General features: G+C 40.3%; 1 protein-coding gene and 1 long non-coding RNA gene across 2 annotated transcripts; one reads left to right on the top strand and one right to left on the bottom strand.

Annotated features, from left to right (window-relative positions):
• Nucleotides 1-13767: 13767 nt before the first annotated feature.
• Ptgs2 (prostaglandin-endoperoxide synthase 2) lies at nt 13768-21971 on the bottom strand. Its single transcript, NM_011198.4, has 10 exons — nt 21727-21971; nt 20912-21028; nt 20646-20789; nt 19868-20011; nt 19225-19406; nt 18244-18327; nt 17887-18133; nt 17433-17719; nt 16913-17060; nt 13768-16629 (listed from the first exon to the last, which is right to left on the bottom strand). Exons 1-10 carry the CDS (start codon nt 21776-21778, stop codon nt 16220-16222), a joined length of 1815 nt encoding a protein of 604 aa, NP_035328.2. The 5' UTR covers nt 21779-21971; the 3' UTR covers nt 13768-16219.
• A 156-nt stretch (nt 21972-22127) lies between these two features.
• Nucleotides 22128-47129, top strand: Ptgs2os (prostaglandin-endoperoxide synthase 2, opposite strand). The gene is made up of 5 exons (NR_015466.3): nt 22128-22574; nt 30311-30398; nt 34657-34882; nt 37363-37422; nt 44957-47129. It is a non-coding gene; the product is annotated as a prostaglandin-endoperoxide synthase 2, opposite strand (long non-coding RNA).
• Nucleotides 47130-64962: the final 17833 nt, after the last annotated feature.

Here is a 64962-nt window from a genome sequence, read left to right as displayed (position 1 = left end):
TAGATTGCGACCCCTTTGGGGTTGCCTAAGACCATGGTAAAACACAGATATTTTACATTATGATTCATAATGGTAGCAAAATTACAATTATGAAGTAGCAACCAAAATAATTTCATGTTTGGGAGTCACCACAACATGAGGAGCTGTATTTAAAGGGTCACAGCATTAGGAAGGTTGAGAACTATTGGGATTGATAGAGGTTAGGGATGTTCAGTCTCATTTTTCAGCCTTTGGGAGGTGAAGAAGGGTTGGTTTGGGTTGATCAGCAATGGCCAGGATATAATTAATCAGTATAGTGAAACCTCCATAAATCTCTAATAGAATACAGCTTATAGACCTCCTAGATTGCTGGAAACCCCAACCTCACATAGTTAGAATCCATCATGACCCTTTCAAATTTCTCCTATGCCTGTCTTATCTGGTGCAAGACAGCAAAAATAGTGGCTGACCAGAGAGGTACCTGCCTCCCTCTCCTCAACAGAGGACCAAATCAAAGAAAAAACAGCAAGACACCAATAAAAAGCTAAACAATGAACATCATTAGAACTTCTTCAGTGGAGTGTTTGAGGCAGCCAGGTATACCGCAGAAGGGATGCAACAGAGATTTTGAACACAAAAATGGGTGAAAGAAAACCTAAGAGAATGGCCCAGTGTCCTCCAGCAGACATGTGGACCTTAGGGTTTGAAGCTGAGCTACGGTATTGTAGAGTGTTCTGTGCTCCTATTTCTGTTTCTAGGTCAAGAACAAGACAGCTTGTTTTGTATTTCTTGGTTGTGAAGGCACAACACTGGTGGATGAGCATACCTGAAATTTCAGCACTTGGAAGGTCAGACAGGAGTTATCAGGAATTCCGTGTCATCCTTCCTTATCTATACAGTGATTTTGAAGCAAACTTCAGTCCCTGTTGCTGCTGATTCTCATTCAATGCCAGAGAGTCCCTCTGCCTTTGGTTCATAACAACAAATGCATACACACAGACCCCCCCCCACACACACACACACTCACAGCAAAGAAAGAATATCATTACCATCATCGAAAAGTGCTGTAAAATACATTTTCACAGATAACATACACAACTGTTGTTGGCTTGGAATGTTTTACCTACCAAATTACCCAGATTCCTGGAAAGTTGCTGTTATTTCACGGTACTGTGTCGAAGTAGATACATTCCATTGGAATTTGTAAGGAAACTTTTGTATGTGACCATAGTTCACATTTTCTTCTTTGTTCTGCTGGACTAGGAGTCAATAGTGTATAGCTCTGGCCAGACACAATTTGTGACAGTCCTGCATCAGTGTCCTGAATGCTGGGTTTATAAGAATATACCACCATGATCCTGTCAGTGGTGGCACATGCCTTCAATCCCAGCACTTGGGAGACAGAAGTAGGTGGTTCTCTGTGAGTTCAAGGCCAGCCTGGTCTTCAGAGCAAGTTCCAGAACAGTCAGGGTTATACACAGAAACCCTGTCTCAAAAAAGTAAAAGAATATATTGCCAAGTCTATCACTTCTTATGATCTTCAAAATTTTTTATAGTTTTAACTAGAGAACACTTCATATAATTTATGTATTTATATTTATGGCTCTATTTACAGTTCATATTGTGAAAATTATATTGCTTTATGAAACTAAATATCATAAAATCATCAATGTCTTACCCTATAAGAAAATAATATCAGAAGGGTCACCAGGCATGGTGACATATGTCTTTAATCCTAGCACTAATGAGACATAAGCAGGCAATCTTTGTAAGTTTGACGGCATTTTGACCCACACAGTGAGTTCCAGGACAGTCGGGGTTATTAGATAGTGGAACTCTATCTCAAAGCAAATCAAACCAAACATAATGGCAATAATAGTCACATTTATAATCTCAACACTTGGGAGGCTGAAGCAGGAAGATTTCCAGTTCCAGGCCATCATGGGATACAGTGTAACACCCTGCACCGTGTGCGTGTGCGTGTGCGTGTGCGTGTGCGTGTGTGTGTGTGTGTGTGTGTGTGTGTGTGAGAGAGAGAGGGGGGGGGGTGGGGAAAGAGAGAGGGAAGGAGGGAGGGAGAGAGAGAGAGAGAGAAAGAGAGAGAGGTTTTAGCTGAAGTTATACAGTGACTGTAGAATATAGAGATTATACAGATACACTTCTGGCTTGCTGCTGGTCTTAGAAAGCTAAGGCAACTTAGGGAGGACCCTCTAGAATGAATGTACTGAAGACTTGGGAGGTGAGAGACTCTCAGGACTCAAAGGGAGGAACCTTGGATGAAGTGCTCTACAGTGGAGAAGGGGAACTTGTAGAGCCCACCTTCAGTGGAGGGACAAGACATCAAGTGGAGGGATGGAGTTGCCATCCCACAATCAAAAGCTCTGTCCCAGAATTATTCCTATCTGAAGGAACTGCAGGGGCAAAAATGGAGAAGAGCATGAGAGAAAGGAGGTCCAGTAACAGATCCAAATTGGGATCCAGCTCAAGGGGAGGCCCCTCAGCCTAACAATGTTACTGATGCTGTGGTATGCTTGCAGACAGGAGCCTAGCATGGCTGTCTTCTGAGAGGCCCAACAAGCAGGTGAAAGAGTCCAATGCAGATACTAGTACTCAACCAATGGACAGAAGCTGGGGACCCTGTGGTTGAATTGGGGAAAAGCTGGAAGAAACTGAGGAGGAGGGCAACCCTATAGGAAGACCAGCAATCTCATCTAACCTGGACCCTCTGAGATCTCACAGACACTGAGCCACCAACCAGGCAGCATAGACCAGCTAATATGAGGCCCCTGAAACATATATAGCAGAGGACTGCCTGGGCTGGCCTTAGTGAGAGAAACACCTAACCCTTGAGAGAGAGACTTAAGGTGTCTTGAAGACTGAGGGGGAGGACAGATATGGGGAGAGGTCAGGAGCCAAACTGGGAGGGGGATGAAGACTGGACTGTAAAAAAGGATTAAAGAATTTTTTTTAAAAAGGAAACTAAATCGTCACACACACAAAAATCTTGTTTGTTTGTGTATCATTTCACAATTCAAGCAGAGAAAGTGGATGTTTGTAGCCTTGGCTGGCTTGGGATTCACAGAGCCCTGCCTGCCTCTGCTTTCCACGTGCTAAGATTTTAGGCATGCATCACCATGTCCAGCTGAGAAAAAGGAATTTTAAAGATGCTTATCAATGTTTCTAGGGAAGAAATCATCCCCCCCTCCCTCAAAAAACATTTGTTTACTTTATTCATTTCATCTCATCCGTATGTTTTCTGTAAAGTAAACCTTTTTTTTTTTTCCAGGCTATCAAACAATTTAAGACACTGGGTATCTTATTCTAGCCCTGACATTAGAACACTCGTGTGGCACTTCAGCTTTTCTTCACAAATGCCAAGGAATCACAGTGACTCACATGACTGTATTTAGAACACTGTGTGATAGCAATACCTTGAAAGGCATCGAAAACGATGCTACCTCCTTCCCTACGCTATCTTCCCTAAGCTATTCCTGTTCCCTAAGGTACAAGGACACTAAGAAATAGTAAGGGACCCTGAAGTTGGAAAGCCCCGCTGTGCTGTGTGCTATGTACCAAGGAACTCTCCTGCAGGAGCAAATCTATGCTCTCTCTCTGTGTTCTCCTCTCCTCTCCTCTCTGGGGAAAGAAACTAAGTGAAGCAGTTCTCTCTAGAGTCCCCGTGAGAAGGTTTACAGATCAGAGAGTTCCGTACACGCCCCATCCCCAGATGCCAGATCGTCATGACACAGATTAGAATGTACAGAGGAATTTCAGGAGGACATAAGCATCCTCTCTATAGAACTATAACACTCCGAACTTTGTAAAATAAAAACAAAGTAAGACAGAAAGATATGCCCCATATATCACAGGCCTGTGCTATTTGTCCTTGGAAAGTGGAGGCTGCAGAGGTCAAGATTCCATAGAGTGTCTCAAAACAAACAAAAAACAAAAACAAAACAAAAAACAGAAGAAAACAAACAACCAAAAAATAATCAAAACCAAAACAGTAGCAATAAAAAATAGGAAAAAAACACCCCACCCCCACCCCTACCAGCAGCAACCACCATTAAAACAAAGCTAGGGATAGTTCTGAATTCTCATTCCTCTCTCAAATGTTTTTTAAAGATTTTATTATGTATATATATATTTATATGACGAGTACAATGTAGCTGTCTTCAGAGACACCAGAAAAAGGAATTCCAGATGGTTGTGAGCCACCATGTGGTTTCTGGGACTTGAACTCAGGACCTCTGAAAGAGCAGCAATGCTCTTAATCGCTGAGCCATCTCTCCAGCCCCACTCTCTCAGATTTTTACTAAAACCTTCCAGGTCACTTGAAAATGTGAGTTTACAGTAAAGATCATATTTTAGTGGTTTCTCGGTTGAAACGTTTTTCTATGTCTATGACCTTCTGCATCTCTGTACATACATACTTCTCCTTACTGCTGATGGCCTTTCCATGGTGTTGAACCCCCTGCCTTAGCTTCCTAAAACAGACCACGTTCAAAGGGCCCGGAATGAGGTTCCATGAGGACATTTGAGTTGTTTGTTCGGGTACGTACCTTTTAGCAGAGTCGCACAGCCTGTAACAGTAAAAGTTTAGTGGAATTCTGCGGCTCATTCCTATTAATACAAACTAATACCTGCACAGGAAAGTGGGGGGTGGGAGGTGGGGTGGGGGGAGTCCTCCACAAAGTCAAGGTCAGCCAAAGCCTGTGAGCTGGCTCGGTAGGTAATAAAGGTAAAGTCACCTGCTGGCAAGTCTGAGGACCTGAGTTTGATCCCCTGAAAAGCATAAGATGAACCTCAAGTTGTCCTCTGACCTCCACAACATGCCAGCTGTGTCCACACACAACATAGTAATTATTTTAATGTCAATTTGCCTTGAGTGATAGTTTGAAACAGAAAAAAAATAAATTGCGAACAACTGACTCTGACTGGACAAAACCCTTGGGATTACAGACCTGGTCACTGCTTACATGCCTCTACTTTCATTTTTATTTACGTTTTTAGTTTGATCAAATATTAGCAAGCATTTAATTTAGTTAAGAAATTGAATTGAAATAAGGATTTTTAACAGTTGCCTGTATTGGCGGAACAAGAATCACTTTCCTAATCGCAGAAAAATAACTTATCATTGTCATGTTTTTTTGATGTATCTCATATACCAGGCTAGCCTCGAATGAGTTATGTAGCTGAGGACTATCCTCCTGCCTCCACCTGGAGAATGTTTAGGCCTCTTGAATTACAAGTCTGTACCACCACAGCAAATTTCGAGCTCTAAGGTGAGGCTAGAACGAAGGTCTTCCTACATGCTAAGCAGACACCACCAACCTAGCTCCATCTGCGTTCTCTAGTTTGCCTTTTAAAGATGAGGAATGTGGGTGTTTTATTTACCACAAAGCTGGAAATGGGAAGAGCCAGAGCAAACCAGGCTGTCTAATTGCAAAGCCTGAGAACTCCGGGAACCTGGGGCACCGCCACATCTTGATCACCTGAGTGTTATCAATAGGGAATTTGCAAGGTTTACAGCGTCAGAATTTGTCTAGTGATCCACCATTGCATTGTAATCGCAATGTCTCTCTAGTGATTTCAAATGGAATCCTAAATTGCTAAACATAAACACAGTTTCTGCTCTAAATTAACCTACTAATGTAAATTTATTTTAAGAATATTTATGGGGCTGGCAAGATGGCTCAGCGGGTAAGAGCACTGACTGCTCTTCCAAAGATCCTGAGTTTAAATCCCAGCAAACACATGGTGGCTCACAACCACCTGTAATGAGATCTGACACCCTCTTCTGGTGTGTCTGAAGTCAGCTACAGTGTACTTGTGTATAATAATAAATAAATAAATAAACAAATAAATAAATAAATGAATATTTATGGCATGTATCATTTTGTAGGTGTGAAAAGAATTTAAAAAAAATAATAAAGAATATCCATTGCTAATGTATCCAGTTTGAAAGTCCCCCAAATTGGAGATTTTATACAAGTACAATTTATGTGTTTATTTATTTATTTATCTATTTATTTACTTATTTTTAAGTCAGAGTCCAGCTGGCCTCAAAACAAAACCAAGAAAGCAAAAAACCCAGCCTCCTGCCTCTGCTGGTACCACCCGCACCGGACTGGATTGATCAAGTTCTTTCTTTCAAGCAGGATTTCCTCCAAATTAAGGAGCATTATAAAACCTCAGCAGTGAGAGGTTAGATAATACTCTAGATAAATTAAGTCTAAATAAAATATAGCATGATAATGTTAGATTTTGCATTTTAAAGGGGAGGTTTCAGGGTGTGGGCGAAAGGAACATTCTTGTCATGTGAGTCATCGCCACCCTTTTTACTGCTTAAGGAGCAAGAGTGTTTACCCATTGGCCCCTTTTCTTAGCCTCTTTCAGAATGCTAAGTCAGTGCAAGACATTCTCTCAAGAGCATACCCCGCCCTGTGTTTGTGAATGTCGTCATTATGAACAGTTTTGGTTAAGAGCCAGGGGAAAGTCACGCAATAATGCTACCACATCACCTACTCGGAACAATAGGGGCAAGTGAAAGGCAAGGGAACTCCATCCCCACAGAGGCCACGTGATGGGAGTTCCTGAGATAGAGAGTTAGTGATGGAGTCCCCAGGGTGCAAGGTTAGCCTAACTCAAACTCCTGGCTGCTTTTGTTTGTAATTATCTAGGAAAGAAAACTACTGGGGTGTGAACTGTATGTGGCTTGTTCTGTGTTCTTAATTTTGTGGAATCATGACTCTTTTCTTGAGCACTTCCTGGAAATGTGGCTTCTATGTAATTGGAGTATTCATTTCTGAGAGCGAATGTACATGGACCTCTCCAATGACTTGTGCATTGCTTAAAATATCGCTTGAATATCATAACTCACATCTGCAACCTGAGCATTTGGAAGGGTGAGGCAGAAGGAACGCCTTGAATTGAAGGCCAGCCTAGGCTACATAGTGAGTTCCAAAAGTATGTTATAGAAGAGTGTCTCAGACAACAAACCACAAGAGCTGATGTGCTGGCTCAGAGGATGTAGTGGTGGTCTGAATGAAAATGGCCCCTGAGACCCATAAGGAGTGACACTATTAGGAAATGTCACCTTGGAGGATGTGTGTCACTGGGGGCCGAGGGTAGGCTTTGAGATTTCAAATGTTCAGTCCAGTATCTCTGTCTTCCTACTTGCTGCCTGTTCACCCTCCACCCAGATGTAGAACTCTCAGCCTCTGCAGCACCAAGTCTGCCTGTGCCCCAGCCATGCCTCCTGCCAGCCATGATGATATTGGGCTAAACCTCTGAATGTACGTCAGCCAAAATTAAATGTCTCCTGATAAAAGTTGCCGCTGTCATGTTGTCTCTTCACAGCAATAAAACCCTAACCATGACAGTGGTAAGAACACAAGTCTGACAACTTGAATCTAATTTCCAGAACCCAGGTGGTAGAATGGGAAAGAGAGTCAACTCTGGCAAGTTTTACACACACACACACACACACACACACACACACACACACACACACAGAATGTAAACTTAAAAATAATTAAAATGCAAATATAAAAAAGTTTAGTAGAAATTGCAAATAATTTTAATATAAAACTTTAAAACAAAAATTTAAATTCAATTTAATTAAACATTAAACACAGCAACACCCAATCTGATCTCTCTTGAATTCTGATTGAGTTTAATGAGGGGTGGATCTTGCTAAAATGATTCTTATTTCTTAGATTACATAACAGAGAACTTTTACTACTTATCTTAAGCTCTTTTCTTTACTATATCTTTAGCCTGTGGCTGTTAAGTTCTGAAAAAGTCAGTGTTTCTGGGAGAGGGAGGAAAGGATCTTTAAAGAGGGCCAGATAGGAGGAAGGGGCTCAATGAATCTATGGGGCCTGAAAGAAAAAAAGAAAAAAAGAGGAGGGAGAAGCAATCATTTTGAGTCCTTAATAATATATTTGAATTTACTTTGCAGGGTGACAATGAAAATTAAAAATGTTTTTTTTTGTTTTTGTTTTTGTTTTCTGTTTGTTTGCTCTTTAATTTAAAACTTCAGTGGCCTGAAGAAATGGCTCAGCAGTTAAGTAAGAGTACTTGCTGCTCAATTGTGAGGCCTGAAGTTCAGAAACCAATTCCAGTATCATGTTGCTGGCATTTGAGGGTACTTGCACTCGGACAAACAGACGGATATGCATAATTAAAAATACCAAGGATAAGTACTAGGGAAAAGAACACTTTATAATGGTGGCACATGCCTGTAATCCCAGTACTTTAAATCCAAGGCAGGAGGAAGAGAAAAAATTCGTGCCCAGCCTGATCTACCGGCAAGGGTTCATAACAAGACCCTATCTCCAAACAAAACAAAGCAAACCAAAAAAAGAGGGCCCGGAGAGATGGCTCAGTGTTTATGAGCACTTGCTCTTGTAGAGGATTTGGGTTCCACTCTCAGCATCCAGATGGCTCACAACTGTCAGTAACTGTCGTTGTAGGGGTATTCAATATACTCTTCTATTCTCTGTGGGCATCAGGCATGCGCAAGGTACAAAAACATACATGTGAGCAAAGCACACACACACACACACAATCAAATAAAACTAAATGGTGCTAGAAAGATGGCTAAGTGGTTAAGAGTACTTTTGCTTTTGCGGAGGACCTGAATTACTTCTTGTTGGGTAGCTTATAACTCCATCTCCAAGGAATCTGGTACCCTGTTCTGCCCTTCAGGGCCACATTCACTCACACACACAAAACCAATAAAAACAAATCTTAAAAATGAATAAATAAACACTCCCCAAATAAAAATGGACATAGTGATAATCCCTACACTCATCAAGGAGAGACTGAGGCAGGAGGATTGCTGTGAATCTAAAGCTCACCTGGGCTATATAATGAATGCCAGGCAAGCAAGGGTTAGACCCTGTCTCACACAAACAAACAATCCACTTACAATTTTGAAAACTAAACTATCCCTTAACAGGACATTGCAAAGAAGGGAGGCAAGAGGATCTGCACTTCACACCTCCCAAAATGCTGACATCTTCATAACTATGGTACAACAAACCCAAGAAACGGACATTGGCACAACCCACCGAGCTTACTCAGATTTTACCACTTTCTCCTATTAGTCAGAAATATAGTATGTTAATGCATTTTGATGTTGTTATTATAGAAGAAAATGGCAGACCTTCTCAGAGAAGATATCTCAGCTGGCAAAGATGTCATATTTTTTCACGAATCACTTCACATTGTTTTTTTAAATAAAGTCTCTCCTTATACATCCTTCATGTGTTTTTAATCACTTTTAAATATATTTAGTATTTTGAAAGCTATGAATGACTCAGACAAGGTTATTTCCTGCCACAGGCATGAATATCTAGAATGGGAACATAGGAAACACACTAAACATAATAGTATCAGATAAGATTGCAATGAGCGTTATGAAGAACATCCAATAGCCTGAGAAGTGCTGTCCGAGAAGTTCTTTTAGTTCAGCAGGTTAGAGGAAGACTGTCTGAGGGGGAGGAACACGGACTGAGATGGACTTCCGAGAAGACAGACCCATGTGAAAACCTTCAGAAAAAAATCGGAAGAGTGTCATCATCTTGAGAAGTATTGCTAATAATCAAATCCCAGAAAGGCACCATGACAGGTGTAGGAAACACAGGTGTGCCTGTGGTTTACATGTGACTTGTTAGCAAAACTCATGTTGAAATATAATTGGCTATAAACATTACTGCAAGGTGGCCAGGTGCTTCTGAGGCTTCTGGATCATAGGGGCTTTACCTTTAAGAAGGGATAAATGTACTTTCCCACTCCACCATGACTTAACAGGACAGTGATGTCCTTCCTCTTCCCATAGCCAGTTTGCCCATTTTCCCTGCATCCATTGATACATATGGGGCAGAAGCATTCTAGAGAAACCCCATAGCTTTGGCCCGCCTAGCTTCCACAGCCATGACCAAATTACCCAGTCTTAAGCATTTTGTCCCAACAGCAGAAATTGAAATATGACAAGTACAGGAAGAGCAGTATATTAGCTCAATGAGGTAGGTAGGAGATGGACAATTGAGTTCCCTACAGCATAGAATAAGAAGCTTCTATGTGTTGTAGGATAAGAAGTCACTAGAAGATTTCAGACACAGGAGAGCCATGACTAGATTGATATTTAAAACATGCAAACTCTCATAAGAAGAATGTTTTGGGCAAAAGGAGGGATAGCAGGGTTGTCCATTAAGAGACGATTACACTGACCGGGTTGATACGGGTGGAATTGGGGAGGAAACTGACAGAATTCTGATTTGTCTATAGAATGCTGTCAAGAGGAGAGCTGCTAGGGAAGGTATGGGAGAGAAGACAAAGCTTTTGCTTAAAACGAGAAGATGCTGGTTATCTAACTAACATGAGATAATTACTGTTTGGCCTAGATGGTGCATGCATTGTGTAGAGAGAGATGGAAAATGAATGATGGCATTTGTAAATTTGAGAGGATGGTTGCTAATTGCCAATTAGAAGTTAATCCTGAAAATATGAACTTGGGAGTGATTATTGTCTAAACTTAAGAGTCTGAGTGAACAATAACATGAAAGGTATTATGGTATGTTAATGTACAGATACAGCAGAGGAAAGGGACACTCTGCAGATGAGAAATACCAGGAGAATAGCAAACTATACCAGGAGAATAGCAAACTGTGAATGTTACTGAAGAGCCAAATAAGGAAAAGGTTAAGCCAGGTACTGGAACATTATCTGTAATACCAGGACTTGGGAAGCTGAGGTGGGATTGTCACAACTTGATAATCAGCCCGGGTTACAATATGAGACTCCCATCTTGAAAAATAACAAGTGCCCAGAGCTGATTCTGTGCCACGGTGCTCCATACCCAAATACCACCGGGAAAGAGCTGGTCTCCCAGGACTGCAGACATACCTGTAAGCACAGGTAAGACCACCACTTCTGCCACCTGGAGCCCTCAGGACACAGGAATGGAGGAACAGCCTGGGACAGGTTCCTTCTGGTATCTGTCTACCCAGGAGCTATCCCTGTGTCACAGCTCTCCATACCCAAATTCTGCCCAGAGAGAACTGGTCTCCCATGAGTACTGACACACAGGCTTGTAGGAGGGACAAGCCACAGTCAGAGACAGCAAGAACAGTTAACACCAGAGATAACTAGATGGTTAAAGGCAAGGGCAATAAGCAACAGACATCAAGGCTACTTGGCATCATGGAAACTCAGTTCTCCCACCACAGCGAGCCCTGGATACCCCAATACACCAGAAAAGCCAAACTCTGATTTAAAATCACACCCATAATAATGATAGAGGACTTTAGGAAGGTCATAAATAACCCCCTTAAAGAAATACAGAACACAGTTAAGCAGCTAGAAGCCCTTAAAGAGGAAACACAAAAATCCCTTTAAAAATTACAGGAAAATGCAATCACACAGGTGAAGGAAATGAACAAAACCACCCAGGATCTAAAAATGGAACTAGAACCAATAAAGAGATTACAAAAGGAGACAAACCTGGAGTTAGAAAACCCAGGAAAGAGATCATGAGTCATAAATGCAGGCATCACCAAGAGAATACAAAAAATAGAAGACAGAATCTCAGGTGCAGAAGATACCATAGAAATCATTGACATAACAGTCAAAAGACTGGAGGCCCCAGGGAATTTAGAGATCAGGTGGGGTGGGGGTGGTGACATCCACATGGAGACAGGGGAGTCAGGAGGAGGTATGGGATGTGGAACAGTTGGAGGGTGGATAGGGGGGTATAAAATATGGAGTGTAAAATAAATAGATAGATAGATAGATAGATAGATAGATAGATAGATAGATAGATAGATAGATAAATGTCAATACTGAGTTGTGTATTTTAAAATAAATTTTATTAGTTAAATAAAAAAAGAAAAATAACAAGGCAAACATCATAAAAGGAAACATGTAGCTGGACATGACAGAGTGCAAGCCTTTGATTCTAATACTCAGAGATCAAGCAGGTGATATCTGTGAGAGTGCAGCCTGATCAACTTAGTTGTATGCCAGTCAAGGCTATACAGTGAGACCCCATATTTCTACAAAAAGGCAGGAAGGAAGATAAAAATAGTTATTAAGAGGATGGATGAAAATATGGAGTCTCAGTTTGATGAAAAGAGAAGTAAGAGATGATAGGGTGGTAGATAAGGATATCCTGGCAATGGTGAATCAGCAGTGGGCTCTGCAGTTGCATACTTAAGACAGGCACTGAGGCTTGGTAGGTACACTGAAATGTTGGGAAGTCAAGGAGCATGCTGAAAATCAAGGACTTCGAAATAGTACAGCAAGTAATAGGGATGAGGTCAAGATGTAAGGTTAGAGGGATATTGTGGGAAAAGGTACTAGTGGGACCCAAGGGTCAGAACGGGCAGCAAAACTGTGCAACTTGTGAGCTGTGGAGCTATAGAAATTACCAAGATGCCCAAAGTAGGGATACAAAACGAGCCATGAACAGTGTTCTAACAATTTGTCTGGCTGTGTATGTTTCTGCTCAAGCTTCTGTCTGTTCTGTTTGTTTGTTCACTAGTTTTTTTGGTATTTTGTTTTATCTTGATAGAGTCTCACTGTGTAGCCCTGGCTGGCCTGACTATAAAGAAAAGGCTGGCCTGAAGCTCCCAGAGACCCACCAGCCTCTTTCTTTTGAGTACTGGAATTAAAGGCATGTACCAGCAGGCTGGACTGACTCCTCTCCTCTCCTCTCCTCTCCTCTCCTCTCCTCTCCTCTCCTCTCCTCTCCTCTCCTCTCCTCTCCTCTCCTCTCCTCTCCTCTCCTCTCCCCTCCCCTCCTCTCCTCCTCTGTTCTCTCCTCTCCTCTCCTCTCCTCTCCTCTCCTCTCCTCTCCTCTCCTCTCCTCTCCTCTCCTCTCCTCTCCTCTCCTCTCCTCTCCTCTCCTCTCCTCTCCTCTCCTCTGTTCTCTCCTTTCCTCTCCTTTCCTTTCCTCTCCTTTTTCTCTCTCCACTCCTCTTTATTTTGACCTTCCTTTTCATATTTTATACATCCCGTGTAACAAAAAAATCTTAGTCTTTGCCTTCTTTACAATAAAGTGTATTTATAGTGTGTGTGTTTGTGTGTGTGTGTGTGTGTGTGTGTAGCTCAGAGGACAATTCATGAGAGCCAGTTCGCTCCTTTTACCATGTGGACTTTGGGTATTGAGCTGAGGTCATTGGGTATGGAGGAGAGCCCCTTTCCACCCTGAGTCATCTCACTTGCCCAGTCTACCTTTATATTATATTGACTTTTTCTAGATTAGGCAGTGAAAATACGCTTTTGTTTTGTTTTGTTTTGTTTTGTTTTGTTTTGTTTTGTTGTTTTTGGGATTTTCAAGACAGGGTTTCTCTGTATAGCCCTGGCTGTCCTGGAACTCACTTTGTAGATCAGGCTGGCCTCGAACTCAGAAATCCACCTGCCTCTGCCTCCTGAGTGCTGGGATTAAAGGTGTGTGCCACCACACCCTGCTTAACATGTTTTTCTTTTTTCTTTTTAAACATGCTTTTGATGTCTCTGTAGTACATAGCACATATTTTAACAGTTCTTCAGCAACTGAGGTAATAAGTTCTGACTCTTGTTAGAACCCATGTAAGCAAGAGCAGAACCATTTCATTAAGGGACAACCTAGATTTTTCTTGTTCAGTGTTGAAGCTAGAACCCAGGGCCTCCTAAGCATTAGGCAACTGTTCTACCAGTAAGGTACATTTCACTCTTATTGTAGATGAAAGGACATAAGATAATGGTTTAAGGATCATGACTCAGAGATATCAATGCCATGATATAAAGAAACAATCAAACTTTATTTTCAGAAGTTTTCAATTCTTAAATAAGTATAAAAATAAACAAGCATTTGCTCTAAGATTTATTTTTTACATAAGTTAATTTAAATACAAATTTCTCTGAGGCACTGTAGCAGTCACATACTTAACCTGAATTCCCAGGTTCAATCAGCAGGTTGATATTCACAAAAATCATGTTGGCTAGTTTTTTTTTTTTTTAATCAATGACATTAACAATTTATATATTTTTATACATTTTTTCTAAGGTTGATTATTTTTTCATCTTAAACTTTTAAAGCATATAATCTTCAAAATGTTTTATAATTTCTTTGTAATAAAATATATTTCTTCATTAGACACCCTTTTTAGTTATTTATATAAATAACAGTATTATTTGTCATCATTTCTTGATGCACGAATTCTAATGCCTATAGTGCTTTGGATATATTTTTTAATCAATTAAGTTCTAACTAATTAATAAACACTTACAGGGCCTTCAAAATGTCTAAAATGTCAGTCTTTATAACATGCTTGGGTCAGTCAATATTGGATCTATGCAGTCTGCTTTATGCGTAAATTCCAACAGCCTAAGTTCTAACTTCAAACTTTTCAAAAAAATACACTAGTTTTCTTAGAATTTATCCATGAACGTTAATCTCATCATTTTGTTTGATTGTTCACACCATAGTTCAGAGAGGTAATCATAAAAAAGGTACATCAATTCCAACATAATGCAAAAAGAAACACTTGTAGTAGGCTTAAACATAGTTTATAACAACAATGTCTAAAAGACATAACTATCTTCAATAAATTCAGTAATATACAGTACCTCAGCTGATAATGAGATGTAGAAAATGATCATCATTATTGTTTTATATTTATCCCTATTGCCCAGAACTACTCACAAACTGTCTTTGTTTTTAAGTAAGAAAGCAATTCTTCAGAATAAGAATGGAAATTTCTTGTCAGGAACTCCCTATATTTCTAGCATCTTGGTAGGGCCCTTCCATATAATTATAAATAAAAATATTTTTAAAAAATTTTTGCCTTTTACCTAAAATAATTTTTCCCTCCAAAGGGGAGGTACATAGTAGTCCTGAGCTGAGGTTTTCCTGAATGTAAAACTTCAAGTAGAGAAAATATGAATAGAGGTTAAAGAAAGAATAGTTCTGATACTAAAAACCTGGAACACAGCTACGAAAACCCAATCAGCGTTTCTCGTAGTAAAGTGACCACGAGAAACGGAACTAAGAGGAGCAGCAATGCTGGCATCCAGGCTGAGCTCACACATGACATGGGGCCTTCTGCAGTCCAGGTTCAATGGGCTGGAAGACATATCAATATTGTGAAGAAGCTCACGAGGCCACTGATACCTATTGCATTGAGAGATGGACTGTTACATCATACTGTGCAACAGAAAAACTGTTTCGAAGTTCAGCCTGGCAAGTCTTTAACCTCACAGCAAAAACCTACTGAGTACCAGGCCAGCACAAAACCAGGATCAGGATGTCTCCTTTGGAAGTTTAACCCTGAATGTGATCTTTAATTGGGAACCCTTCTTTGTTCTTGGTTAGTTCCTTTGTAGAAGCTTTTGTTGCTCTAGGCTTTGCTGGCTACCACTCATCAACGAGCTTTAAAGCTCACACTCATAGTTAAGACAGAGCAGCACGGGCTCCACCACCTTCCACACCAGCATTTTGACATACAAGGAAGGTCTGATTGTCATAGTAAGTAGCTTTCACTACTTCTAAGAAAAGACAATCCCTGACATGGTATCTTAACCATCAATCATGACATAATTTCTACTAGTTTTGGAGATTTACGTTTATGATAGCTGTTTACTCCATGTCGGTACAAACCTGACAGCTTAAGAAAGTAAGAGCTTTCAAAAGTGATTCAAACTCCCAATTTAGAAATTTCAAATTATTTGTCTCAAGACAACATTTTAAAAAATGAGATTGTTGTCAGTATCTGCCTTAAATGCTTATTTAAAACTGAACTTGGACCCCTTTGTTTGATGAGATAAAGATATGCAAGATTTAAGAAGAATTCCACATTACATGCTCCTATCATAGTAAAGAAGACACAGTTGTAACCAACAGTGTTGATACCTGCAGCATTTTTCATCTTGTAACAACACTCACATATTCATACATTTTTCCTTGGTTCTTGTTAAGCTAATCATGATCTGAAATTCAAGTATAAAGATATCAAAATTCATTTCCCTTCTCACTGGCTTATGTAGAGGAATGAATGCTGATTTCCTTTCAGTTTCAGGTAACACATATTTAAAGGACAAACACCGGAGGGAATCTTCACAAATGTAACATTGTTCAAGAACATTGCCTTCTGTTATGGAAGATGTTACATGAAAAAAAATTCAGTATAAATATTAAATAATTAAATTAAATTCTTCACATAAATAAATAAATATGGTCAGTAGACTTTTACAGCTCAGTTGAACGCCTTTTGATTAGTACTGTAGGGTTAATGTCATCTAGTCTGGAGTGGGAGGCACTTGCATTGATGGTGGCTGTTTTGGTAGGCTGTGGATCTTGCACATTGAAAGAAGTGAAGGGACACCCCTTCACATTATTGCAGATGAGAGACTGAATTGAGGCAGTATTGATGATCTTAAAACCCACTTCGCCTCCAAAGGTGCTCGGCTTCCAGTATTGAGGAGAACAGATGGGATTTCCCATAAGTCCTTTCAAGGAGAATGGTGCTCCAAGCTCTACCATGGTCTCCCCAAAGATAGCATCTGGACGAGGTTTTTCCACCAGCAGGGCAGGGTACAGTTCCATGACATCGATGTCACTGTAGAGGGCTTTCAATTCTGCAGCCATTTCCTTCTCTCCTGGAAGGTACCAAAGATAGAGATACAGGAACATCAAACTGGGAACGGGTGACAATTGTCCTGGCTGTTGAGCATAGGCTTTCCCCCGCTCACTAGCTGACCCCATTCCCACTCCTCTTTCTCAGTAAACTCGGTCCTTTTCTATTTCTAGAAGAAGAAGAAGAAAAGGAGGAGGAGGAGGAGGAAGAGGAAGATAGTTTATCCCTTCACTAAATGCCCTCTCACGTTCTCTTTTCCCACTTAATCCCTGATCCTTTTAGAAAATTTAGAAACCATTCCTCACCTGTAAGTTCTTCAAATGATGTGTACGGCTTCAGGGAGAAGCGTTTGCGGTACTCATTGAGAGACTGGTATTTCATCTCTCTGCTCTGGTCAATGGAGGCCTTTGCCACTGCTTGTACAGCAATTGGCACATTTCTTCCCCCAGCAACCTAAGACAAGTGAATAACAAAATGAGATTCTTAGGCAAATTCCTGAAGTCCTATGTCTTGACCTCATCACTTCTATTCTATAAGGAACATGATTTTTGTGATTATAAAAAAATAAGCTGATAAACAAGTCTGAATATTAACTTCTCTAATATATAAGATGACTGAAATCTTTTAAAAATATTGGTTTTAAGATAGACAGGTGTCATTATTTGCTGGATAATTTTAGATGAACCTAAAACCCTTCCTAAACCTTGTAAGTGTCATGTTACAAGAACCAGTAGAAAAGTAAAAGAAAAAAAAAAACCTATCTCTATGACAAAAATCCTAAAGCTACTGACCAGCTGGTTCTTGCTTTTCAGGAACAATGCTTACCCGGCCAGCAATCTGTCTGGTGAATGACTCAACAAACTGAGTGAGTCCATGTTCCAGGAGGATGGAGTTGTTGTAGAGAAACTGTTTGAAGCTGTACTCCTGGTCTTCAATGTTGAAGGTGTCGGGCAGCAGGGGGTGCCAGTGATAGAGTGTGTTGAATTCAGAGGCAATGCGGTTCTGATACTGGAACTGCTGGTTGAAAAGGAGCTCTGGGTCAAACTTGAGTTTGAAGTGGTAACCGCTCAGGTGTTGCACGTAGTCTTCGATCACTATCTTGATAGTCTCTCCTGTTACACAACACAGAGACTTTAGTTTCCTTACAACAAATGGTAGGGATGTTACCAGATCACATTTACTCTCCCTATTCACAAGAAGGAATCAAAACATAGCAAATGGAAGAGTTTTTCTTTTCTGAGGGGAAGATGATCTTACTTGTTATTTCTCTCTTGCTCACCTATGAGTATGAGTCTGCTGGTTTGGAATAGTTGCTCATCACCCCACTCAGGATGCTCCTGCTTGAGTATGTCGCACACTCTGTTGTGCTCCCGAAGCCAGATGGTGGCATACATCATCAGACCAGGCACCAGACCAAAGACTTCCTGCCCCACAGCAAACTGCAGGTTCTCAGGGATGTGAGGAGGGTAGATCATCTCTACCTGAGTGTCTTTGACTGTGGGGGGATACACCTCTCCACCAATGACCTAAATCACAACAATAATAACAGAGTTAAAAGAAGGAAAAAAAAGCCACAATAGTTTTAATATGTAAGTCTAAATGACAGATGGTCATTTTTAAACCATAAGGAAAATACCTGATATTTCAATTTTCCATCCTTGAAAAGGCGCAGTTTATGTTGTCTGTCCAGAGTTTCACCATAAATGTGATTTAAGTCCACCTAGAAAATTAAGTATGGAGAAAGTTCAATTTACTGATTTTTTACTATAATTTCTTATTCAATATTGATGATTTAGTTGTCTTTAAAATTCACCACGTGATTTTCTTAAGATTTATTTTATTTTTATATGTATGAGAATTTGCCTCTATGTATGTATGTATGTATGTATGTCATGTGCTTGTCTGGTGCCCTAAAATGTTACAAAACATGGAATCTCCTAGAACTGACTGGAGTTATAGGTGGTTGTGAACTGTCATGTAGGTGTTAAGAACTTAAGCAAAAGCAACAACTGTTCTTAATCACCAATCTAGCTCAATAAGTGACTTTTTCATAGCCACAAAATTCTAAAATAATTTGTCTACCAGAGCTACAAGTCTGTATATTTCTTTATGTTGAATAGTATTAGTATCCTATATTAAATATGCCACTTGCTTCATTATAACCATAATAGTAATTTTACATTGTTTAAAGAAGCATAGAAGGGGATTTTGTATGTGTGTGTGTGTGTGTGTGTGTGTGTGTGTGTGTGTGTGTGTGTGTGTGTAAAGGCTGGACCTCTTCTGCCTCAATAGCAGAGACCAGTGCCTGGCAAGCACAAACTTCTAAGGTTCACTTCCCAATGCCACCGATGACTAATAATTTATTTATTTATTTACAGAAGATAGACCCTTTTCATGGACCAAACTTTTAAACTAAAAATGTAAGGAAAATTACATTAAAATATGTCTCTGTGTGTCAGTTCATTTTTACTAAATCAGAAAATGAAAATGGAACACCTATTATGGTTTTAGTAGTCATGACATTTGGATTAAAAAAAAATGGGTGTGATTTGTTTGGCATGGTAAGATGTCAGCATTCCCTAAGGATTTGCTATAAATCTGAGTTAAGCCCACTTACTCCATGGCCCAGTCCTCGGGTGAACCCAGGTCCTCGCTTATGATCTGTCTTGAAAAACTGATGGGTGAAGTGCTGGGCAAAGAATGCAAACATCATATTTGAGCCTTGGGGGTCAGGGATGAACTCTCTCCGTAGAAGAACCTTTTCCAGCACTTCTTTTGAATCAGGAAGCTCCTTATTTCCTGGAACATGTAAATTCTAAAGTAAGTATCTATCCATTCACCTATTTGTTCAAGCAAACAGATGACTGTATAATACATGACAGCATCCATCACTTAGAAGCACCGTCTCAAAGAAGATCACAACATCAATACGACTGTTGTGTTTTGAGGCACAGTGTCAGGCTTGTACCCCAGGCTGGGCTAAGGTTTTAAATTCAAGTGTTAAGATATAAAGCAGGGGGTGTTATTGAATTTTTTATGAATTGTAACTAACATCAGTTCTATTTAGCAAAACATACTAAGGCTAAGACATTACATCAATGCAGATTTACTTTCCCATACTACATCTGTACTTTTAATAAACCTCTGTGGATAACCATACTAAAGACAAAACTATTTACAGTTTTACATAATGGACACCTTTTCTAGGTACACACCCAAGCCTCACTGCAGTTGCTATGTCTGTATTTCTTTACACTCACCCTTCACACCCATGGGAGTTGGGCAGTCATCTGCTACGGGAGGAAGGGCCCTGGTGTAGTAGGAGAGGTTGGAGAAGGCTTCCCAGCTTTTGTAACCATAGTGCACATTGTAAGTAGGTGGACTGTCAATCAAATATGATCTGGCTGAAATTTTAAAGAAAAAAAAATCATTGGTCCTCATATGAAAAACAACAACAACAACAAGGGCATATCAATTATCATTGTACAATGTAGCAAGTACAGAGACTAGATTTCCTTCAGACAAAGATACCCTGCTGTACAATGGCTGAACTTTAAAGAGCACTGAAAATGCATCTTCAATAAAGCTTAAATTTTACACAGGACATTCTGCTCCAGTAGTCTTGACTTTTCAGTTTCTACCCACTCCCTGTTCCATAGCTGATGACAGAGACATTTGGGCATGGCCCTCACCAATAACTACAGACAGCTATTTTTCTCTTCTGACCCAAACCCTAGTCAACCATTTGTTTCAAAGGTTCAGAACAATTCTATGTGTTCCGAACAATTCTGTGAGCCATGGGTATTTATTCAATGAACAAGTGAACCACACTTCCTCCACACGAATGAAGGACAGGGGTCAAAACTAGAATAGAGACTACAGGTTTTCATGACTGTATTTTAGACATTTCAGGGGAAAAACAGATTAGAAAAGGTATACTTCAAGCCCTTTGAAAAGGTCAGGATAGTTCTTGGGGTTGGGTTTCTAGTGCCTAGTTGTGTTGGAGGATGCTGGAAAACAAGGGAGGGTTGTACTTACATGTCAGCACATATTTCATGATTAAACTTCGCAGGAAGGGGATGTTGTTCACAATGTTCCAGACTCCCTTGAAGTGGGTCAGGATGTAGTGCACTGTGTTTGGGGTGGGCTTCAGCAGTAATTTGATTCTTGTCAGAAATTCAGCTGGAGAGAGACAAAGCAGGAGGAAGAATGAGCAGGCCCCTCCCCCATAGGACACAAATCTACAGAATGATGGTTACACATGTGGCCACATTCCAAAGGAAGATACCCCAGGAAAAACTTACGTGTAGTACAGTTTTCACCATAGAATCCAGTCCGGGTACAGTCACACTTATACTGGTCAAATCCTGTGCTCATACATTCCCCACGGTTTTGACATGGATTGGAACAGCAAGGATTTGCTACATTAAAAAAATAAGATATCCTGTCAGTTACTCTTGGTTGTTCTCATCTTAACTTAAGGATTTAATTCTGTCACTATGGGTCAACTTTACAATGATAAGTTTGACAAATACATAGGTAGACCCAGATTTAAAAAGGTCATTATTTTAATTAAGTCTGTCTTATCAACTGTTTATGGAAATAGCAAGCAACTTTGTATTCTTAAGCAAGAAACACAGAGGACCTAACTTCATAGTTCACATTACCAACATTTTTAAAATAACTCGGACACACAGACTAGAATTATTAAGCATCCCTTTAAATATTAAAATGGATCGACCTAGTGCAATAGTCAAAATTTAGTGTAAAGAAAATAAAATTAAAACAGTCAAGTTTTAGCATTTTAAATATATTTTTAAAAATGTATTCTGGATTTTTCTGTGGATAGAAAAACTCTAACAGGTATTCAAAGCAGCCACTCTTGTTCAGTTGCCCACATCTATGCTTTTCACAAGTATTGATCAGATTGTCTTACCATAATGACAACCTGTAAGCCATTAAGACTATTGGTTTTTAGCAAATAAGAAACCTGAAAGTGGGTTGCAGTTCCTCAGGACTTAAGCAGTCCAGGCTCTTTGCCAATACACAGCCAGGCCCACACTGCTAGAAAGGGGGTCTGAGCCTGAGGAGTCCCAGGGCGCCTCGGGGCGCAACTCACCTGCCTGGCTGAGCCCCAGGGCAGCGCAGAGCAGCACAGCTCGGAAGAGCATCGCAGAGGTGGCAGCGGAGGTGGCAGTAGTGGTGGCGGTGGAGCTGGCAGGATGCAGTGCTGAGTTCCTTCGTGAGCAGAGTCCTGACTGACTCCTGAAGCTCTTAGCTCGCAGTTTGACAACTGGCTGCTAATGGGGAGAACCTTGCTTTTAAGTCTGTAAAGCGGACTCCACGTGACGTAGTGGTGACTCTGTCTTTCCGCTTAGGCTTTCCCCAACCCCCACCAACTTTTCCCCCTCTCTGCTTCAGTGAGTTGCGCAAGAACCGCAGCGGCAGGCTTTTACCCACGCAAATGAGAGACGAAGGAAGCCGGGAAGCTGCCCTTGGCTGCCCCAGGTGGTGCCAAGAGAGCTGCACCGCCCTCTCCATCCCTCCAGGCGCCCTGTGGTTCGCTGAGTCTGCGCCTAGTCTGGCGCTCTTTGGGGTCTCCGGTTTCCTCCCAGTCGCGCATCCAGTGGGGGCCTAAAAGCTCAAGAGTGTCACAGCTTCCCCTCCCGGGATCTAAGGTCCTAACTAAGGGAATCCCCTCACCTCTCCCCACTGGGGCGCAGTCTGACGTGCTCGCTGCTCAGAGCACGCACACAGCTACCGGTTAATTTAATTTCTTCTATTTTTAATGAAATGAGTGTCCTCTGTCAGGGTCCACATCTGTACTGGTGGAATTAGGTTGAAGTCTTTCATGGAACTACCCTCCGGGTTCTGCAGTCACAGGAGCCCCTGGCACTCGCCTTTCCCAGGGACAGATGCTGAGCTCCACTTCATCGGAATGCTAAGTGTCCACAGCATTGCTTTAAGGTATTTTCCCCCTGCTGTTACATAGCTTTTATCATTTTGATCAGCAACTCTTTTCACGGGATGTATCACTAGAAAGAATTTGTTTTCAAATGTACCTTTTAAAAACTTTTTCTGTCCATGTTTACAAGAAAGTATGTTATGGCAACGGATCAAAAGGTAATAGTTATTTTTCCATAACTAGCCTTATTCTCCCTAACCTTAAAAAAAAATTCACTTCATTCAGAAACAGTGTTTGATAAAAAATTATTTGCCTAGAGAGGTGATGTTTTTGATAGTGTTGGATATCTTCCTACTGTGTTTGTGTTGGCCATGGAGGGGGTGTGAGGATGGAGTAGCGAAAAGGAGCAAAATAAGAAAAGGAGGAAACTAAAAAATTCAACTAAACTGTACGTTCTTGGCGTGAATGGATAAAAAAAATGACACAGAGTGTGAAATTACACTATATTCTGAGGACAGTTAAGTCAGGAAAATGGTTTGAAGCAGGCTGGGTAACACAGCAAGACCCCTGCTCAAAACAAAACAGAACAAAACAAAACAAAAATGAAAGGGGAGAATATCCACATGGGGGAATCCAATCGACCATGAGAAGCAGCACTTAGGAAACTCTAGCAAATACCTGACTCTGCGGAAGTCTCCCAGAAAGTAAGAATACTCATGGAATTTTTTTTTAACTGTTTGCTTCATGTGCAAGCTAATTTGATGCTACATGAGACACAGTGACTAAAACTCCATGTCACCCAGGGCCTTTGTTCTAGTCATGTTTAATCAGTCCAGGTATGGCACTCCCAGCCTCTTACACGGAGTCTTATGGGAAATTTCAACTGAAAGCACAGACTGTTTTCTTTTGGAGAATCCCTTTAAATAGTTCTTGTTTTCTGTTTTATTTTAAATGCGGGAAGTGCATGGTGTCAAACTAAGTTTGTTAGAGCTCCTGATACGAACTTCAGCTAGGAACTGTATAAAATTCCACATTCTTGACTGTGTACGAACATTTTCTAGTGAAATCTTCAACTGACTTTGACCAACTCCATCCTCATCTAATATTAATTGTATGCCCATTATGTAGAGAAGTATATTCTGATGTTTTAAAAGAGATTATGGCAAAGGGGGTGGTGGTGGATGGTGATGTTGGCCCTTAATCCCAGCATTGAGGGAGAAAAAGGAGTCTAAGCAGATCTCTGAGGCCTCCCTGGTCCACAGAGCACGTTTCAGGACAGCCAGCTATACACAGAAAAATCCTGTCTCACAAAAACTAAAAGAAAAAAAAAAAAAGAAAACATTACAAATTCAAAGTGAGGGGAAAAACAGGGCATAGAGAATAATCACCTTCAGACTACTTGACATTTAAAGACATTAAACATAATCATAGAAGAAATGCAAGTAAAATTATCTGTATGGTTGAGTTGGTTGATCTAATCTGTAACCTCAGATGTAAGGAGAGTTCCATATACTACGGAATGACAGGAGAACTCAGTAAGAAATTCAGACCTGGAGGACAAGAGCAGTTTTGAAAGGAAGTCCAAATAAGGACATAAGGGGAAAGTATTTTGTAATTGGCTGCTTTTGAGAAGTCTGGGATGCCAGAGCACACTGTACAGGCACAATTGGAATACTGGTTACAGGGGAATATTAACTGTCCCAAACCAAATCAAGATGGTTCAAACTGTTCTGTATGGCAAAGCACAATGGTAATGAGGCTCCTTAATAAGATGTTTATTATATAGCAAGTGTAGTGATGAACTGTGTGGAATTTTGGTGGTTCTCTGTACACTTGGGTACATATTTAAGTGTCTGTTGTAGAAAATATATTTTGTTAGTATATGAAAGAGTTTTGAGATTCTAAAAAAGGAAAATAAGGAAATGTACTAACACCTTTGAGAACATTCTGTTGAGTTTTACTGCCCTCTTCTGCTGCTTGAATTTTCAGCAACTTTTTTCTCCTAAGATGCTAGGTAGATTGTTAGGTAGATTTTCGTTCTAATTTTATAATGCACTTAGATAATTAAACATGCAGTGTTGATATTAAATGTAAAGTTCATGCATACACTGGAAATAAATGACATTTTTGTTTTTGTTTTGGGTTTGGCTTTTTATTAATTGTTATTTCTTTTTCTTTTCCTCGACACGGGTATCTCTGTGTAGTCATGGCCATCCTGGAACTCACTCCATAGATGGAGCTAGCTGGCCTCAAACTCAGATATTTGCCTGCCTCTGCCTCTGACATGCTGGGCTTGAAGACTTGTATCACCACCATCTGGCTAATAAAGGACATATTCCTTAATTCAAACAATATCCCATTCAAAGAGAAAGTTAAAAGTAAAAAGAAAGATATACTGTGGTAATAGAGGAAAGCAAGAATAGTTTTATTTGTTTTTATAGAGCATTCTTTAGAGGAAAGAAATGTAGAAGTAATAAAGAGGAGTAGTGCATTTGATAGCAGTCAGTTCTTCAAGAATAGGTACAGTGATCCTTATGGGCACTGTACAACAATGAAGCCTTCATACACATGAGGGCAGAACAATAAAACTGCAGGGGGAAAGAGATGGTGCGCCCTTCACTACTCCTCACCAGAGGTAGGCAGTTCTATGACAAAGCAGATAGCTGAGGTGAGCACAACTGTAAGTCATCTGGCCATGATTAACATCTAATGCTGTGTCATTCAAGGACAGCAATATAAAGTCTCTTCTAAGTTACATGGAACATATACCAGGACAAACCACATCCTAGTCTATAAAAGCACACCTTAATACACTTAAAATAGTAACTACACAATGTATATTCTCAGGCTATGGATGAGTAAAATTAAAATATGAATCACTGAGGGCAATAAAATGGGCATAGTAATTCATGCTTATTAACTCAATAATTTAGGATGTAGAGATAGGAGGATCAGGGCTTCATAGTCATCCTCGACTGCATAGAAAGACTGAGTCTTATTTACAAGAGACCCTCCCACAAAAAAAAAGATAAATAAGAAAAGGTTAAAAAAGGAGGAGGAAGAGGAGAAGGAGTAAGAGAAGGAAGAAGAGGAGGGGGAGGGGAGAGAGATGAGGGGAAGAAGGGAAAAATAAAAAAAGGAAAATGAATCACTAATACCTGGAAAATCCCCAAATATCTGGATATCACAAGATACATTTTAATAATATAGGGCTTAAAGAGGAAGCTCAGAGGATATTAAAAAATATCTTGAGTCAAATGAAAGTATAACTTGAGATGTCTAGAATTCAGAGAAAGCAGCATAGGAGGTTATAGCAGGGAACACATGGATGAGCAAAGGAGACTGAAAGTCAGAAGTCAGGGCTCCCATGTCATCGCAGTAGAAAGATCAATTAAACCCAAAGTAAACAGAAACACAGAGACAATTAACATTTGAACAGATATCAGTGAAATTAAAGCCAGGAAATTAATAGAGAGTCAACACAAACAGGCCACTTTTGAAAGGCCAATAAAATCAATGTCTCTAGCCAGTCCAACTAAGAAAAAATAAGATAAAAATTAACCTAATCACAAACACTTCAGGAAGATGAAGCCATACAGAAACCATAAACATCTGGGCAGATAATAAAAGTATTCTCTGAACAAGAGAGACAGGAATAAAGGATTGTCACATGCAGCCCCCCGGTCTACAGAGGGAGTTCAGGACAGCCAAGATTAGCATGTCAAGACCTGGTTCCAAACAAACAACAACAAAGAGGTGCATTATTAAAAATTACTATTCACTGGCTTTATGGTCTCAATTGAATGTATAAATCTCCGTTTCCTCTGATTTCCTTCTCTGTTTATATGGTGTATGTATGGGGTGCCTAAAAGTAAGTATGTAGATTCCTCCCGCATGCTTTTGGAGATCAGAGCAGACTCTTCCTCTTTTGGAGGTCAGTGCAATACATAAATGCTTTCCTCAATTGCTCTCTACCTTGTTACCTTGAAAGAGGGCATTTTACCGAATGAAAACCATGCTTTCTGGGCTAGGTTGACTGAGTAATGAGTTCTTGCATCCTCCTGTCTCTACTGCCAAGTGCTAGGGTTATTGGTATATGATTGTCCAATTTTTTATGTGAGTGATGGAGATTCAAATTTAGGTCCTCATGCCTGCCAAATAAGTATTCTTATCCACCAAGCCACCTTTGCACTAATTCTCTTTCTCTCTCTCTCTCTCTCTCTCTCTCTCTCTCTCTCTCTATATATATATATATATATATATATATATATATATACATACATATACATATATATCATATATCACATTATAATATATACCATATATCACAAATCATATTATATTATGTATTGTTATATATTATTTGTACATATATTTTAACACATATATATGTGTGTATATGCTTTATTTATTTATTTATTTATTTATTTATTTATTTATTTTGTGTGTGTTTTGTCTGTGAGTATCACTGTATACTTCATGAATTATTGTTGCCTGTTGGGGCCAGAAGAGAACATCATACCCCCTAGAACTATAGTTATAGAAAGTTATAAGCTGCCATGTTGGTCCAGGGAATTGAATTCGGGTCCACTGGAAGAGCAGTCAGTACTTTTAATCACTGAGCCATTTCTATAGCCCCTTATACCAACCTTTGAAAGCAAATTTTATAAAACCTCATGTATGAAGAAAACAAGCTAAGCCGGCTTTTATCTATTAAAGCATTGAATCAATGTCACCCTGCCAAACAGAAAGAATCAGGCTTATACAGGCTTGCTGGTGAACTCCATCAAATGTTTAAAGGACATGTATCACTTCCACACAGTCTGTATTAGAAAATAAGAATAGAGGCATGACTGCCTAGCTCTGTCTATGAGGCCAGCATGACCCTAACACTAAAATCAACAAGCAAACTACAGCGTAATATTGAACATGAATAGCCAAGCAAGATTTAAACGCGTGGGCTGGAGAGATGGCTTAAAAGATGGTTCAGAGCACCAACTCTTCATCCCGATGGCTGGGGTTTGATTCCCAGGACTCACCAAACTTTTCACAATCCTCTGGAATTCCTACTTCAGAGGATTCAACATCCTCTTCTGACATCTGAGGACAAGAGGTACACACATGTGGTTCATAGACAAAACATAGGCAAAACCACAATGTAGGCAATATATATCAATACATAAGCTTTTAAACACAACATTAAAAAAATCAAGTCCACCAGCCTGCAAATATAATTAATTATACATCATGATTAAGTGGAATTTATTTCTTCTATGCAAAGCTATGTCACTATCCCAAATGTATATAGACAACCTTAAGGAAAAAAAAAAAGATAGTCATACTCCAGGTAATTGGAAATAGAAGGTAAATGTCTCCATTCCTGCCAAGATATACCCCAAACTTGAAGCTAATACCATAACTGGTAAGGAATTAGAAACATTTCCAGTAACATCCAAACAAGACAATTTTGTCCCTGTTTGTTGCTCTTTTAAAAAGTTTATTTGTTTGTTTGTAGGTGTATACACAGGTATGTGAGTGTAAATTGATGTATCTGTGTACTCCCTGAGACTGGAAGAAAGAGTCATGACGCCCAACTTATTACTGGGATCTAACTCCCTTCTTCATGTATAGCAAGCTTTCATAAACACTGAGCCACCACTCCAGAGTTACTCCCTTGCTGCTGCTTTTAAACTGTATACCAGCCAGATATGATGCTGAATATTTGTATTCCAAATCCTTGGGAGTTGAGGCAAGACAATCTGGAGTCCAGTAATTCTCAGCTCATAACAAGTTCAAGGTCAGCCTGCTCACATGACATGTTGTGTCATTAAAAAAAAAATGAATGAATGAATAAATAAATAAATAAATAAATGTGTGTGAGTTTTTTCTTAGTAATAGAGTAAGATAGCAATAAAATCATCTTAACAGATACTTGTTCTTTTCTATAGGATGTCCATAAGAATCATCAGCAAAATCTTCCTGAAACTAAGTTGGAAGATACAGAGAAATTTTAATCCAGCAACATGGCTGTTCTACCAAGGCATTACATCCAAAGACCTTCTGTGTCTGTGTGCTCTGACTGGAATGCAGACATGCCCTTAGTACATTCCTTTAATCCCTTTGGCTACCATATCAACACACCTTTAATCCCAAGCAATGAAGGTAAAGTTAGTTTGTAGATGGAAGCAGACATGTTTGAAAATGACTTCTAATTGAGAGGCAGACAAAGTGAAGAGTCAGAGAAAGATTTGACAGAATGAATCAGAGATAAGATACGACCAACTCCCGGGAGAACAGCACAGGAAGGGGAGGTGACTTGAGTGAGGGAGGGCAGTTCAATGAGTGCAGAGCAGTTGAGTTCAGGCAATACAGTAACTTTCAGTAGAATCATCTCAGTTGAATCATTCCAGTCAGTGCAATTCCTGCAGCACAGTCAGGTTCAGTTGAGTTCGTTCCTGAGTTCCGTGCAGTTTGGGAGGTTCATGTAGGTCAGCAGAGGCAGCTGAAGCCAGAGAATGAGAAGGACCAGAAGATTAGAACAAATTTCCAGAAGTAGTTTAAGCCAAACAGAATAATTCAGTGAAAAGCCGAGAGAAGCCTATTTGAATCAGTCAGCTTGAAGAGGAGTTTGAGCCAGAACAGCTGAGTTGAACCAGCCAGCCATCATTCAGAAAGAACTAGAAAGGGTGAGCTTATTTAGCTGTAAGCCTTGGAGATGACAGTAGTATTGTTTGGGCTGGCATCTCCTTCAGGGAATTGGCTTAACAGATGTTGAAGGAATAATTTCCTCAGTCAAAGGTTCCACAGTCGACACCCTCTAAGGCTGGCACTTAAATTTTCTTTGTAATTTAGTCAACTTTATAATGAGGGTTTCAGCTTGATTTCTACAACTTGAGCTCTGTGGGTGCTACAGAGAAGATTCTCTTCCAGAGCACATTTAGAAACCTTTAGACTGTTTATTTGGAGCCTGTCAGTATTATCACTGAGTTTATTGCTGTCCTTCACTGTATTCTGAGATGCTTCAAGTTGGTTAATTTTATCAGAGAGCTCATTCTTTTCCATTGTCAATTTATATAGAAATGATAAGAGCAATGAACCAGCATCATTATTTTTCTTATTTTCCCACAAATTGTCAAATTTTTGTATACACAAAATCACAAAATCACAATTGGTAAATCTAGATAAGCTACTGCTTCTGCCCAGATAAGTTTGTAAAATAGTTCACCCTATGGGCTTTCAATATTCTCCAAGCTTCTAGAAGAGCCTTTGGTAACCATAGTACACATTGGCAAATTGGATAGCATCATCCAGGTACTTTTAAAAAATTCATTCCTATACTTCTTTTGTTCTAGAACAACTTCTGTTGCCAAAAATTTGTATTCGTAAGGATTTTGTAGAGAAACAGACTGAAACAATGAATCTATCTGTCTGTCTATCTATCTATCTATCTATCTATCTATCTATCTATCTATCTATCTATCTATCTATCTATCTGGTTGTCTGTCTGTCTGCCTATTTATCTATGTATCTACCATTTATCTATCAAGGGGATTTATATGAATGGCTTGCAGCCTGTGATCTTGCTAGTCCTCCAACAGCTGTCAGTCATAGGAAGCTTCAAGTCCTCCCAAGGTGTTCAATCCCTAAGACTGGAGGACTCAGCTGCTCTGGAGTATACACAGGAACCCTGAAGAAGTAGGCTCTAATGTCAATGGAGGGATGGACTTGCCAGCCAGAACAAGAATATTGGCAAGTGGGGACGGAGAGAAATCTTCCTTTTTCCATGTCTTTTACATAGGCTGCCGTCAGAAGTTGTGGCCCAGGTTAAAGTTGGATCCTCCTACCTTAAGAAATCCAGAGAAGGGGCTGGTGAGATGGCTCAGCAGGTAAGAGCACCAGCTGCTTTTCTGAAGGTCCTGAGTTCAAATCCAAGCAACCACATGGTGGCTCACAACCATCCATACCGAGATCTGACGACCCACTTCTGGGGTGTCTGAAGACAGCTACAGCATACTTACATATAATAAATAAATAAATAAATAAATAAATAAATAAATAAATAAATAAATAAATAAATCTTTAAAAAAATAAAGAAAAAGAAAAAGAAATCCAGAGTAAAAGTGTGTGTTTCCACTTTTAATTAGTTCCTGCTATTTAAGGAACAAAAAACTCTCCAAGGTGTACTCAGCTGCTTAGTTTCAGTTAATTCCAGATATAGGCAGGCTGACAACCAAGAACAACCATCACAAGTGTAATGACAATTTTTAATGCCATGTTAAGTGCTTCATCCATTAAAGAAATGTAATAATCTGGACTGCAGTGAAATTTAAAATTTCAGCTTTACAAAGGATGGTAGGAGAATGAGAAGGCAACCATAGGGAAAAAATATTTGCAGAAAGCATCAGATATTATCTACCAAAAATGTAAGACTTCTTAAAAGTTAAATAGTCCTATTAACAAGTCAATCAAAAACCTAAACAGACACCAGAACAAATAATACATATACATGCATGCATACATACATACATGCATACATACATACATAAATACATACATGTATATATTTGTATACATACACGCACTCACATCACCTCATATCTGTAATCTCAGGTCTCAGGAGATTGAGCCTGTGGAAGTATTGTGAGTTTCAGACCAGCTTGGACATCAAGGCCAGCCTGAGCTAGTTAAAGAGACCTCTTGAAACAAATAAACAAAACACAATAGATAAAAATAAATCTCACAGCCGGGCGTGGTGGCGCACACCTTTAATCCCAGCACTCGGGAGGCAGAGGCAGGTAGATTTCTGAGTTCGAAGCCAGCTTGGTCTACAGAGTGAGTTTCAGATCAGCCAGGACTATACAGAGAAACCCTGTCTTGAAAAATCAAAATAAATAAATAAATCTCACAAGCACAAAAGATACACAATTAGATAAAATGAACTGTGGTATCTATAAGAATGGCACACACCCAGTGCCTTTACAACAACAAAGGCTGCAGAGAAAAGGGAGCCCTCCGTCCCTGCCTGTGTGAATGAAGAATGGCTCAGCCTGTGGGAGAGACTTGCAGCTGTTGCATTTCTTTTCACAAAAGTAAACAGACCCTTACTATGATTTGGCAGCCATGTGACTGGGTATTTACCAAAAGGCTAAGCTGGAATGGCTAGACTATAGTCCTGGGATATAATTCAGACCTAACAGGAAATGAGATCTGATCTGTGAAAAGAGAATGAAGAATCTGAGTGCATATTAATTACTAAGTGAATGTAGTTGCAAAATAGCTCATACCTTAAAGGGGGGAAGGGATTGTTTATTCTGAGCCCAATATAAGTGACCTGGCCCTATACTAACAGGAATTCAGGTTACCCTTGAATACCCTGTACTATGGATGCAGGTACATGAAACTACTACTTCCAGAAAAAAGAGAGTCTAAATCAAGACTCTTACTTAATTGTGAGGGTCCAAAGGTAGGTGGTTTATGCAAGGCAAGCGAAACTCTAACTATAGGTTTTAGATGTGTCCTAATGATAGTCCTAGCTTTGGGATTGGAGGAAACTGGGGATCTGCTAAGAACACATCTGAACAGGCTTTATATGACAGTGAAAGGGATGTTAGTGTAGTGCCCACAAGGATGGACAATGAACGGCTATTAAAGGAACTAAAAGTGGCCCAGATAACCTGTGAGATTCTACTGCTCAATCGGGAAGTTCTAATTTGCATTCCTCCTTGTAGAATCGAACACAATATGGTTCTTCTTCTTCTTCTTCTTCTTCTTCTTCTTCTTCTTCTTCTTCTTCTTCTTCTTCTTCTTCTTTTCTTGAGAACTTCAGACACCAATATAAGAGGCAGTAGTATACTACAGGATTTCAACATACAACTGGGGAGAAGTCATCACATATTCGACAAATGGTATTTTCAACTGTAGAATAAACTGTAGTGTGTATGATGGATTTGGGTCCCAGTGTGTTTTCATTGACAACAACACTAGAAGCACTCAGGCAGAAGCTGTTGCTAGGAGCCTGCGGGAGAGGAGGTACTGAGACGATCTAGCTACTCTTTATTTCTAGACTACAAATAAGCTTTATTTTAAAATTAACTTCTACCTATGAATGATGGCTTCTGACTTTGGCTGTTCTTTATTGTTGATCCCATCTCTGCATCTGTACTGCTGTAAGGAAATGCCTGTGCTGAAGGCACTGCGTGTTTGTGTGCTGACTCTTCACAATCACTGGAGAAAATCTTCAAGGAGGAATGCGTAGCTCTAAACAGTGACAGCTGCTTATGCTCTGAGCACAGATGGGAAGTCTATTTCCTTTTCAGCCAGAGCCTCACTCTGCCCTAAGGACAGATACGTAAGGGACAGACTCCTCCTAGCCCTCTTCCCACATCCACAAAGGACTTGCCAGTGAAGACACCTTCTCCCCTCCTTTTGAATAAGCCTTCCAGTCTCCCAGGTTTGCATCCCTCCCATGACGCCAGGGCCACTTCACAGCATCTCCTCTATACTCTCACATGAATCTCAAAAGCCACATGTCTAATTACCCCCCCTGGATCTTTTCATCTCACCATACTAAAAACTCAACCTATCCTCTACAAGACAAGACAAGACAAGACAAGACAAGACAAGACAAGACAAGACAAGACAAGACAAGACAAGACAAGACAGACAAGACAAGACAAAACACAATATAAGTCCATTTTAAGGGTCTCAGGGTTTTGAGGGGGAATAGAAGAGAACCAGGGTCTCATCTTTGTGAATGTGGGGGAAGGGTAAATGCTAAATATTTTTACAGGTTTAAGTGTACCAAATCAACATAATTAAAAGACAAACTAGGGGGCAAGCAATTCAATTATGTCATGGGGTACCTGAAGAGAAAAACTCCTGAGAAAGTCCTGAATAAATTGAATGGAGCCTTTATTAGCTACTCACAGGACTGTCCCAAGCAGATTAACAGGAAAACCTGCAGTTATGATGTGTACAGAGAGACTGCTCTAGACATCTGCAACGAGCAAGCCTTGTTTATAGAAGTGGAGTAGTAACAGTGAAATGGCCAGGCAGTCAATCTCTAGTTCTGGATCATATCATATAGGAATTTAGGGCTGGTCCAGAGGGGCCAGTTTTACCGATACTTTTAGCACTTGAAGTATTCTTAGGAATAACTTTATGAGATAGCATAACTATAGTTTAATAGCCTACTACATTAACACTTGTAAATGAATAAAAATAAACATATTAGTCTGTAAATATGTGTTGAGGGATGAGTTCTATTTCATACTGAAAATGGACCACCTAAACAGTGAAGGTGCTTTCTACTAATCTGGTAACTTGAGGTTGATTCTGGAACTCACAAGGAAGAAATTTGAAAACCAACTCCCACAAGTTGCATACACACACCCCCCCATAACTGTGCACACAAAGAAATAATAAATGTCAAACAAATAAATAAATTTAGTTGCTAAGGATGCCTAATTCTCATATGTAAAGTGGAATAGTTTCCCTCCTTCTGTCTTGCCACGGGTGTCTTATTTGTGTACTTCAATTTCATTGTTGTTGTTTTGTTTAGTGACAATGATAATGGGGGTCTGGTTATTTCAGACTGGCTTGAATTCCTGAGTCACCTGCTTCAGCCTCCCAAGTGTTGGGATTACAGGGGTGTGTCACTGCATCTGTCATGGATCATTTGGTTTTATGTAAAAGACTCAGGTCCTGTTTCTATCAAGGGCCCATCTTTATACGTATGTGGTTTTCAGAAGGAAGTATTTCAACTGAAGCATGTGGCATGGTCTCAGACAAGGAAGTATGTGATGTTGTACTCTGGACAAGTGCTTACATGGGTTAGGCCTCAGTTTCCCCGTTTGCTCAAAGTTAATGTAAAGATAAGTCACTTCTGAGGTCGGCTTTGAAGTCTAGGGAGAAATCTAAATCTACAGCATGCCTCTGCTTCCAGGCATGGTATGTCCCTTCATGCCCAAGCCTTGAGGCCACATGTGTGTTGCTCAGCAGATTTAACTCATCATTTCATTCTTGACTCTCAGTTATCATCTTTTAAATTTGACTTTATCCTTTGAATCACACTCTACACAATTTATCTACTAATTCCATACTTTGGGCTGCTTTTGGCCCTTGTATCCACTTCACTTGTTCCAGGCATGGGGCCAAGTGGCTTAAGAGAGACGACCATCACACAGAAGCCTAGAGCCATAATAATGATGGGTTTAGCTACTTCATCTACCACACTTCCTGTTGACTCCTTTCTTCCTGTGCTCTGGTGCTGGAACTCTACTGGCCCAGTAGAGAGTCAAAGTCTTAGCTTGGAGATGGCAGAGATGATGGACATGATGGAGATGGAGATGACAGAGAAAACATACTTCAGGTACTGTGTTGTTCTATGTTCTATCCTCAGAGAACTGTGGGAAGCCACATGTGCCTTTGCAGGGTGGCGCTGGCTACCACTGGCCACCGCCCATGAATATGGGTAAACAACCAATGTGTGCATGTGCATAAGAGTTTTTTGCAGAGTCGCTGCCTGGCCCGACGCATATTAATGAGGTACTGGTAGCATAACCAATCAGGTATGGATATGTCACTCCTAGGCCTATAGGCTTATATATAAGCAGCACCATTTCTGGGCTCAGGGTCTTTCGCCTATGCAGTCAATGCTCTCCCAATAAACATGTGCAGAAGGATCCTGTTGCAACAGAGAACAGTGCCTGAGCCATGGACCTCATAGAGAGGCAATTGGAGCCATATACTGCCACACCACTGTGACATCCAGGTCAAGGTTGTAAGGCCATAAATATTACCATGATCCACAGGTAAAACTTCAGAGTTGCTTCTTCCTCTTGAATATCTACTTTTTCTCTCTTGTACCCACTTTGTCCTGGGCACCATAAAACTAAACAAATACCTAGCCATGCGACGAGGGCAAGTAACCAGAACTGCAGTTAGTAGATACCACACTGGCAGCCCATGCACATCTGGATCCTTACAATACTCTCAGATCAATCTTTGGGCTGATGGTTATTAGGGGGGAGAAGTACCTTCTTTAGAGATTATCATTGCCAAGATTTTAATCTTGGATAGCCAGAACATGGTTTAATGTGGTTCATCATGATTTCATTTTGGTGCCATGTGTAGGCTTGCAAACATTGCTTCTATCTATCTATCTATCTATCTATCTATCTATCTATCTATCTATCTATCTATCTATCCTTCTCTTATATACTACATCCTAGCCATAGTTTCCCCTCCCTCTTTTCTTCCATGATCTCCCCCAACCTCATGTCTTACCCCAGATCCACTTCTCCTCTGTTTTCCTTTAAAAAAGAGCAGGTCTGCAAAGGATGTCACCCGCACAGGGCCTAACAAGCTAAAGTAAGACCAGGCACATATCCTCATATCAAGGCTTGATAAGTAAGAGGAACAGGGTCCCCAAAACATGCAAAAAGGGTCAGAGACAGCCTCCACTTCCACAAGAGCATCAAGCTATGCTTTTACATTTAGGTTCTTCCATTGACATTTGAATAAAAGCTGGCTGTGCAAATCAGCTGTTTTCACTTATAAGTGTCGAATGTCATTTATTTTAGTAATGAATGGAAAAATTTTATTTAGAGAAGATGTCAACCTCCCACTTTTAAGTTTCTTATCAAATATTTTCACTTAAGAAATAATTTTGAAGCCTGGTGTGCTGACGTCTGTCTGGCATCCCAGCCCTTAGGGGTTGGAGGAGGCAGGAAGATAAAGACTTCAAGGCCATTCTCAACAACATAACTAGTTCCAGGACAGCCTGGGCTATAGGAGGCCCTGCCTCAAAAACCCAAACAACAAACAATGACAACAAAAGAATTTTAAAAATTAAAAGTTATAAAAATAACTTAATAGGCACATTTAATACATTTAATTTTGAAGCTAGGTGGAGATAAAGTATTTCTAAAATTTAATCTAAAGTAATCCTCATACATTCAGCTACATCTTTTGTACAGTTTATATTTCTTTTTTAACAGCTATTATTGTGAAGGGGCTTAGAGCATGGTTCCTGGCCTATATGTAGAGGTCAGAGGACAGCTTCTATGAAATGGAGTCAGTTCTCTCCTTTCATATTTGTGTGGGCTTTGAGAATTGAACTCAGGTTGTCAGGATTCACAGCAAGTGCTTCTACTGGCTTCTACATGCTAGACTCCAGTGTGTGTGTGTGTGTGTGTGCGTGTGTGTATGTGTGTGTATGTATATGTGTGTGTATATATGTGTGTGTATGTGTGCATTAGTATGTGTATGTGTGTATATGTGTGTATATGTATATATATATGTATATATATGTATATGTACGTATATGTGTGTATGTGTGTATATGTATATATATATGTGTGTGTGTATGTGCAAGTATATGTGTGTATGTGTATATATGTGTGTATATATATATATATATACACATACATATATATACACACACATGTGTGTGTATGTATGTATGTGTGTGAGAACCATATGCATGGTAATGGTAATGTGTACAAGTACTAGCACTCAGGGATGTGCATACCAAGGCCAGGGGAGGACATGGTGAGGCCTGCTTTACTTCCCTGCACTTTAACCCATTGAGGCAGGGTCTTCCAGTCAAGCTAGGGTGAGCTAATATAACAACCTATGTCATAAATACTATTCTTTATATTGTTTGACAGGAAGGGATGGGGAGGGAGGGAAGGACGGAGAGATGGAATGACAGTGAAGGCATTTAAACCCCTTTACTTTGGTGCAGGCAGTCACTCTTATACCAGTAATTGTTAGTACAGAAAAAATAACTGCTATCAAATGTTTACTCTAGTACCTTTGTTCACTGATTTCTTCATTACATTACAGCATTGATGAGTATCTGCTGAAGGAAGGCATGCTGGGGAGACTAATGAAACCACTCAGATGGTAAGGCCACACCCCTAGTGAACTGCAAACAGGAAGTTTAGGTGTTTACTCCCTTCTGTTGCCTATACTATGCAGTAGTAGGAACGTGTGCAGTTTTAAGTTCAGTTAATGAATGTCTTGTTGCTTGGTCTGAGAAAAAGTATATGAGTGTTTTGTGTTCTAGTCTTCTCATTTTTAGTTGGAATGGTATAGGACCCCACAGGGGCCACATCTAGAACATTTCTAATCATGTGAACTTCTTGTAGCTGTTGGTTATTATATATATTTAGGTGTTAAACTTGAACAACAGATGAAAAGTATTTTACATTTTGGTATCTAACTCCTGTGTGATTTAATTTTCTTAAGGGGAAAGCTGACCACATCTTTTCCATCTTTATTTATTTACTTCTTTAGTTTTTCATGGTAACAAGGACCAAACACAGGACTCACACATACTACAGAGCACTCGACCACTAAACTGTTTCTCCAGCACCTCCCCCAATATGTGTACTAATGTCTTTTATATTACTGATTTGGGAATCAGATTACTCTATATGAAATATCTGTACACTAAATATTCAAGTACGTATTAGTTGTACAATGTTAGGTAGCAAAGATCTGGGTGCTTAAACCTTATGCTGTAAGCTCTGCAGTCTTCTTCCTTCCTCGGCCATCTGAGTACTGATGCAAGCCACCATGCCTATCAAAGAGGAGCCTTTTTAAGAAAAGAGATGTAAAATATCAAATTAAGCCAAAGAATGCATTTACATTTTGAATATGGGGTTGATGGTAATGCTCAGGGTAAGACGTCCTTTTCACCAAGCCTGATGGCCTGGTTTGTACATGGTTGAAGGAGAGAACTGACTCCAACTTTAGGGTGAGCTGTAGTGTATACACACACACACACCACCACACATATCACACATACCACACACACACACACACACACACACACACACACACACACACACACACACAGTTTAAAATGTAAAAGTAAGGCCAGGTATGTTGGCACACCTTTAATTACAACTCTTAAGAGGCAAAGCAGGGAGATCTCAGGCCAGTCAGTGAAGGCTACATGATAAAACTGTCTCAAGAAAAAAGAAGAATATAAGAAAGAAAGAAAGAGAGAGAGAGAGAGAGAGAGAGAGAGAGAGAGAGAGAGAGAGAGAGAAAGGAAGGAAGGAAAGGAAAGGAAAGGAAAGGAAAGGAAAGGAAAGGAAAGGAAAGGAAAGGAAAGGAAAGGAAAGGAAAGGAAAGGAAAGGAAAGGAAAGAAAGGTAGGTCAAAACCATGAATGTATAGTACATGACAATACAAAATTTAAAGCTGGGCAGTGGTGGTACATTGCTTTAATTTCAGCACTTGGGAGGCAGAGGCAGTCAGATCTCTGAGTTTGAGGTCTACAGAGTGATCAGGATAGCCAGGGCTGCACAGAGAAAACCCCTTTTAAAAAAACCAGCTGGGCAGTGGTGGCACACGCCTTTAATCCCAGCACTCGGGAGGCAGAGACAGGTGGATTTCTGAGTTCGAGGCCAGCCTGGTCTACAGAGTTAGTTCCAGGACAGCCAGGGCTACACAGAGAAACCCTGTCTCGAAAAAACCAAAAGAAAAAAGGAAAAACAAACAAACAAAAAACCAAAGCACCACCACCAAAAACAAAAACAAACAAACCTAAAAATTAAAAATTGATAATCATTACAAAACTGAAAACACTACTAATTAATGAACTAATTATATGTCATATGTTTTTCTTACAGATTTTGCTTCATACTATATATTTTCAACATCTCTTTTTCTGTTTTAATGATTTTAGGGTAACTCTTTAAGAAACATTGTTTTTGAGGAGGCTGGGTCACACAGTGTAGCCCAAGTGGTAACCTGAGCTCTCCTCTATTTTCCTGCCTAGTCATCCCCAGCGCGGGGATTATAAGCTCACCCCTATCCTGTCCAGCACTGATTTTTGTAAAGACAGGATCTCACCATGACTATCTCACTGACTTACATGTAGACAAAGCTGGTCTTAAACTCCAGCAGGACACCAGTCTCTGCCTCCTGAGGCTGGGAATAAAGACACACACCTTGTATTGGCTTATTCTTTCCCTTTATGACACTTCGTTTCCTGTAGCCCTGGCTGGCTTTGAACTTGCTGTATAGCTAAGAATTGAAAGAACCTAGTGGGGAAACCCCCACTCAATTCTCGATTCGGCCTGCACCGAATCACGAACAGACGACCGAATCACGAACAGACGACCATCTTGATGTAAAAGCATGAGGTAGTTTAATGACGGAGCTCCTGGCCGACACATATCTCCCGCAGGAGACAGAGGTGTCGACCACATGGTGGAGCCATAATGGCGGAGCTCCGGTTCGAAACGTATCTCACACAGGAGACCGTGGTTTTGACCCCGAGGCTTGGGAGCTAGGGACTTTTATAGAAAAGGGGTGGGGCTGGGGGAGGAATTGGCGCGGTTTCACATGATTTAATTTCCATGATTTAATTTAATGTTAAATTCCATTTAAACATTAACAGACTGTCAGAAGGGCGGGAGATAGGGAGGCACTAGGCCAGTCAGGACATGTAACGACGGGCCTGCCCGGGCATGACCTGGCCTGTTCTGCTATGTTCTCAATCCCAGGTTTCAAAGCTCACAAACAACTCTTTGGGCTATTTGACATAAATTACATGAATCACATGTCTCACGTTTTATTTCCTTTCAGAATGACCTGGGTTCCTGATCCTGATATGCTTACAGGCAGACCCTAAGATGAGCCTGCTTCCTTCCTTCCTTCCTTCCTTCCTTCCTTACTTCCTTCCTTCCTTCCTTCCTTCCTTCCTTCCTTCCTTCCCTCCTAAAATCTGAGGCAGACTCTTGTAGTTCTTTCTGGCTTTGACCTCACTGTACAGCCAAGTATGACCTTGAATTCTAGATTCTCCTGCCTCTTCCTTCCAAGGGCATTTGTCACAGTCCTTCCCCAACACTCCCATTTTATCAGGTACTTACAGATAAAGACACAAAAGCATAGAAAAGTCACATTATTTGCCTAAAGTCAAACTGAAATTTGAGGCAGACAAGTATGAACCCTTCATCACTGAGCTAAAAACCAAAGTTCAAAACCATCCTGCCTCAGGCTCCAGCATGATGTGAATACAAATGTGAGCCACCACCATGGCTTAATTACTTCTTCCTCCCTCCCTCCCTCCCTCCCTCCCTCCCTCCCTCCCTCCCTCCTTCCCTCTCTCCCTCCCTCCCTTTTACCTTTATTTATTCTCTCCCTTTTGCTCTTTAATTTCTTTCTTTCTTTCTTTCTTTCTTTCTTTCTTTCTTTCTTTCTTTCTTTCTTTCTTTCTTTCTTTCTTTCAAGTTGGGGTATGTTCTAGGCTGATCTTGGATTATGGGTAATACAGGATGACCCTGAACCCTGATCCTTTTTCTTCACTTCCTAAATGCTGAAATTAGAGACATGAGCCTGATGTTGGGTTCATTTTTTCTTTTCTTAATTATTCAGTTCTTAGGAAACTACAGTACCTGATATTAAGGTAGTAGTATATGTGCTTATTTTATTCTCCATGTTAATGGAAAGGTCACTGTAGCATCCCTATAAGGATGATGCAGTTGGTCTTGAAATGAGCTATCTGAGAAAGACCCTCTCCTTCCAGATGTCTAGAGGCTTTATTGACTCACTGGAGGACAGTTAATGTTAATTTCTTCTGGCATTGCTCAGGATTAAATGGCTTATTTCCTTTGACCTTTTAATTATGTCCATTATACCAACAGATTTCTTAATGCTGAAAGTTCTTCTTTGGGAAAACCCCTATGAGTCATGGTGAATTGATTATTATTTATTTTTTATTTATTTAATTTTTTAGTGTCATTCTATCCTACTAAGCAATTGTCCACTAACTTTGATCGTCTTGGGGAAGAAGGCTCTGCTCCAGGTTATATGTGTTTTCTTTGTTTGAGACGTGGGTTCCTTATATCCTCACATTTAGTCAATTCTATGTAGATCAATGTGGCCTTGAACTCATTGTACTCCTCCTGCCTCAGCCTTGGGACTGTAGTCTTAGATCACCCCTTTGTCAGTATTTGCTTCTGCAGTTTGATTGTTTGTTAGCCTGAATTCTCATTTGGAGAAAGCAAAAACAATTTCCAGCTGATGAAAAGGGCTCCACACCAAAGGTGTGCCTTAGTTAGGATTACTGTTACTGTGATAAAACTGCACGACCAAAGCAAGCTGAGGAGGAAAGGGTTTATTCGGCTTACGTTCATTTACTGTTCATCATTGAAATAAGTCAGGAGAGGAACTCAAACAGGGCAGGAGCTGATGCAGAGGCCCTGGAGGAGTACTTCTTACTGTCTTGCTCTTAATGGCTTATTCATCTGGTTTTCTTATAGAACCCAGGGTCACCAGATAAGGGTTGGTACTGCCTACAATTGTCTGGGCCTTCCTTCATCTGTCACTGATCAAGAATATATCTTATAGTCCTGCCTACAACCTGACCTTATAGACCATGTTTTCAAGTGATGCTACCTCCTGTCTGATGATTTTCTTGTGTCAATTTGGTATAAAATTATCCAGTACAGATGTGGCACTCACTGGGCTGAGGATCAAAGGATCACTGGGCTATATATTGAGTTGTAGGCTAGCCAGGACTATACTGTAAGACCTTTTCTCAGAGGGAGGGGGAAGGAGGGAGGGAGGGAGGGAGAGAGGGAGGGAGGGAGAGAGAGAGGGGGAGAGAGAGAGAGAGGGGGAGAGAGAGAGAGAGAGAGAGAGAGAGAGAATAAGAAGACAAAGATGAAGATGATGATGATGATGATGAAGACAATGAAGTTAGAGGAGGAGAAAGAAAAGGAAGAAAAGAAAGAAGGAAGGAAGCAAAGTAGAGAGGGTGGAGGAAGAAAGGAAGACAGGGATTCATGAAGACATTTGGAAGTTTCTGGGAATACAAAACAAAACAAAACAAAACAAAACAAAAAAACCTAAACTGGCAGGAGGTAGCACACTTAGGATCTTCCCTAGTGTCGAGACCACTGTGTTCTTGCCACAACCAATCACTACACATTTAGGCATTACTTTGTCAATGTACCCTACAGAGCCCCCATGGTACATCAGAGCAGTGGCCTCTGCTGTCTCTGGAGGCCAGAAGTGAATACAAATGGTTCATCTGTCAGGCTTCTGGGCACAAGCTCTGATCCTGAATGGTTGGCTGATTCTCACTGCATTGTGACCACATCTGACTGGTGAAGCCTGGAATCTGTGCTTAACCCTACTTGAAAGAAGTCAGGGAAAGCAAAAGTCTCTAAGCCACTGATCTGAGGGAAGGAGAATTCTTTATTCACTGTGGAAGGTTCTAGTATTTGATAACACCAGAAGTTCAAACAGGGCATGCTAGATTGGTTTGAAACAATGACATGGAGGGGTCTTAAAAATTAGTAGTGGTGGCCTTCCCCTTCTCTGTAGGGTGGAGATAAGCTAAATATCATTGAAGTTAATTTGTTAAAAATACATCCCCCTACTGTGTGTGTTTGTGTGTATTTTGAGTGTACAAGCACACGTGGAGATGCAAGGACAAATGGATGGAGAGAATCAGCTCTCTCCTTCCATCAGGGGCTCATCTCAGGTCTTCAGGTTTGGCCACAAGTACCTCTATTCATTTTGAGTAACCAAATCACCTGTCTGTGAAGTTAGAGAGATATTTACACTTCTTTAGGAGCTAGGCACTTCACCAACTGGCTCAGATTTACATTTAATGTACATTTACAAATAATGCACATTTGTCTGAATTTCTTGTTCAATTTCTTTTGTAGTATTCATATTTTTAAAAATAATAGTTTTTTTCCAGATTTTTACAGTTTCATATCAATGGAACAAGAACATAACTTTGTTGATGAACTTAGAGGAGAGAGGTGGCTACATCCTGACTGTCCTCTGTTTTTTGTTTTTTGTTTTTGTTTTTTCCATTGTATTATGGGAGCTTCTGCCTTTTGTATTTTGATTAGCCATTTTAATTGAGGGTTAGCTTATTAACTAGTTTTTGGCAATCCATTTATGAAAACAGTGCAGGAACTCACTCTTATTTATTTTCACCCTATTAGATTATGGAGAAAGAGAGGGGGAGGGGGAGGGGAGAGAGAGGGAGGGGGAGGGAGAGGAGGAGGGAGAGGGGGAGGGAAAGATTATGGGAATCAGTTCCTGAAAATATAGGAGTTGAAAAATCCTACAATACATCCTGTGTAAGATGGTCCCATAAGGCTTATGCATTGGTACCTACACAGACAATTTAAAGTTTCTGGAAATATGGAAAATTAAACTGGGAGGAGAGGAGGCTGCCCACTTAGGTTCCTCCTCAGTGCAGAGACTACCTTGCTCTTGCCACTGCTGGCCACCACACATTAAGGCATTACAGTGCCAACTCACTGAACAGAGCTCCCATAGTGCATCAGAAAAACAAAACCAAAGGTGGAGACTTGCCATGACCTCCAGTGTCCAAACAGCAGAAGTCCCAGCTCATGAAGGAGAGAGGGGGTCCTTGCTGTACATTTCCTAGGTGGGCTGTCAATGGACTGGATGATGTTCACTCAGATACTCAAGGCAACTCTTCTTAACTCAGCCTGATGACCCAGATCTTAAGCTCTTCCAGGAACGCCCTCCCAGGAACACCCAGCTATCGGGGCATCCCTTGTCCTAGGCAAGTTGGAACATGAAATGAACCATCTGTCAGCTTGTGCTTTGGTCCTCCCTCCCTCCCTCCCTCCCTCCCTCCCTCCCTCCCTCCCTCCCTCCCTCCACCTGCTTTCTCTTTTCTTTCTTAGACAGCAAATCATGTCTCAGATGGGCCTCACACTCCCTATGCAGTGGAAGTTTTCTCCGATGCCCAGTTTGGAGAATGAACCTAGGGCTTGGTGCAAGCCAGACAAACACTCCATTGACTATGCCTCCCTCCCTCCCTCCCTCCCTCCCTCCCTCCCTCCCTCCCTCCCTCCCTCCCTCCCTCCCTCCCTCTTCCTCTCCACCCCCCTCTCATTCAAATATGGTTTTTATTTTCTTTCTGTTTTCTTCAGGTTTTGCAATTAGCCTTGTGCTAAATTGATAGTTTTTTTTTAACATCATATATTTGAATTTGATTTTTCCTTTGTTTGGTTTCTTGAGACAAGATCTGACATAGCACAGGCCTTAAACTTGCTGTGTATCCAAGTCACACACATACACAAAATAAAGATTTTAAACGTAACTTTTTACAGTGTAGAGGCTCTAAGATTATGTGTTTGTGTGACTCCTATCTTACAATCACAATTCACTGTTTAACATTTGAAATATTTTCATGAAGCATACATTTCTTATCTAATAAGAATCTACCAGGATATCAGTATTTATAATGGTTTACATGTTTGATTAGCTATAGGTTATTTTGAGAATTAAATATATGCATATACAAAAATGAATTAAGCCCAACATACTTAAAGCACAGAAGAAAATAAGGTGAAGTATACAATAGATTTTACAGTTTTTCAGATCTTGTGGTGATTAATATCAATTATTCACTTGATAAGATATAAAGTCGCCTTGAAGATGGATCTCTGCGCATTCTTATGAGGAGACGATCTTGACTGAGTTGACTGAAGTGGCAAGACCTGACCACTGGGGATGACATCATCCCTTGGGATGAGAACTAGGATCTACATAAAGAGGGAAGTGAGCTGCACTCAGAAATCCATGGCCCTCTGAACCCTAAGGATGGATGCCACATGACCAGCTACTCTAAGCACTGGCTGCTCCAACTCCCCTGCCTTCGTGGACAAGACCCTTGCACTGTGAGCTGAAATAACCCCCATCTCCCTCGACTGCTTTTGTCAACTGCTTTTGTTTTATCAAAGCAACAGGAAAAGAAAGTAGCATGGCATTCAATTTATCAGCAGTAAATGTTACTGGTAATTGTACTTTCTTTTTTCATTTCTGGATATCAAGTCTAAGTACTCACTCATTCTAAATAAGCCATCTTCTTCCAAGTTACCGTCCCTTGCCTGACATTTTTATGAAACATTTCTATGGCATTTTCCCCCATAGCCCAATGTTTCTATTTAAGGTTTTATTTAAGTATTTCCTTTAAGGTTCAACTTTCCCTCTACCATTTTGGTTTTTTTTTTCCTCCAAAATGGCCCTTTGTTTTCTTTTTTCACATTCTTTTCTTCCTATGCCCAGCTGTATGCAAATGATACAAGCATTCGTGTTTCTATTTGAATGTCTTATCTGAGTTCCAATGTCAATATGTCAATATCTGAAGGGCTGCATTATATCCTTTGAACATTTCAGTGATAAGTCACATGTGGTATGCCCAAAAAAGATCTCGTGTCACCCCCCCCCCCCACCTCCCTCATCTAATCTGCTTGTCTTTGGACTCCTTTCCAGTAAATTATAGCATGATACTTTCATTATTTTACTTTCAAGTGTTGCATTTGTGTAATTTCTCTTCTCTATACGACCTGCATCTAGCCATGATCTCTCTTTGTTACATCTTCTCTCTTTTCCTCTTGTCTGTTCACCATTTCATCCCAAGCAATTAGTTTTAGTAAAATATTGACAAGCCAATGCTTTCAGACAATTCTTAGGAAAACAGGAGAAAAAAGTATTATAATCACAACACTTGGCAGACTGAGTCAGGATGTTTATCAGGAGTCCAAGGCCAGTGTAGGCTTCAGAGTGAGACTGTGTCCAAAGATAAAATAAGGATCTAGATAGATGGCTCAGGGAGTAAGAATACAGGTTTCTCTTAGAGAGGGTCTGTTATGTCCCAGCATGTTCATGATAGCTTGTAACCATTCATAATTTCAGTGCTGGGAAGTGATCCCAGGTTCTTCTGCGAGATCAGCAAGTGATCTTAACAACTGAGCAAACTACCCACACCCATTGTTACCATTTATTTATTTACCAAATGAAGAATTTATATCCTTTAGGTATCTGTATAAAAAAATTCAAGAATCTTAATTGTAACTCCTATGTCATTACAGAGGTTTTCCTTTTTATCCTCTTTTAAAGGATACACTTATTTTTAATGTATTGTACGTATGAGTGCCTGCATGTATGTATATACACCATATGTCGGTCAGATACCTGAGGAAGCCAGAAGAGCATACCAGGTCCCCTGGAGCTGGAATCACAAACAATCCTGTTAGCATGTAGGTGCTGAGAACCAAACCCAGGTTCTCTCAAAAGCAATAAGCACTCTTACTGAATGAAGAATCTGTTTAGCCCCTGTTTGTCTTCTTAAGGGTCCCATGGCAGTTGCCCTGTATGCTTATTTGTGACTACATATGCAAGGAACATCACTACAACTAGAATGCATGCTTCATCAAAAAGACCCTCCTGTAGAATCTTGTGTTTGAAAGCTACATCTGCTGTAAGACCATTAGAGAAGAGAAGACTCACTTCAGTTCAATGGTTTGTATTCAGAAGTCCAGGATTGAGAACTAAGTAAACAATGGTGGCCCTTAAAGAGATAGAGTGTTTTTCACAGTGCTGTATATTCCACCATAGTCATCTTGTATTGCATTAATCAGAATCAAGAATTTATGACTGAGAAGCACATCATTGCCATAATTGCATTAACTGTAAAGACAATTTTAGTGACATGACACTGTCACAGACAAAGCAAACCCACAGATATAGTATAGCAGATTATGAAGACTTAGATTGGAGTCTGACTCTCTGGTAGTCTTTAGCTTAGGGAAAAGAACAGATATCTCCTAGTGCTGTGCTGAGCAGTTGTTATCAGTGTTGACTGAGTTTCCTTCTGTCCAATCACATTTATAGGAACCATGTTTTTGAAGCTCTCCATGTGATGGCTGGTACTGAGCCAGTGCTTTCCACCTCTGCCCTTTTTGTAACCGTCTACTTCACTGAGTCTCAGATTAGGCAAGTTTCTTCACTACTCAATCATTCCTCAGCATTTTTGTTGTACAGAAACATTAATTTGCTTAATGTCCTAGAAGTAATGGGTTTGGGGGATAGAGTATAAATCAGGTTTTTATAGATCTTGAAGGTCTTCTTTGATGTAGCATCTGTATCTGCAGTCATTCAAAAACATTTTTTTTTTGATGTTTTGTTCAAGTTCTGTTTCTAGGATGATATGGGTGCCTGCTTCACCCAGGCACTCAGGGACATGGGTTTGCTTGTGTGATGTGAATAGCTCTGGCTCCTGGGTAGAAAGTCGGGAGAGTCTTATCCCTAACATCCTAGCTTCTCATCTTTGTTTATATGTCTGGATTTTAGCTTTCTTCCCTTGGGAAGCATAGATGATACATGAGATAAGAATTTTCATACTAGGCTTATAGTGATAATTAGAGAATGTTCTATGGAAGACAGTGTGAATATAAGGTGGCTGGTGTTACATAGATACATAAGCTCAAGAAATCTGTATTTGCCTAATTCTCATTTATTTGGAAAGGAATGAGAAAGACATTGCTGTTGAACAAAATGATAAACCCAAACAACATGGCTCCTAATACATAATTCCATTTATACAGGCATCACTCTAGTACAGGAATAGAAACAAGAGCTGAACACGTAGCTCAGCTTGTTGAGTGTCTGCCTGGTGTACACAGCTGGTGTCTGGTTTTTGGCACCATCTAAATCTTACATGGTGGTACATTCCTGGCATCCTAGCCCTCAGGCAATGGAGGCAAAGGAATCAGAACTTCAAAATCATCTTCATCATCATAGGGTGGTCAAGGCTGGTCAGTTAAGACCCTGTCTAAGCAAAACAACACACACACACACACACACACACACACACACACACACACACAAATACTGATTACTTGTGTGTGCACACACAGAGTTTAGTTTAGTTTAGATTTTAGGTCAGTTTTCCATTCTTTCACCAACAAATATTTCTAAAGATGTTACTGAGAAGCAAACTATTTAAAGAAATGTTTAAGTAGATCTTTGCAATCCACTACATACTGGCCAACTAGCCAGATAAGACAGTGAACACCTGTAATCCCAGAATTTAGAAAGAGTCAAGAGGATCATTTAGAGTTTTAGGATATCCTGGGCAACTATAGTAAAACTTAGTCTTAAAAACACAACACAACACAACACAACACAATACAACACAACACAAAAGAGGCAGTGGTGATATACATCTTTAATACCAGCACTTGGGAGGCAGAGACAGGCAGATTTCTGAGTTTGAGGTCAGCTTGGTCTACAGAGTGAGTTCCAGGATAGCCAAGGATACACAGAGAAACTCTGCCTCAGAAAACAAACAAACAAGCAAACAAACAATGCATACACACACAGAAATAACAACCAGACTAAAAAAAACAAACCACCATATACCAATATACCATTCCCTTTCAAAAAGCTAAGCACAAACTAAGTTATAAATCAAAACAATAATTTAAAATTCTCATCATGGACTGAAATAAGGAGAGGTAAGGGTGCTTTATCTATGGCAACATTATTTGCCATCAAAAGCACAAACCACATCCTTCCTAGATAATGAATGCTGAAGGAAGTGAGCTGGGAAGGGAGTGGGCAGTAAACATGCTCTATTAGCTGTTAAAGTAGTGACACTATAGCATCTGACAGAGGTCCGTCTTGGACTAAGATTACCATCTTTCGGCTAGGTAGTTAAGAGTGCTTGCTGCTTTTCTGGAGAATGTAAGTTCGATTCCCAGTATCTTGGCTGGCACACAATTGACTGTAACCTCAGCTCCACAGTATCTGACACTCCTTTGGCTTGGTCAGGCATACACATGCAAATTCTTGCACACAGATACATGAGTACATAAATAAATAATGTAATAAATCTTTAAAAACAGGAACAGTTTGGTGTGGTGGCACCCTCCTTCAATTCTAGCTCTCAAGAGGCTGAGACAAGCAGATCTCTGCAAATTCCAGGCCAGCATGGTCTGTGTATTGCACTAAAGTCAAGGCCAGCAAGTGCTAAAGAGTGGAACCCTGTCTCAGAGAAAGAGGGAGAAGGAGGAGGGAGAGGAAGGAGGGAGAGGAAGGAGGGAGGGGGAGGGGGAGGATGGAGAGGAAGAGGGAGAAGGGAGAGGGAGGGGGAGGGGGAGGGGGAGGCTGATTTATATTTTGGGACCTGTTCGGTGAAAGGATCAGTTTAATAGTCATAAAAGAGTTAGAATCCTCTCTAAAAAAAGCTGGTTTTGCCAACATTTCTTTTTTTTTTTTAAATTAGGTATTTTCTTCATTTACATTTCCAATGCTATCCCAAAAGTCCCCCATGCCCTCCCCCCCTACTCCCTAGAAACTTCTTTTTTAAGCTCCAAATATTACCAACTAACTGTGTTTGTCAAGGTTCTCTCGAGAAACAGAAATGATAGAATGAATACACACACATACACATGTACACACACACACACACACACACACACACACACACAGACAGAGAGAGACAGAGAGACAGAGAGAAAGGGGATATATTATAATGCCATCATACAGGCTGTGGTCCAGCTAATCCAAAACTGCCTATTGACTAACAAAAGCTACAAGAATCTAATAACTGTTCAGTCCACGAGGATGGATGTCTTAGCTGCTCTTTAGTATACACAGGGAACCTGATGAAGTAGTATTATATCTTATAATAATAAATTTGAAATAAGATAGATAAGGGAGCAATATTAGGATGAATTTCTCAGCAAGAGCAAAGGGCAGGCAGGCAAAGAGTGACAGCTTCCCTTCTTCCTTATCCTCTTTATAGGCTCTCACAAGAAGGCATGGCCTAGTTCAAAGGTGGATTTTATAACCTCAAAAGATAGGAACTCAAGTTGAGTGTTCACACTTCAAATGATTTAATTAGGAAACACATCTGACAGGTGTGCCTAGCCACTTGAGTTTTAGTTAAGTGCAGATGTAATCAACAACCAAGAATAATCATCTCATCAACGCAGCATTCAAACTTCTGTGACCATTGGCAACTCCAGCTCCAGGGGACCTGACACCTCTAGCCTTTTGGGTCACCAGCACTCATGTACACAAACCTACATGTAGCCACACATATTTGCATATAATTAAAAATAATGACCATAACTCTTTTTAAAAGGATCTCCTATATGCTTCTCTTGGTGGCACACATCTGTAATTCCAGCACTTGGGAGGCATCAAGATTACCAAAAATATTAGGCCATCCTGGTCTTCAGGGAGCTGAGGGACAGCCCATGCTATACAGTGAGTCCTGGCTTCAAAAGTTCAAAGACAAACAAAAAGTAATTTTCATTGTGTATGAAATTTGTTTATTTATTATTACCTTTACAAAATCGATTTGCTATTATTGCTTAATATGGTGAGAATTTTTTTCCAGGGTGGGTAGTTAAGATAGGGTCTCACTGACTAGTTTAGAACTCACTAGGATGTCTAGGTTGGCCTTAACTTTTGATGCTTTTTCTAGTTCTAGCTCCTCAGCATTGGGACTGGAAGTGTGTGTGTATCATCATACCTGGTACAAGAGCTGAATGGCTTTGTGTTGGCTCTGCTAGATCTTTAACTGACGACTAGGTAGTACATACTTTTTATTTTGATTTTTCAGTTCTCATGTCTTGGGGAATGTGGGTGGGAACAGAGTGCCATTACAGGGCCGAGACTGGCTTGGGATTCACCTTGAGCTCACAGGGATCCACCTGCCTCTGCCTCCTGAGGGCCGTGGATCTTCTCACAATCGCAAGGGTTTTGTAATCTTAAAAAATTTAAGAAAGAAATTAACTGTTAATCATGATCCATCTTTTTTTCTAATAAAATGAACATTACTATAAAAGAATGTTTTGAATATTAACGTTTATGTGAAAACTACCTAGTGCATATCAGGAAATCAACTACTAGAAATATCTGCATTTTTTTCTCAAATGTTTGACCTGGACAGATTGGTATTGGTGATTGAACAGGGGGGAAGAAAGACCTTGCAACACTGGAGACCGGTCAAAGCATGAAATAAAGACTCTAGAAGGTACTCTGAGGCAAAAATGTATTGCCCAGGTGCATTTATATGAACACTAACCTCATTCCAGATTACTACAGTCTCAATGCTAATCCTCTTTCACATTTACATATCAACCGCTTATGCTCAATCCTGCATGTTGAAAGTAGTAAGGATTTAGCTGGTTATTTCATGAAAACATGAGAGAAACACGAGAGTGCAGGGAGCCACCTCAGCTGATAAAAGACACTTGCCACCAGACCTGACCACCCAGAGTTTGACCGCTAGAACCCACATGGTGGAAGGAGACAACTGATTCCTGTACGTTGTTCTCTCACAGTGTGTGTTTACACATAGACACTGGCAATGTGTGCAATTTACAGACACACAAACACATGTACACAATAAATAAAAGAGAGAGAGAGACAGAGACATAGACAGAGACAGAAGAAAGGGGAAGGAAAGAGGGAGGGAAGGAGAGAGGAGAGAGGGAGCACAGGAGAAAGGGAGGAAAAAACAAGAGATTCCTGTCCCCTTTTTTCCATAGAGAAGACACCATTTATGAACTAGGACAGAGGCACCCACTAGAATCTAAGGTCTACCTGCTGAATGTTGATCAGGGGCTTCTCGATATCCTGAAGTAGAAGACATAAACTGCTGTTTGTCCTGTTTTTTTTTTTTTTTTTTTTTTTTTTTTTTTTCGTCAACTTGACTGAAGCTAGAGTCATCTGAGAAGAGAATACCAACTGAGAACATGCCTCTATCATACTGCATATATGGAGAATTTTCTTGATTAATGAATGCTGAGGAAAGGTCCAGCTCACTGGGTATGGTGCCTTTCCTGGCCAGGAGGTCCTGTGTAAATATATATTTTGTTGGATGATGTAATTGTTGTCTCTAAGGGTTATTGCTCTGTCTGCTAATCTTGGCCTAGTCCTGGAAGTGTCTACCCTCTATAGGAGCTTATCTAGGCCTAGGATGCTTTCAGCCTCTGAGACTTACCCATGAATAAGCTCATTCTTTCCTGATCTTTCTGATCTCTGGTTATCTAATTCAACGAAGCTGTTCTGGCTCAAACTCCTCTTCAAGCTGACTGATTCAATCTTGCTTCTCTCAGCCTCTGCCTGAATTACTCAGCTTGGCATCAAACTAACTCTGGCAGTCTACTTGATATTATTGTTTAATATGGTGACAATTTTTTCCAGGGGTGGGGGTAATTAAGATAGGGTCTCACTGGCTATCTTGGAACTCACTAGGATGTCTAGCGAGTTCTAATCTTCTAGCTCCTTCCCATTGTCTGACTTGTTTGGTCTTCACTTGTGTCTAACTCATTCTCTCTCTGCAACCTGTCTATGTACAACTTTCACAGTAAAAACCGACCACTCTCTCCTCTCCCTCTGAATGAACCCTCTTATGTTGCCTCTCTTCTTTCCTTCACATGAGAGTTGGGCATATCCTATTCTGTGAAATCTTTCTCTGCTTTGTCACTTTTTCTATCACCCAATTAGACATTACTTTCAAACATGATGCGTCCTTCTACCAAGTAAGTTTAACTTCATTGTTTTCTTTTTTCTTTTTCCATTTTTATTGTTTTGTTTATTTACATTCCCATTGTGTCCCCCTCACTCCCCCCTCCCAGGGTTCCTCATCCATTCCTTCTTCCCCTTGCCTCTGAGAGCATGGCCCCCACCATCAGGCTCCCCCCTTCTCTGAGCCCTCAAGTTTCTCTCAAGGGTTAAGCAGAGGCCTGACCAGGTAGTCCTCTGCTGTATTTGTGCCCCAGGCCTCAGACCAGCCCTTTCATGCTCCTGGTTGGTGGCTCAGTCTCTAGGAGCTCCCTGGGATCTGGGTAAGTTGAGATTGCTGGTCTTCCTATTGCTGCCCTCCCCTTCAGCTTCTTCAATCCTTCCCCTAATTCAACCATAGGGGTCTTTAACTTCAATTCAATGGTTGGGGGTAAGTATCTGCTTCTGTCTCAGTCAGGTGCTGGTAGAACCTCTCGGGACAGCCATGTTAGGTTCCTATCTGTCATCATAACATCAGTAATAGTTTAGGCCTCGGTGCCCCACCGTGAGATGGAATCCAAGTTGGGCAAGACACTGGATCACCTTTCGTCAGACTCTTCTCCATTTTTGTCCCTGCAGTTCCTTTAGACAGGAATAGTTCTGGGTCAGAAATTTTGACTGTAGGTTAGTAACCCTGTCCGTCCACTTCAGGCCCTCTCTATCTACTGGAAGTGGGCGCTTCGAGTTCCCACTCCCAATGTGCGGCATTTTGGAGTCCTTAGAGTCTCTCACAACCCAGGACTCTGGTACTGTCTAGAGAGACACCCCCCTACCCCCCCAGTGCTGCTTATCTCCATTCATTCTCTTGGCCCTCTGGGCTTCTCTCCTGCTACCCCCCCCCCCCACTTCCTGATCCTGTTCCCCTTTTCCCCTCCCCCTCCCCTCTCCCACCCAGATCTCTCCCTCCCTGTGCTTCCTGCCATTATTTCCTTCCTCCTTCGAAGTGGAATTGAAACATCCTTTTTGGGGCCTTTCTACTTAACTTCATTGTTTAAAGGTGTGTACTAAGCGTGTCTAGAAGGTCTCCCTAGGTGATTACAGCAGCCATATTGCTGGATTAAAATTCATCTACTGGGAAGTATAAGAAATATAAGTCTTGAGAAATATAAGAAAAATAAGTCCTGGGAAAGCAGGCTGAGAAAACAAATTGCTTTGTGTCCTGGTTAGTTTTGTTAACTTGAGAGAAGCTAGAGTTATCTGAGTGGAAAATATCAATTGAGAAAATGCCTCTATTATACTCTAAATATGGGGAATTTTTTGATTAGTGAATGATGTGGGAAGGCCCAGCTCATTGGGTACAGTGCTACAGCTCAGCAGGTGGTCCTGGGATATATAAGAAAGCAGGCTGAGAAAGCTAGGGGGAACTAGCCAGTAAGCATTATTTCTCGATGACCTATGCTTTAGTTCCTGCCTCTAGGTTCCTGCCTTTAGTTCCTGTCCTGACTTCACTTCATTATGTATTATAAATTGTAAACTAGAATAAACCTTTTCCTCCTCATGTTTTCCACATCAGTAGAAAGCAAACAAGCCAAGACACTGTTGCTTCCTAGCATCTCTGTGATACTGTTATAAGAATCCAAATGGACCAAGAATTACACTGAAGTCCTTGAATTATGTCTTTTCAACTTCAATTCAAAGAATGGGTTTGAACATTTTGTCTATATCTTTATTTACAATTTTAACTCACTTATCTTTTTATCTCTTGGTTCCCTATCCCAAAGTAGAAGTTGACCCAGTGAGTAAAGGATTCTTGCCAAATCCTTGGCACACACCTCTTTTCAGTACAAGAAAACACTCCATCCATTTGGCTTTTTTCATTTCATTGCTAGTTGATTGGCTGGAGATATGTTCTCCCTTTGCAGCCTAGGTTTGCCTCAAACTTGTGGAAATTCTCTCTTAGTTCTAGGTTTACAGGCATGTCCTATGGTATGTGGCTGAGACTATTTCTTTTAGGATGGTATTCATTCATTTTATGACTAAAGACCACTTGGGATATTTATTTAATCTTAAGTTATAGGAAAAGATTCCCTAAGCATGTTACAATTTTTCCATTTGGCCACAAGAGACCCAAAATTTATTCCATAATCTTTTCAACTTGTTGGTCAATAACTTTTAGTCACATGTGAACTCAAAAAAATGTGGATTTTGTGTTTATTTTTTAATTTTTAATTTTTACCTTCTGAGAAAAGCTGTCTCTATATCTATTCATAAGCTCCAAAAGTTCTTCATTCTGAGTCCCAGGATCACAGGCATGCAGCAGTAGTCAACCTGTGTACCCGGCATGGCACACTACTGAATTCATATATACCAGATTCTTATTAACCTGCTTTGAATTAAGACATTTGTTTCTTTAATGTAGTGTTTGTTTGTTTATAAGTTTGTTTTTATAGCTCAGGCTGGCTTCAACTTTTACTATGTAGCTGAAGATGGCTTTGAACTTTTGATTTTCCTGCCTGTACCTTCCAAGAACTGGGATGATAGGTTTGTACTTCATACCCAGCCCTTGCTTTTTTAAATGTCAGTAAGATACTGACTCATTGAAAGCAATGAAGACTTATGCTTAAACACATGAAAATACTCTAATTGGGAGGTACAGCATCCACAAGAGCAAGCTAGATCTTTGCTTTATTTTTTATTCATATTTTATCCTTAGGATTTGGTACCATTCCTATAGACACAGAATGCGTACTTTTTGGTGAATGCATAGTTCACACAAATTAACTATAGGTGAAAGTAGCCCCTTAACCATTTTGACTGATAATTCATTATCTCTATGAAGATGCTGGTCTGTGTTTTTCCATCCTTATTTGAACATGGTGAAAACTCTTAAAATGGAAAATTACAGATCTTGAGAACGTGTTTAAAGATCATTTCATTAATTAAACCATGTAATTTTAGTAATGTTAGTTATAAATTTATCCCACTGACATGGTCTCATTTTTACTTTGTAAGTATGGAGAGTACATTTAGAGATTTTAACTGGGCATGGCTATGTCCATCATAATCACAGCACTGGGGAGGTTGAGGCAGAAAGATCTTGCATCTGAAGCCAGCCTGAACTCCATAGAGAGATTCTGTCTCAATAAAAGAAACTCTGAAAGCAAAAACAGATTAGCAGTGAATGGGGGTGGGGGAGGTAGTATATGAGCAATAATATATGAGCAAATCTACATCCATGCCCCGTAGATTTGCTCATATACTATTTAGATTTCTTAACTGTGGTAGAGTTGTGGCAGCATTGCCTTCTGTCTCACTTCCTGCCATTGCCTCAGCTCCCATGGGACTTTACTTAAGAATTTTGGGTCTTTGTTTACTTGTATTTCTGTTAAGAATCTCTTTGAGTGGTTGACTATGAGAAGCTCAGGTTGGTATGGTACTCATCCCTGGGCTGGCATCAAACTCATGGCCATCCTCCTGTCTCACTCTCCTGAATGCTACGATTATAGGAGTTGATCACCACTTTTAGAGACTTGAGAATCTATGACTTCTCAAGTCTGTACAAACACACATACTTTCCTATAAGATGGTGCTTATGAAAAGAGACTTGGTTATTAAAGGTTTATCTCATGAAACTCCTGCTTTCTTTTAGGGTTTTTTGGGGGAAGGGCAAGGTCTTGGTGTATCTTCCTGGGTGGCATAGGATTTACTTTGTGGACCAGCCTGGCCTTGAACTGGCAATAATATACCTGCCCGTGCCTCCTGGGATTACAGTAGTATACCCCCATCTACTTGGCTTAATAAGGGTATGAAATGTTTTGGAGGCCCATAAGAAGTCATTGCAGTAGCATAAATTATGTCCAATCTTAAATGGAAATTTGTCTTTAATATTTTGTTTCTCAGTATCCTTCCTCTGAGTTAGCATTTCACATTTTGGGGAGAGGTTGACTAAGAACTAGAGGGATTTTTCTCTCTTAACTTTTCTTTGACATTAAAAAAAAACCCACATAATAAAAGTCTTACAAATGTAAATTTCCAGTTTGTTCCCTGGTCTATGATACATCTATGAAACATGTGCTTGACATCATCCTGTGCCCTTTCACCTACCTCCAACTAACGCAACTACATTAATTCTTTAGACATTTCATCACAATGTCACATTGTTAGGTTTTCTTCACTACCCCCACCTCGTCTTTTTTGACACCTTTTTTTTTTTTTTGAGACTGTCCCAAGCTTTCCTAAACAAATTCAAGAATGACTCTGAGCCTCCTAATTCTCTGCCTTTGCTTCCTTCATTAATGTTCCTGTGTTGGAGTCTCAACCCAGAGCTTTGACAAATACACTATCAATTCAGATATATCCCCAGTCCATCAGTAGATGTACTGATAAAAGTTTTGTTTATTGAGAAGGCTTTTTTGGGGGGTTTAATATTGTTTTTGACAAGATTAAGTTATATAGGTTGAAACTCCACTTGTAGCCCAAGTGGGTCTGCATCAAACCCTCTTTTGATCCTCCTGCATTAGCCTCCTGAGTGCTGAGATTCACAGCTATTTGCCATTTTCTAACCACATATGTTAATCATATGTGCTTAGTATTTTATACTAGAGACTAATATAATGGTGTATTGTGACAATTAACTTTGTAACAGTGTCCAGCAAGAACTGAAAGAGGAAGGCAGATGAGTAATTGACCCAGAAAGTGTTTGTGAGCATTAGGCTATATCAACAGCAAATCCACAAAAGTTGAGATGAATAGGTAAGGAAAGTGCTAGGATTGCATGAGCCAGGGGAGGATGAAAATGACAAACATTGTTTGGTATAATGTATTCCTTAAGCAGCAGACTAGATTTCAGGAGAAAAATTCACTTTCAGTTTGTGGAAAACTTTGAAGAAGTTTCATAACATATGCTGCTTCTAAGTCAAATATATCAAGCATATTTTGTTCATATGCTGAGTTTCATTTTATGCTTTTCTTTGGAGATAGTGTCTTACATTTTAAGTTAAGTTATCTTCAAATTCACCATGTAGCTCATGCTGGCCTTGAACTCTCAGTGGGTTGCATGTTTCAACCCCTACAAGTGCTCAGTTAGTGGAATGAGCCACCATGCCTGACTATATCATGGTTCTTAATTTTAGAATAACTTCTTTCTATAAGAACATTTAGCCATTAAGTTAGTAATCTCACTAAGTATTCCAAATAAAGGACATAGAACCGGATAGGTTACACAAACACACACACACACACACCACACACACACACACACACACACACACACACACACACACACACACACACACGTCTGAGTACTGACTCTAGGACTCTGCATATGCTAGACTACTGTGCTATGGCCCAGTCTTTTGTCACCTTTATTTCAAGACAAATTATCAAAAATTGTCTAAATTGGCCTTGAACACAACTTAGTAGCCCAGGCTAGCACAGAACTTTGGGTCCTCCTGCTTTGGCTTGTATATTTGTTTGTTTGATTGTTTGTTTGTTTGTTTGCATTCTTTTTATATAAACTCTCTTTTGATAGCCTTTGGTCCAGATTCAATATGTAGACCAGGCTGGCTTCACACTCATAGTGATCTTCTGCTTCAGCATGCTGGGACTGAAGGCTTGAACCATTGTGCCTCACAGCTCTGGCAGGGTGCAAGTCATGGATGACCCTGCCTGGTGACTCAATTCTGAGACCACACCTGAGATGATCCCAGACACCCCTAGACCCCAGGTCCAACTAAGATGAGCAAATCAATGGTGTAGAGACAGAAGAGAAAGAGAGGCAGAAGGATGTGTGTACCATGAAGGGAGGCAGAACTAGAGATTTGAGGTAGTGAGGAACAGCCTGATGTGAGGAGCTGGCAATGCCACCAAAGACCATGATGAGGCCCTGGCTTGTGCTGCTACCGAGGGCCATGTCTGGGTCCTTGGCTGTGTAATTGCAGCAGCAGCAGCAGCAGCAGCAGCAGCAGCAGCAGCAGCAGCAGCAGCAGCAGCAGCAGGAATTTGTTACCACCAAACACCAGGTGGATATTTCTGGTCCAGGCTGCTACCATATTGATGTCTGAGGACTGTGCAGACCTGGCTCTACCCCTCACCTAAGCATCAAGGGAAAGCTGACCTCATTCCTCTTCAGCTACAGTATTTGGGAGAGCAGCCACACCCAAGGAGCACACCATAGAGTTGGCCTGAGTTGCAGGAGGTGCAGGTGAGCTGGCCCCAGGGTGTAAGCATGGTAGAGCTGCCCCTGCCATGGAGTGCCATGGGCAGGCAAGGAAGAGATTCCCTCCCAGTCTCACCACCTGCAGCAAGTGGGTGAGCTGGCCCTGCAGTCATGAGAGTGGAAGAGCTGTCCTTGACCCTCACTGGTTGCAACACATGGGCTCTGAACCTCACCTGGGCAGCACAGTAGAGCTGGCCCTGGTTGTGAGGGTTGTGGGTGAGCCAGCACCAAGGCATGAGATCTGGAGAGCTGGGTCTTCTCCTTGTTGGTTGGAGTGTTGGATGTTGGATAGACTAGTTGGGTCAGTAATGGAGAGCTCACTCTGGTGGTATGGGTGCTAGAGAGTTGGCAGGCTGACCAGCTCAGATATCACCCACACCAAGACTCAGGGCTTTGAGTTGGTCTACCCAACATCTACCCATATAAACTGCTGGAACACAGAAGGGACTAGTCCTACAGATCCAAACCTGCAGGATTCCATGACATAAGCCAATAACAGGATATCTGAGAGGAGTCCCAGTGAGGATCTAGCATTAATAAGCAAGTAGAAGCCAGAGACCTCAAACCAGACCCATTGCAATAATCATTGTGTGGATAAAGTGTCTGTTTGGGGACACACACTGAAGCACTTCAGCTTTCACAATGAGCTTTTAATTTTCTTTTGGAAGATAGGTTGAAAGGGTGGAGGGCAGGTACAAGGGAATGGAGAGATGAATGGTGTTTGGGTGCATGATGGAAACTTAACAAAGAATCAATAAAAAGTTAAATAAAAAGTCACCCTTATTGTAAAATTAGACAGACATTATATGAACTTATGTATTTCAACCATTAGAGTAAAGCAAAAGGAAAAACAATAACATATAAGGAAAATGAGAACAAAACCAAAGCAAAACAAAACAAAACTGCATTTTCTTCAACAAAACACCACCCTAACCCCCTTGTACAAAGTAAAGGTTACACCACAGTTTTTAATCTTTATCCTCAAAGAATTCTAGTTAGAAGCAAAACATCAAGAATGAGATCAAACATTTTACATTCAAGTAATTAAAATTACATGCTGCTTTGGATGGAAACATTTGAGCGCCTAATATTTAGTAATATTATGGTAGCATTTGGGGACATAAAAAATGTAATGAAGAGCCACATAAGGATTTTAGAGTTAGCTCTATACTGGACGAACATCATGTAAAACTGGTAGTGGCACTGGGTGGGGAGGCACGGTCTGATATCCTAGCATTTGGGAGCTGGAGGCAGGACAATCCGAAGCTCAAGGCCAACCTTTTCTCTGCCTGTGTGACAGACCACAGCATTTTGCAGAGTAACCTGTATTGATAGAAATATTAAGTTTTCCACACTCTAGCAATGGTCATGCCAAGGGTTAGCATGACACATAGACTGAATCATGGAGACGAGTCTTGTCATGTAGGTACAGAAATGATTTACTAATTGGAGTATGAATGTATTCTGGCAAGCTGAGAAAACTTTAGAAACCCCTCCCAACCACACCTAACATGGCACATTTTGAGTGATTTGTGATAGTTGCTTTATTTGTGGTTTGCATGGTGTAAAGCCAGTGGATGGTGGGCCCAGGTGGGAAGGGTGGTTTATTCTTAGAGGACTAGAGACTCTCTACTTCCTTAATTCCCAGCTGTGTCTAGGTTTATATGGTTGAATGTGGGATAAGATTTTTTCTCTTTAATTATTTATTGTTCTTTATCTACTGCTTAGATTCAAAATACGATTATCTAATGTTCAGATAATTATTTCCTGGCCCAAGTTCATCTTCCAGATCTCTCGATCATATTCTTGCCAACATGGAATGCTTAATCTTTTCACAATATTCATGTCTCAGGCCTATATTAGTCTTGCATTCATCTCTGCTTAAATTCAGCTCCAGGCCCTGTTAGATACTGTTTTCCCCACAGACTTCTCTGTTCCCTGTTACTCACACCAGAATTCTCAGCTCACTCTATTTGTCACACATGTATCTCTTTCCTGACTTCTCATATGTGGGTTTTGGGGGCAAAATCCTTTGTTGAGTATAAGCTTGTTGAAAACAAGGTATGTCTATCATTCTGCCTTGATGTGCTTAGAGCTCGGTAATGTTTAAACAAGTGAACGAACAAATAATGAAGGAAGAAGATGATGGCAAAGTGATTGTGCTATGAGGTGGATTCATGAGAATGCCGGTAGGAGGAACATGACCATCCTTTGATTGATTCACTTATAGCTAATTAGCTATGACCACTGGTAACCATGGAAAGTGTGAGTGGTTATTGGAATCTCAGAAGTATAAAAATAATCAAGTTAATTGTATTAGTAAGAGTACTTGAAATGAACAGAACTAGGGTGTGTATGTGTTTTAAAAGATTTATTTATAGGCTATGGTCCAAGTAATTCAATGATAGCTGTCTTCTGACAGAAAGATCATAAAACTGGCTCTCTCCTTAGTCCCACTCTAGTGCTGGAGTCCTGGGAGTTTTTTAGAGAGGAGCTAGTCTCCAGTCTTCATTGGAATTCTAATACGAGTGAAGAAATGCCTCAGGAGCAGAATAGATAAACTGCCAGGAAGAGGGAAGGCAAGCAGATTAAAAGTAAAACTTTCTTCTTCTATGTCCTTTTATGTGGGCTGCCACCAGGTTTCCGGTGGATCTTCCAACTTCAAATGATCCAATCAATAAAATCCCTCAAAAGAGCAATGCCTGGCCACTTGAATTTTAGTTGATTATAGTTGGAATCAAGTTGAAAACCATGAGAAGCCATCACATTAACTTAGCTTACAAAACAAGATGTTAAATACATGCATTTAACTTGTATTAATTGTTTTACACAAATACTCCTCTTCATATTTAAGAGAAAACAATTCTAGAAGTAGGCTAGTCTACCAAGGTGATGGGAAGTTTTTTTTTTTCAATCTTTGAATTTACCTAAGGCCATTCTTTTAGTATTTTTCTTTGTGCATTTTTCTATCAATTATGAATCTTATCTATAAGGTGTTTGCTACATAACTCTCCTTTGGTATATGCCTTGATCTGCCTGCCTTTGTTTCATTCTCTCATCTCTTCTTTTCCTTCTTCTCTTCCTCTTTATCTTCTTCCAATATGATCTCACTGTGTAGCCTAGGCTGGCTTCCACATTTCAGTTTCTCTGCTTCTCTGTGCTGGGATTAAACTGTAATCCTGTGCCTGACTATGCTCTTCTTTTGTTTTAATGTAATGTCTTTAGTTAATTACACAAATATTGGAAGAAGACCTCTATGCTAGAACCAATACTCTATCTTTGCCTTTTCAAGCTGATTTTTTTATATAAAGAATAAAAAAAACAGAACACTGGGAGGCATTTATTAATTACACACACTTAGAAGAATGAATCTTTTAATAGCAATGATTAATTCAATGGAAGCCATCCAATTAAAGTCATTCACACTAGAGTATAAAGTGTCATGCCAGTCTGTGAAGTGCTTGAACAAAAATGCCCACATTCATCTGAATTCTTGACTCCTGATATGAAATTGGTATTCAATAAATGTTTGTCAAATCAGGGATGCATGAACAAACGAAAGCGTCACAGAATGAACTCTACAAATCTAGCTGATTCCAGAATGGGAAGGGCCACACCCAATAATTAAATACAACAATAAGCATCAACTCTAACCCTTGACTGAAGTTTCAATCCAGGATGTAATAGTGAATTTCCCAATGGCCTTTGAGGGAGCATGGCTTGTCTCAGCTAGGCAGAAGCTTCTTCACTTTGTACACTTTCCCCACCACCCACTCCCACATCTTCTCGTTGCTTAGACACTGTTGTTCCTACCTAGGCACAGTGTGATTTGGGGTCAGTGATGACTCAGATGAACACCCCAAGGTGATTCACAACAATGTGCTGCACCTGGGTGATCCAGCCTACAGAATCCTTTTCTAGTTCTGACATCCACTTTTGTCTTGAAGGTGAACTTTCTTAAATCACAGGTATGGATAGAATAATTTGTGTATTGCATATGAAAATTAACTTAGAAAATTAAAATCTTAATATGGAAGTCTCATAATTTTTGTTAAAAATTCTTAGGGTCATTAGTGAACTGTCATCTTCGATTATCACTAGATTCCTCCTGGTCCTCCATTGTTCAAACAGTCCTCTGTGTGTAGGAGTGGGGAAGGAAATTCTAGACTTGAGAGAATTCAAGGAAATGTGACCTATTTAAAGAAGACACATTTACTTTTAAAATTATTTCAGTTTGGATTGATTTGCTTGCCTCTTTTTCTTTTCTTTTTTTCTTTTGTTTGAAACAGTATCTTACTATGTAGCACTGGCATATAATTCACCTAGGCCAAGCTGACAGCAAACTCCTGGGTAATCTTTCTGCATCAGTCTCACAAGTGTTGGGGTCTCAGATATTTGCCCTGTGCCTGGTAATCTCACCTTGACATTAAATACTAAATCAATGTATCTATGACTTCGACCTGTGATTAAAAAAATAGTCAGAAAGATCTGAGATGCTTCTCCCTTCCCAGAAGAGGAGCATCTCAAAAACTTCTGGTATTTACTGGAGGGGCACATGTTACTATCATTCTGCTGGCTTGGAATTCTAGGTTTGCTTACTTTCTCCATTGCTGGGATTATGGTGTGCATCACCATGCTCACATTCTGGATATTTTTATCAGTAGTATTAATAAACTTTCAGTATTGACCTTTTGAACCAAGTGTGGGGAATGCCCTGCTACCTTGGCTTCTTTTGCCTGCTTATCATGCTTTCATTAGACAAAAACAAACACAGACTCCTAAGTATTTATGTTTCCTTAATGATATACCTTCCTCTTATACTAATGGAAGACATGACTACCTGATATTTTCAGTGTTCTTGAGTTCCTGCCTCTGTTCCTTTACAGGAAGCTCGCTTCCTTCTCCAATCTCCCATCTATCCTTTCCATAGTTAGATATACACAAGTCAGTTTTTCATCTAACAGAAGAGCATTCTGTTCACACTCTCACTTATCTTCTGCTTTCTTTTCTATCACATGACACTTCACAGAGTCATGCTGTTGTCCTTTTGTCTGCCTCTCTTGACAACACTTGGACTCGCATAAGCACAACAGTGTTCTAGTACCTGTTACCAAATAACCCTCGGGGTTTATTTTTACTGCCTAAACCAAATAATGTCACATTTCCCCCCATTTTCTGTCATCTCTTCATGCTGATTCACTGTCTTCTTGAGGTGTCCTAAGTTGCAATATTATTACCTCAGTTATGTGAGGTTGCTTTTACCTGTAACACTTAGAAGGCTAAAGCAGCAGGATGGCCATGAGTTAGAAACCAGCCTGGTCATACAGTAAGTTTGAGGTGAGCCTAGTCTTTGTGGCAAAACAAAACAAAACAAAACAAAACAAAACAATGTTGTTTAAAACCACAGAGATTGTTTACACTTAGTTTTTATAAACTAACATAACTTAAACACACACACACACACACACACACACACACACACACACACACACACACACACACATAACACTACCTTTGAAAAATCTAGACTTTTTCTTTTCAAATACCAATTCAAAGGGTGTTAGTACATTTCCTTATAAAAGTGAAAGCTCTTCTGGATTAAAATAAAAAGAAGCAAAGCAGGACTAGCTGGTCATGCAATTATATCAATCCATCCTTTAATGACAAAGACTAATTCATGAGATTGATTTAGGAGAGAATTATGACCCAAGTAAGTTACGGGGAGCACACAGTTTAAGGGCTGCTCTTGACCTTTGAATGAGTTGTATGAAGAACTGATGTCTGAAACTCAGACCCATCTTACTAGTGAAAAGGAGAGGCAGACAGTGATTTACAACATGACTCTGGAAGATGATGTTCAAGTCCTGGCTTTCAAAGATTGTCATCTGTGGTTGGTTGAAG

The sequence above is a fragment of the Mus musculus genome, chromosome 1 (genome assembly GCF_000001635.26).
Source record: "Mus musculus strain C57BL/6J chromosome 1, GRCm38.p6 C57BL/6J".
NCBI classification, from domain to species: Eukaryota; Metazoa; Chordata; class Mammalia; order Rodentia; family Muridae; genus Mus; species Mus musculus.
The sequence above is the reverse complement of the archived record's forward strand: the minus strand, read 5'-3'. Positions and strand labels throughout refer to the sequence as shown.

Bases quoted from the DNA above. Each gene is read 5' to 3' on its own strand.
- Ptgs2 (NM_011198.4), bottom strand. From the start codon at position 21,778: ATGCTCTTCCGAGCTGTGCTGCTCTGCGCTGCCCTGGGGCTCAGCCAG. The intron at 19,407-19,867 runs GTGAGTGTAAAG...TACATGTTCCAG, and splicing joins AACTCCCATGGGTGTGAAGG to GAAATAAGGAGCTTCCTGAT. The intron at 18,134-18,243 runs GTATTTTCCTTA...GTTGTGATTTAG, and splicing joins ATGGAAAATTGAAATATCAG to GTCATTGGTGGAGAGGTGTA.